Below are 72089 nucleotides of genomic sequence, written 5' to 3' on the forward strand. Positions count from 1 at the left end.
CTCTAAGTGATGCATTCTCAGTCCCTTCGACTGGGTCCTGTGGCATGCCTCTGACCCCTGAAGTCAATCACACTCCAGTTTGGTGATGCCTGTTTTAGGAGCCTAAGTGAACACGGGGCCCAAACAAGGTCACATCAGCAAGTAGAGTGGTCCAGATGGACACAGACGTCTAAGGGCTCTAGGGGAGCTTATGGGAGGCATCCTGGGCTGGCCAGGGCTTGGAGCAGTGTGAAGTAAACACTGGATTCAGAAAGCCAGAGCCATGACTGAGGGGCTGCTAAGCAAAGAAGAAGCATAGGAAGTCAGAAGGCAGCAGCACACGTAATGAGAGACCCCCTCTTAGCTCTTAGCTCCCAGAAAGACCATGGCAGCTGTGAAGGTGTCTACACGTCTGGCAATCTCAGGAAAAAAATTGCTAAAGTGACCTCACCCAGGACGCATGGGCAGGTGAGACATGGGATGGAGGTGACGGGAAACTTATTATCACCATCCGATCATTTATTGATTCTTTCATGAGCCAGGCGCTGAAGAAACTTTTAATTAAAAAAAATTAAGGGTAAAAATCTGCCATCTATTTCTGACCATAAAAATGCCAACAATAAAAAACAATTTAATACCTTCTTCTCTCTAAGCATAGGACTATTTTACCAATTTCACTGAGCTACACTGGCCAGTGAGGTAGCCATTTGTCACATCTGTTGACTTACGTTTAAATTAATAAACATTAAATATTTAGTTCCTCAGTCACTTAAGGCACATTTCAAGTAGCACATGTGGCTGGTGGCGCAGCAAAAAGAGACCATTTCCGTCATCACAGAAAGTTCTCTTGGACAGAACTACTCAAGAGTGACAGTCTCTTGAAGTTATGACATTTGTGGGTAGCCCACCAATAAATGGACAGTGTTGAAATGTGCGTCAATCACTTAATTACTGCATGATGAACACTGATTTAAATAAGTGCCCTTGGGCTTCCCTGGTGGCGCAGTGGTTGAGAATCCGCCTGCCGATGCAGGAGACACGGGTTCGTGCCCTGGTCCGGGAAGATCCCACATGCCGCGGAGCAACTAAGCCCGTGAGCCATGGCCGCTGGGCCTGCGCGTCCGGAGCCTGTGCTCCGCAACGGGAGAGGCCACAGCAGTGAGAGGCCCGCGTACCGCAAAAAAATAAATAAATAAATAAATAATAAATAAATAAATGAATAAATAAATAAATAAATAAGTGCCCTAAAATATGGAGTAAAAGGAACACAAAGAAAAGCAAACCTTGTAGCCAAACATTCATCTTCTTTCTCTGGGATCCAGACACCTTATTCATAGACTGTCACAAAGGAAAAGAAACAGGAAATAGCAGATGTGTCCTATCAATGACATCATAAATTTCTAAGAGAAAAAGCACAGATGGAAAAATATGAACTTCCTGGAGTCTGGAAGGAATAGTACTTTTCTGCTCTGAAGAATATTCTAGTGACTTCGGATTGTAAACACTAACTTACACTTACCTCAGAAGAAGAAAAAGAAAAAAATGTTTTTTTAAATTGGAATCAAGAGGAAATTTCATGATAGATTTTTTTTTTTTTTTTTTTTTTTTTTTTGCTGAAAAGCATAGAAACCACGCAGTGTGCCTTATAGCTTTGCCATTTCCGAGGACTCAGTCATAGATTTTGACCTGGATTTTTCTCTTTGAGGCTCTTTCTGAAATTTCGAATCAAACAATGTTTTGCAGCAAATTTTAAAGATTACATTTTAATTAAATTAAAGACAGTGAGATTCTCCATCTTTAAAACTGCTTTCATACGCTCATGGAAAGTTAGAGCAGGAAGGAACCTTAAGGACTATATGGTCCAGTGTCTTTCCAACTATTTTTAGATGTAGAATCTTTTGTTCAAACAAAATCTCATTTAGAATCAGGGCAGGGACTTCCCTGGCAGTCCAGTGGTTAAGACTCTGCGCTTCCACTGCGGGGAGTTTGGGGTTCGATCTCTGGTCAGGGAAGTAAGATCCCACATACCACGTGGCACGGGCAAAAAATTAAATATAGAAAAAAAAAGTATAGAATCAGGGCAGAGAGGGAGGGGTAGAGAGAGGGTACACACACACACACACACACACACACACACACACACACACACACACACACAGCTGTCCTCTTGTCGAAGCATGGATGATAAACAGCCCAGAAGCACCTCTCCTACTGCCATTGGTCTCGGTAGCTACACCTAAGTGACCTGGGGGGACACAGATTGTAAACCACTGATTTCATCCAACCTCAGTTTGAGAGATGAAGACACAGAGATCCAAAGGGATTAGGTAACTTGCCCAGGCCCGCAGGTAGGTGGAGAACAGGGAATTCCAACTCACTGGAAAGTCCATAACTTAGTACAAAAGGTACTTCAACGGCTCTGCTGTCCCATGCCTGCTGGGCCCCTATCCTCAGATGAAAAGCCCAGGGGTCCAAACAAAAGCAGCCCTAGTCACCAGAATATGGCGCTACCTGAGAACAGGTTGGCCTGAGGAATAAGGCAACTTTGGAGAATTGTGAAGCGAACCCGAACCCATACGGCAATACATGTTCTAAAGGTCAGGCAAAAAGGTTAATTCTGCTTCACCAAAGAGGATTCGTTGCCGTGCGCGGGCTTCTCATCGCGGTGGCTTCTCTTGTTGCGGAGCACGGGCTCTAGGCATGTGGGCTTCAGTAGTTGTGGTGCGCGGGCTCAGTAGTTGTGGCATATGGGCTTAGTTGCTCCGCGGCATGTGGGATCTTCCCGGACAGGGCTCGAAGCCGTGTCCCCTGCGTCGGCAGGCGGACTCTCAACCACTGAGTCACCAGGGAGGTGCCAAAGCTTATTTTAAAAAAATAAATAAATTGGTTAATGTGAATCCTGACTCTAATACTCACTTTCTTCATCTATGAAAGAAGGGTAATATTTGCTAGCAAGGCAGTCGTCTGTATCCAATCAATTATTAATTTGTATATATATATATCTGTATATGTGTATATATATATCTGTATATGTGTGTATATATATATGTATATGTGAGTGTGTATATATATCTGTATATGTGTGTATATATATATCTGTATATGTGAGTGTATATATATATCTGTATATGTATGTATATATATATCTGTATTTGTGAGTGTATATATATCTGTATATGTGTGTATATATATATCTGTATATGTGAGTGTGTATATATATATATATCTGTATTTGTGAGTATATATATATATATATATATATATATATGTATATAAAGAGAGAGAGAGAAACTCAGTAATATGCCTAGAGCAATAGATACTGATTTCCTTCGACTTTGTTCTGTTTGAGCTTCGTTCAGTTAACAGCTGAACCACAAATTATAATGTAAGGTACAACCCATTCTTTTCTAACAATTACACAGAGAGAATTCTTTTCCTAGTGTGTTTTCAAAAAAGTTATATTACCGGGAGACTAGTTTGCATATTATCCAACAAGATGTCTTTATTGTTTTCTATTGCAGCCTTCAATGAATAGAGGAGAGAAAAATGTAATACCTTTGAGAGCCGTTCTTACTTTGCTCCTTTTCTCTAGTAATTTACCTGAATATGCAGAACTGTCTGAGGTAGCCAAATCTCACAAACCAGAAGTCTCAGGAAGAGGAAAAGGGAAAAGACATACACGCACAGGCACACGCACGCTCCATAAAAGCCCTTATTATTCTTCACAGTCTTTTTCTCAAAAGTTGCTACAATTATTAGTACTGACAAACTAAAAGCCAGAGAAGAATCATATATAAGGATTTTTCATTTTACCCTTGCTAGTTAGGTAGTGTTTTAGATGCACGACAGAACTTAGAATCATTCTCATATGATCCAATAGTGATAAAAATAAATGAAATAGAACAGCCCCATAATACTGCACTTACTATATTTATTCACTGTATAAGGAAAAAAACCAACTTTGTAGTTATTTAAAATTGTTAAAATTGACTTTACTAGCTTTCAAAGTCACTTCCATAAATATTATACAACACAAGCCCAACTTATCCCCCAAACTTTCTAGTCACACTTGGGATGCACCAGAGGCCATTAACCCTTGCATTCTAGAGTTAAACCGATTCCTGCGGATCAAGACTATTAGTGTTTCATTTCCATTTAAGGTAATTACTGCTAAGTTAAAATACAGTACAAGTCCCAAAGGGATTTGTTCTATGTTTAGTAATTCAGAGAATAGGAATGACTGAAATAGACTATATTTCAGTAGATGGCAAAAGTATGTTTTAATAATAGGATAACATCAATAATACATGATAATATAGGCTTATAAGTTTCAAAGAACTTTATGAATGTTTAAAATGCTTATTAATCTATTTTAGACCTATCAGGTTTTTTTAAGTATTCTGCTTTATCACAAAGAATAAAAAGGAGAAAACTTCACATGACTTGCTCAGTGTCACATAAAACAATATTCTCCGGATTAACAGATTAATTTACAAATCACAGAAGCACATTTGTAACGGAAGAGAAATTAGAAGATAGTAAGAGTATTTTTTTTAAAAGTCTGGAAGGCATCAAGTAATAAATAAGAGAGTTGGCATATTTTGAGGAAAAAATTCACATTAGCAGTTAAAAATCATTCTGGTTAGGAAAGAATGTCCGGAATCTACATGTCATATCTTTTTTTTACTCCGTTCATTTTAGGTTTAAATCCTAGAATAGGGTGGGAAAAGAATGCAACAAAGAGGAGTCTTTATATATCCTCGTAGAGTTCACAGTTTTAAAATCCAAAAGCTTCAAATTGCAGTTTCATCAAAATACTAGTTCCCCATAGAGATGAGACATTATTATTTGGAAAATAAATTTTTGTTTATCACCAAAAGTGAAAGAGCCCTGATAAACATACATTAGAAATACCCAGAGAGGGACTTCCCTGGTGGCACAGAGGTTAAGAAGCTGCCTGCCAACGCAGGGGACATGGGTTTGAGCCCAGGCCTCGGAAGATCCCACATGCCGCGGAGCAACTAAGCCCATGCGCCACAACTACTGAGCCTGTGCTCTAGAGCCCGCGAGCCACAACTACTGAGCCTGCGTGCCACAACTGAAGTCCACGCGCCTAGAGCCTGTGCTCCGCAACAAGAGAAGTCACCACAATGAGAAGCCCGTGCACCACAACGAAGAGTAGCCCCTGCTTGCCCCAACTAGAGAAAGCCCGCGTGCAGCAAAGAAGACCTAACACAGCCAAAAATAAATAAATAAATTAAATTAAATAAAATACTTAAACCATAATTGGGAAAATAGGGAAATATATATATTAAAAAAGGAAAGAACTGTGGCTGATATTTTGATGTTTCTCCTGCTAGTCTTTGCACAAATCATATTTTACCAAAATCATAATTTTATCGCATATGTATTTTTAAATTTTTATTTATTTTATTTATTTATTTTGGCTGCATTAGGTCTTCATTGCTGCACATGGGCTTTCTCTAGTTGCGGCAAGCAGGGGCTACTCTTCGTTGCGGTGTGAGGGCTTCTCATTGTGGTGGCTTCTCTTGTTGAGGAGCACAGGCTCTAGGAGCACAGGCTCAGTAGTTGTGGCACGTGGGCTCAGTAGTTGTGGCTCGCGGGCTCTAGAGTGCAGGCGCAGTAGTTGTGGCGCATGGGCTTAGTTGCTCTGCGGCATGTGGGATCTTCCCATACCAGGGCTTGAACCCGTGTCCCCTGAGTTGGCAGGCAGATTCTTAACCACTGCTCCACCAGCGAAGCTCCTCGCATATGTATTTTATACCCTGATTTTTTTCACCTAACGTTTTATCATTACCAATTCTGCACTTCATTATATATATATCAAAAGATATACATTTTAAGTATGATCTCTATTTTTTCTGAATTTTAGAAATTTTAGAAATAATACACACTAATTTTGAGGGGTAAAACAAATCACAAAAGTATAAAAAGGAAAAAAGATACATCTTTCTATAAAACCTTGATTCCATCCTTACCCCTGAAACACAACCACTTTTAACACTTTACTGAATATCTTTCCTGCCTTAACAATACATAAGTACATAAACAATCATTTATTTTTCTGTTCTCTCAGTATTGAACACTTCAGAGGTTTTAGTTTTTCACATCAATAGTGAGTGTAATGTATATTCTTGAATATTAATATTCAAATATTCTCTTATTATGTTTACCAGATCGAGTCTAAAATGGGGTTACTGGGTAAAAAGTTTATAATTATGACCTAAGCCCTTTATGCAGATGGTCAAAAGTCATCTCCACAAAAGACTGCAGAGCCTACACTCCCATCAGCAGTGGCTGGAACGCTCTTCTGCTCTATCCTTACGAAGTGTTGCCATTTGTAACCTTTGTCAATCTTGTAGGTCACAAATGAGTAGGGCGTTTTTATTTTCCCTTTTTATGATTAACATAAAAACCTAATTTTTATATGTTTAGGGTTAAGTATATGTTTATTAGTCATCTGTAATTTTTTCTTTTGTCAATTATTTGTGACATTTGTCCTTTTTCTACTGGGTTAATACGCGTTTCTTATTGAATTATCACAAATGTTATTTTTGCTGTTAGTTCTAAAGCTATCGGCCACATGTACTACAAAAACACCTCCCAGTTCCACATTTTCCACTTAATTTGGTTTATAATATCTGATGACACAAAAGTACTTAATTTTCTGCAGCCAAATACACATATTTTTCCTTTGTGACTTACCCTGTAGAATCTTTTTAGGCTTAGAGAGTCATTTACTTAGAAAAAAATAAACTAAATTCACCTCCATGTTCTTCTTTTCCTTATGTTTCAGTTTTTAAATTTATTTTGATATAGTATGCAAGGTGAGGTTTTTAAGCCCAACTTTCCTCTAAAAATCTAGTTTCCCCTTTCACATTGGTTTTTAATACTTCCGGTTCTACACACTATGTTCTCATTTAGTGTGATCTTCATTGGGGCGAGGTATCCCTTCTTGGAAAAGTCCGCTGGGGAACCCCACTTTTAATTACTCAAGCTTCATAATACATTCTCACATCTGGTAGGAAGCGTCACAATTCCTCTTCTTTGGCAAACATTTCTTAGCTATGCCTTCCCATTCTTAACTCCTTTCAATATTTTCCCAAGATCTGGTACCAGGTATCCTCTGAGTTCCTTTCCGTGAGAAGGGCAGAAGAGATCAAAACCCAGCGCCTAGAGGACATGTTCGATTTTCCCACATACCTTGTGGCTGTAGGTAGTGTGATACAGGGACCGTTTCTACTCTCTCAGCTTTAGAAGGGGGGCTTTTTAAAGTCATAATTCCATTTTGATGCTTCCAATTCAACAACGCCCTTTTAAACCTCGCTTTATCGAATGTAGCACTTATTATGCACTTCCCCCCTTTTCAGACCTACTGGTACACCATCTTTTCACCAACCTTGGTGCACCATACTATGTGTTTAAATGCTAAATCCTGTTTACATGGATGTTAATGGGTGTTGCACAACATTTAGAAGAATCCATCTCTCTCTCTCTCTCTCTCTCTCTCTCTCTCTCTCTCTCTCTCTCTCGCTCTCTCTTTCTCTCTCTCTTTTCCTTTTGGACTCTTGCCCCCATATCCTCAAGTTGGCTCAGAGTAGACTGGTCCACAGAATCTTTCCAGGTATTTTCATCTCTTTGGAGTACATCGCCTGCTCTCAGGAAAGAAAAGGAAAGGAGAAGCGTGGAGGGGAGGGAAGACAAAATGAGAGGAGAGAAAAGAAAAAAAAAATCACTAAGGTGTAAGGCCCCTGGCCTCACTAATATTGTCCCCATATACTTATAATAAAAATGTAATAAAACAGAAAAAATTTCAAGACAAAATCTCTCTCTCATTTTTCCTAATTAGGAACCAAAATACTGACTTTGCTTTATTTTTTAATTCAAATTAATGCCACAGTTTTTATTATTGTTATTGTTTATTTTTAATTAAGGACAATTTTAGTACTAAATTCTAATATTTCAGGAGTCCCCTGGGTGGATGGATACATAGGAAGGTATCTGATTATCTCACGATTTGACTACCCTAAATCTGCCATGCCAATCAAGCATAGTTCAAAAAATAAAAATTGACATCAAGAATTATTAGAGAAATGTATAATATATCAAGTTTTCAAATTCTCAGCAAGTTTTGATAGGTCTGTATAATTTTCACAATAGTATCTAGGATCTACAAAAACAAGCACAGGAGGCTTCCAAGGCATTCCAATGACAAGGCCATATTCATATTATACTCAGATACCCACCTCCAAAACTATCACAAGGCAGTCACAGACATTTTTGCCATGAGCTCAGAGTTGTATATACCTGTACACACTTATTTATGTGTGTTTTCACATTTTAAAAAGTTATGCCTGAAATGCAAAAAAAAAGTTTTAACACAATACATAATATATTTTGTTTAATTTGTCTTGAGACAAGTTTATTTTAACACACAAGGTAGTCTAGGATCATCCTACAACTGATTAAAGTTAACCATTTTTTAACTTCATGGGAACACTATTTTTAAACACATTTTATCTCCCAGAGGAATAACATAAATCAGTCCCAAGTGCTATGTCAGTTGCTTTAACCAAAAAAAAAAAACAACCACACCCAAAAACACTGCCTATGAGGAAAAACCACTACTCACATTTATAGCTTTACTTTGTGATTAGGGTGGGCATTCAATTACAACACCTGCATGTGTAAACCACCTCTTCCTCTGCAGCACCAGCAACTTCGGGGGGATGGGCTGTGAAATCAAAGTACCCCCAAGGCGGTCCGCTCCCCTTTTACCTTGAATAGGAGTTAAAGTGCAAGTTTTGACTCAAGTACTGAACACTAGACACCACATTCCAAAGTGAAATACACGGTATAAAGCAACAGTTTCAACGGAAGCGTGCCAGGAAGGTTATGTAACTCCTATAGCCGTTTATCTGTGTCAAAGGCAAAAAGAGTTGGGGATTTTTGAAGATGAAGGTTTTTGGAGCAAGTTGCCAGCATGCTGTGTGCATCTGACCAGAAGATCTATGGAGTTGTTTGCTTACTGCAAGTGTAAGGCAAAGAGCTTCAAAGGGCTACCCAGGGATTGAAAATTGTATCCTCATTACCCTCTGAGCTTTTGAAGGTAAAGTATTTCCCTTGGACCAGATCCGAGCCATGCAAGATAGCACTCGCTGTCTCAGATCCTGCTCCGGACCACCCGCCGGAAAGTAGGTACCACAGCGGAAAAACAGCAAAGGGTGTACTTCGGAATGACTCCTGGAGGCTGCGGATGACCAAATGCAAATGCACTTCTGCAGGTCAAGGGAGCTCTGGGAAACAAAGAAGCACCTGCTAGAGGAAGGGCCAGTTTTAAACACGGGCCAAATGGAGAGGGCCAGTTTTAAGTACTGGATCATCAATAGTCCTTGTCAAGTAAGAACTTTCTTATCTCCCCAACCTTTTCTCTGCTATGAGCTCTAACCCTAGAGCAGCAAGAAACTTCAGTTACCAAGACGGAGAAGATGTAGGATCACTTCAGAGAGAGAGGGGGTGGGGGAGAGGGAGAGAAAGGGAGGGGGGGAGAGAGAGAGGGGGAGAGAGGGAGGGAGAGAGAGAGAGAGAGAGAGAGAGAGAGAGAGAGGAAGAGAGAGAGAGAGAGGGAGAGAGAGAGAGAGGAAGAGAGAGAGGGAGAGAGGGAGAGAGAGAGAGGGAGGGAGAGAGGGAGAGAGAGAGAGAGAGAGAGAGAGAGAGGGAGAGGGAGAGAGGGAGGGAGAGAGAGACAGAGAGAGACAGAGACAGAGAGAGACAGAGAGAGGGGCCAGGACGCCCATCTCCTACAGCTCTTTGCCTTCTGCATGCTCATGCTGGGAAAGGGAAGACATGTAACTTTCAAGCAAGATTGTGATTTTGATTGTTACAGGAACGTGGACATTACAAATGACTATGGTTAATTTTCTCACTGGAAGCAACAGGGAAGTCCTTGATTTTCAAAAGTCGTGGGAATTGCTTGGGTTGTCATTTGCATGATGATCAGACCATTGTCAAAGCTGTTCCCCTTGTCCTTTTATTCCCTCCTGCCCTTGACTTTCACACACAACCTTTTTTCCTCCTCTTCATGCTACAGTTTAATAATGATAATCACGACAACAGCCCACATTACTGAATGCTTACTCTGTGTCAGGCACTCTGCTATGTATTTTACATTTTACATTTCCCATTTCATCTTCATACGAATCTGTATTATTACCACCCCTATTTTACATATGAGGAAACTGAGGTTCATCCATGGTTGCAAGTAAGTAGAGGATTGGGAATTTACCCAGGTAGCCTGACTCGAAAACAGTGAACAATATGTAGCCTCTCAAAGGATAAAAAATACCAGGCTTGCGATTTCTTTAATAAAACATTTGTGGATCTCCCCCCACTTCACGAGAAAATGGGAACATTCCATTGAAGGAGAATTAGTAGAAAAGTAAACAGAGCTATTTTCTGTAATCATAAAATCCGCTGATGTACACACTTATTCCAAACTCCTGGATGATATCATTATGTCAACAATGGCAAAGCTTTCTCAATCTGGACATGAGATAACCACAATCAAAACAACAATACCTAAAATGTGTAATGTTTGAGCTTTAAAACCGACTTTTCATATCTTAATCTAATTTTCTTCCCACAACAATCCTGGGAGTAGGTATCATGAATACTATGTTTTCCATGAGGAAATGAACATAAAAGCTTTAAGAAAACTGTGATTTATTTAACACCAAAAATGAATACATGAGAGTCAATACTAAAGGGAGTACAGAACAGGGACCTCCCTGGTGGTCCGGTGGGGAACACTTGAGCTCCCAATGCCGGGGGCCCGGGTTCAATCCCTGATCGGGGAACTAGATCCTGCATGCCGCAGCTGAGACCCCGTGCAGCCCAAATAACTAAATAAATAAATAAGAGGGGGGAGCACATATCAAAGGGAAGTTGACTTATCAATTCATAGTTGCATCAATGTTTATATGAATCACTCTTGATCCTTATGCTTTGCATTTTTCAGTCATCAAGATGCCTCACAAATCCTCTTCCATCTAATGCATCCCTCACTTCATTCCAATGACATAATTCATGGCAACTAACGATGCATATGGTTTTCAGATGTAGAAAGTGGGGCCTCAAGAAGTAAATGAGCTGGCCAAGTCCCTGGGATACAAGAATCTTATAGGATTCTCCAAAACTGAGTTGAATTTATGTCCTAATATGGAAAGGCATGCCTTTTCTCACTAGAGAGATTCTTCTAGAACTTCAAAACCATGCCACTCTATTTCACAGTAACCTAGTCATCTGGATCGCTGTTCTCTGAGAGAGCAAAGTTTCATGCAAGCAATTAGTCCTGCTAGTTAGATTCCAGGCTTTCTTTTTCTTTTTTGAATTCCAAAAGGAAAAGCATTCTTTTCTCTCTATGCTTCATCTCCTCACAAGCGAAGACTCATAAACATGCCCACCTTCCAACCACAATATTTTTCACACCCTGATAACCACAAATACTAACACTTCACTAGCACAGTGGTTCTCGGACTTGAGCGTTCCTCAGAACCATCTAGGTGTCTTGTTGAAACCCAGACTTCCGGGCTTCCCTGGTGGCGCAGCGGTTGCGAGTCCGCCTGCCGATGCAGGGGACGCAGGTTCGCGCCCCGGTCCGGGAAGATCCCACGTGCCACGGAGCGGCTGGGCCCGTGAGCCGTGGCCGCTGCGCCTGCGCGTCCGGAGCCTGTGCTCCGAGACGGGAGGGGCCACGGCGGTGAGATGCCCGCGTACCGCGAACAAAACACACAAAAACAAACAAACAAACAAAAAACACACAGACTTCCTTCCCAAGAGTCTCTGATCCAGTCACATCTGGAGAGATGCCTGACCGTGGGCACTTCTAACAGATTCCCAGGTGACGCTGCCCCTGCTGGTCTGGGTACCACACTTTGGGAGAACCCCCAGATGCGTATTTCTCCCAAACCTTCCCTTAAAGGGTCCCCACTGAAAAGCGCTCAGCTGCTAAGGCTTCTATCTGGAGGAAAAGGAAACAGTTGTCATGACTCACGGCCTTTTTCAAGTTTTTCCAGGCACAAAATTAAAAACAGAAAACGACTAGATTGAAAGCAAAATGAAAACAGCTAAACTGTCTAAATTTTGACTTACGGCATATGCTTTCTGGGGTTTAGAAAAAAAAACATAAGAACGACTCACGTGATCCTGAGGCTGACCACACTGAAAGCTGTCACCCCTGAGGCTACCAGAAAAACCTGGAGACCAAGCCAGGCTGCTCCTGTCCTAACCCTGAATCATCTCAGACACTTGGCTCCCACTTTTGTTTTGTTTTGCTTTTCTCTGTCAATAGTAAGTTCTTGCATACAATTCTCCAAACACATCACCAACCTATAACACTTTTCATTACTCATTGTTTTTCTACACCATCTCTACTATTTTTTTAACAGAAAAAAAAAATACTAACTGTCCATAAACAAATACTGTTGGAACATCCATCAGGTAGATCAAAAATCTGAAGAGAGAAGCTGGCGAAGGAGTTTTCTTCAGCTTCCTTTATTTTTGTGACGTTCATCTCTAGACAACTCTTGGGGAGATTCTCAGTCCATTTTGCATCTCTTTGGGGAAAATGAAGGCATTTTATGTTATGATGTTATGGTATAAAATACTTCAGTATTTTAGTTTATTTATCAAAAGTGTGACTAGTATTTTAAACAGCACTGTTCCATAAATAAAAATCACTGACAAGAAACGTTGTTATTACAATATACAACATTTCTGCTTAGAAGAGAAGCTGTTAGTTCCGCCTTTAATATAGCAATATATTGCAGGAACTACTGCCCTTTTACTCTGATGGCCATGAATTCCTTAAATTTCAAAATATGGGCCAGCCAGTGAAGGAAAACACTAACAAGTGATGAACCGGGGCCAGCCAAATGCAGCTCTTCTGTCCCAGGGCAAAGAGAAGGAAAAACCTAAGGATAACGGTAAGGTCACTGAATACACAGATTTGCAAAGAAATTATTCTGTATGGGCACGAGTCACCCAAACTACTTCCTTAGTGATAAAAGTTGTCTAAGGAACCTAGATGCCTGATTCCGCCAAGAAGTACATGGGCAGAGTGGGTTGGGTTTCAAACCCACGAATCATTTCCTTTACTTAATTGCTAACTGCTCTTCCCGGCTGCCGTCTGTGGCCCGAGCCTTCTGTAGTAACCCAGCAACTAGTTATTATGCTCTATTTTGTCAAGGAGAACGAAAACAGCAAACTCGACATTTCCACGGATTTCAGAGGAAGAGTTGCTGTTATTTCACTCTGACTTGAGGGGCACATCCTGAAACTACTGAACTAGATCTCAATGTGACAGCGTGATTATGCAAGACTTAGAGACAAAAGGATTTAAGGGAGAAGAGATGAGTCAGTTAGGGGCCCTCTGAGGGCCAGGAAGGTGCTCTATTCAATTCTGGGTCCTCAGAGCCCAGAAGAGAGCCTGGCCCCCAGGAGGACTCAAAATGCATTGACTGGACAGGGTCACTGGTTCTCTTGAGAATATGCCAATCTGTTAAGTAATAGCACTGCTGCTGAGTTGGGATTTCATCAGGCTGTTATGTTTTCATGCATCCTTTCCCCCTTCTATCTACAAGGGGGCTGTGATATTTGTTGCTCTTGCCCTTGTACTCATGTGAAGCACTTTACCAATGCTCTTTTTTAACGGAGAGCTGGGACAAGTGAGCATTTTCTCGGAAAAATCTGAGATGAAACGGCAATGAGATTAGAATTGGGCAAGAAATGTTTAAAACTGGGTAGTAAGGTCATATGTGTTATCAGTAACATTGCTTGATTTTGGCCTCAAGAATCTTGGTCGTTGGACAGTTCGCTAAACCTCTCACTTCACACACATCTCTCATTATTCTTGGACTATGTAATATTAGCATTCCCAATGGTAACAAATCTCTCTAAAATCCAAACTCATAGAGAGTAAGTAAGGAGAGAAGTTGTTCTTACTTATAGACGCATTGTGTTCCAAAAATGTGGTCAGTTTCTTTCTTTTCCACTAGCAAGTGTGGGTAAAGGATCGTTATTCATTTAATTGCATGCAGGGATGATATGTCATAACCATCAAATCATTCTGTTGGGCTGAGTCAGAATTAAGAAATGAGATCTCCACAGAAAAGCCCCAAAATGCCCATCGACGTCTTGATGATTCCTTAAGGAGGACCATATTCTCTGAATCATAAGGGGTCTTGTGGCTGTCTCAGAACGGGGCGGGGGGGGGAGTCCAAAGAGATAGACAAGACACCATGGTTAGAATGCCAGAGACCTGGGGATGTCACCAGCAGCAGTACAAAAAAATACCACAGCATGGGAAATACTGCACTACAGTGAAGTTTGGAGTGTGGGACCTACAGCCCGAGAAGTCCTGGGTTCAAATCCCAGGTCTGCCACTTCCTGGCTGTGTGAGCTTGAGCAAGTTACTTAACTGCTCTGTGCCTCAGTTTCTTCACACGTCTAGTAGGGTTGTTGTGAGGATTAAATAAGTTAACACATGGCACAGCAGGCACTCAATATACATAGGCTATCATCATGATGACCATTTGCTTTCCTATCTGGGCCACACTCTGATTTAAGGAACAACATCAAAGTTATGCCTGGGTATCATTATCACTGTTTAGAGTTCCCTAAGCAAAAGGGCTGTGAAAACCAACCCAAAGTCAGCACAAGGAAAACCCTGATTAGACAGACATGCAGAGAGCACTGCACTGTATTCTGCGCGCACATGTCCAACCCCCTAAAGTTCTCGAGATGCCCGATAAATACATTACAATCTTGTTTCAGAACAGTTTCTCATAATTTACGATATGAAAAGTATATTTAATCTATATTAAGCTCAAAGCCCATCCTATTTTTGCAGTTATGCCATATAGCCATATGAGTCCCACTGGAAGGCATATTTCTAGTACTTGGCTATTTAGAATCACAGAGCCTTACTCAATATTTTAGAAACCATTGCAGCAGAATTACGGAGAGGGCTGCAATCCCTTTATTCTGCTACAGTTAACTCAGAATGGTCTTTCTTAACTTACTTCTCATTCCAATGAAATTTCTTAATCCTTTTGCCTTTGCTTAGTTTTATTCTCATGCCATTTTCCGTTTCCTTTCATTTGCCACATGGCTCCATTTAGGGTTACTTTGATTTATAAGTTCACTTTTTTCTCTAACACTTTGTCTTTGTGTGTGCGTGATTAGGAGAACACAGTTTCACATCTTTTGTATTGGACTTTTTTTCCCTCAGCATAATGTTTTTGATTTTCATCTCTAACCCCTACAGATCACCGTGATCTTTGTCAGAATACACAGAGACCAAAGTTTGATGGGGTATATTTTAAACTCTGAGTTTATCAAATACAGTCAAAATTAAATTTAATACTCAAGATTCTGAAGAACATCATTTCACTGGCTAAACGAACGTGATACAGCAGAGCTAAGGCTTCTCCAGATTTTTGGAAAGATTGGTCAATTCATTAGTCAGTTTTGAAGTAAGTGGGATGGAGTTCCTTTATTTTTCCCAAATACACAGAAAAGAGATTATGGCTATAAGATAATCAATATCCCTCTCCCAACTTCATAGGTTACCATAAAGAAACCAAAAATTATTTTTTAAAAATTCTTCAGTTCTTTCAAAGAAAAGTATGCTATTAAACAAAGTTATTATAATTAGACCCATTACCAAAATAGCTTCTGAAAAGAAAAAAGTCTGCCCCTTGGGAACCTGATGACCTCCTCAAAATAAGCTGAATAAATTCCCAGGATGCCAAAGCACTTGGCAAAGTTTCTGGCACTGGCCTGACTTTCTTCTCTATCCTGAAAATGGTAAAAACAACATTATAGGACACAGGGCAAAACCTGCTTGTTTTCTTAAGGTCTCACTAGGCCAGTAACGAAACTGTGACGGTATCACTTAGCTCTCTTTCAAATAAGGTCTGGTTTTTATAACTGGACTGCTTTTATCTTGCTTTTTGGATCTAGTGAACCAATAATGACAATGTAGCTTCACGTCTTTGTCTAACATGGACTCAGATTGGTTTGTTTTGTGTGTGTGTGCACTAGGTTTTTCCCTCAGTGTATTAATTCATATTCCCGAGGGCTTCCCTGGTGGCGCAGTGGTTGGGAGTCCGCCTGCCGATGTAGGGGACGCGGGTTCGTGTCCCGGTCCGGGAAGATCCCACGTGCTGCAGAGCGGCTGGGCCCGTGAGCCATGGCCACTGAGCCTGCGCGTCCGGAGCCTGTGCTCCGCAACGGGAGAGTCCACAGCAGTGAGAGGCCCGCGTACCGCAAAAAAAAAAAAAAAAAAAAAAAAAAATTCCCTGTTCCTCCTACATCTTCACCACCTTCTCTTTCCTTAGTCAGAGACGGTACTTTAGACTTTGATGAAAAGATAAATTATATATATGTCTAATATCCTAATGGTCTAGAGATGACAGATGACTACATTACAATATTGTTTCAGAACAAATTTTCATAATTTGTGGTATGAAAAAAGTATATTTAACCTATATTAAGCTCAAATTCCATAATATTGTTGTAGTAGATATAGTTTTATGGGAAACTATCATCTGCTTTCCCCACAAAAGTATCAAAGAAAATTCTAGAAGTTTGTCTTTAAGCTTCTTTTTCTCTGAATTTTTTTTTTTTTTTTGAGACACAAAAATGATGGGCATGAAAGTGTTCCGTGTCTCTGAACTTCTCAAAACTGTCTTAGAGGATACTGAAAAAGCCCCTGATTTTGCACCAGCTGGGGGAAACCAGACCAACACCCGCAAACCGCATACGGAACAATCTAAAGCAATCCATATTAATTCACGTGAACAGACTAGAGTGCTGAAAGGAGTAAAAGTGCATGACCCCTTGGGTTTATACCCCACCTTCTTCATGAGGTTTTGCTCGCTATAGACTAGAGAAGGGAAGGTACTTCCAGGTAAATGGATCTGAGTGAATCATCTTTCATCTCAGATTAATTTTCCACCTAAAAACAATTGTTTTTCATCTATGAGGATTCCATCCTCGTCATCTGTCCGGAAAACTCAGAGCTCTGGACTGGCTCCTCCTCTCTCCAACTTCAGGCTCGGCTTTCGCCCACCAATGTGTCTGACTTTGAATCACAACCTCTTTTCCTTAATAACTGCATATGCTGAAGACTCCCTACAGGTCAGGCTTTTAACCATTCACATGATCGACTGCAAAACAGCTTTCAGATGGGTCTCCCCAGTTCATCCTCCACAACAGGCCGGAACGATCTTCCTGAAACACGGCCACAAGCATGTCCTTCTCCTTGTCAAAAATCACAGTGAATTACCACCGCCCACCACGTTAATGATCAACTCCTCTCCTTGGCATTTAGTCCTCCAACACACGACCCCATGTTAACGGTCCCTTCCCTTTCTCCCCTACAACTGCTCCATCATCAGCCACACCGGGATTCTTACTATTACCTACATGTCCCTAGAAGTCGGACACACGCAATTTTTGCTTATACTGTGTCATCAACTTTGAGCGTCCTTTCTCTAGGATAAGCTGTAGACATCATACTCCTTTCTCAAATACCACCTTCTCAGATTGCATTTTCTGATCTCTCCCAAATGGACATGATCATCTCTCCATCTAGACCCTTCGGCGCACTCACTCACCATACTGTGCTATGTATTACAGCTCTTTTATGTGGTTCCTAATTTTTTTCAAGGCTGTGAGCTCCCCAGAAGCATGAAAAGTTTCTTAACTTACCTGCGCACACTAAGAAGTGTTGCAGGCAATGCAGAAAACGAGTTCCCCTGCCTACTGAACGGAATGGGAGGAAAGACGTGAGGGTGGGGGAAATGTGGTGTATTCATGGAATAGAAAAGAACTTAGGGCCCCACTGAAATTGCTGTCTTGGGGGAAGCAGTGGGATCTCAGGATGGATGGGAACATCCTTAGCCTAGATTTCAAAGGCCACTGTCAAACTATGAGCCTCAACTTCCTCTGAAGCAAAGTTTCTGTTGCCTTCATCATCTTATTACAAATCGTAATTATTTGGTTTGTTCCTTAAGTATTGTCTCTCCGTACCACACACACACACACACACACACACACACACACACACACGGACTCAACTCTACGTCCCGAGGGCACATGGATTATACCTGCCTTGTGCACATTCCCTGCTGTCTAGCAGGATGCCTGGAACATGGTAAACATTCAATACATGTGTTTTGAGTCAGTTAATAAGAGCTGTGGCTCATAATACCCTTTAAAGATTGGAGGACGTCATGGTTAAAATGACTAGCACACTGCTTGAACATAATAGACTCTAGTGAACATGAGTCTCCTCTTTCTTCCCTCCCTCCCTCCCTTTATGAACTGCTCGTGCACTAATTCATACATTCAGCAAATGTGCCAGGCTTCTCTGTAGGCACTGGAGATAGGACGGTGAACAAAAGAGAGAAAAGTCTCCATCCTCGTGGAGCTTACCTTCTCACAAGGGAATGAGTGATTCACTTTGGATCTTTAGGGAGTCGTAAGCATGCAGTTGTTAAGAAAGGGAGGTTTTGGCTCAAAGTCAGACACACGGGTGGGGGTAAGCAGAGCCTGGAAGAAGGGAAGCCAACTGCAGTACTGCTGGGATGAGGTACAAAATGGCTTGGATGTGAGTCACAGCAACGTAACAGAGGAGTGTGGGTGCGGAAAGCAATGGTCAGGACACCCATGGGATCTGAGCCATCGAAGGGTCAGGAGGTGGCAAAAGGATGAGGAAAGTTTCCAATCTTGTTAGTTTGCTATGTTGCCTTAAGTAGACAGGGGAGTTCTGAAGGGGGAGCTGCTGTGGTTGGTGGGGTTTAGGGTGTGAGATGAGCTAGGTCCAACCTTGGATGTAATGCCTTTCAAGAGACAGAAAGGAGTCCAGGTGAAAATATTTCACTCTCGAAGTAAAGGATTCAGAGTCAGGTAAAAACCAAGCTCCCTTCTTATCTGTTATGAATCACACTGTTCCATCATTTGAATAACATAAAACATGACAGTCTGTCCCCAAATTCCTTTAGGAAGCTGCTCCTTCGCAACAGGATCTGGCAGTTGTCCTCCCTCTACAGCTCCTGAAACACAGTATGGCCCCTGAATGATATGTGTGAATTAAACTGATTAATAGCAAGCAAAATTTTATCAAGACAAAGAGAAAAGAAACGTGCATTTGGAATCAGAAAGGGCTCCATTCAAATGCTTGCACCCTTCCTGCCTCCACTGCTACTTATACGACCATGAGCAGATTTTTTGGCCTGTTTCTTAGTTGTCTAGTGTTTAAAATGGATGATCTCATCTATCCCGCAGGACGCTAGGAGAGCATTAAGTTAAACTAAACACATACAAGTTTCCTGTCCTCCAGCAGACACAGAAGTTAAAGCACTTCTATTATTGATTATTATTATTATCTTTAATACTATGCCCTTTAGATTTTGCCATGATTTTCACCCTCTCACTTTATCCACCTTCTCATTGCTGACATTCCATCCAGGCGATCCAGCTAGAAGCTGTCCTCTTGGCATGACCTCCTGCCAGCCAGCTCTCCTAAAGCCTCCACAGGCCACTAAGCTCCTCTCCGCATGGCTGGCTGGTCCGTCAGTTCAGATGGCCTGATTCAACTGACATCACCACAGCTTGCAAATTCCAAAATCACTGTTAGTACTTTAGATTTGGTAATGTTTACGCCTGGCCCACACCCTCTACCACTGTGTCCTTATTTATATACAACTTGCAGCAGGCAGTGTTTGAAGATGCTTCAGGGTCCAGTGTTTGAAAACACTCTGGAAATAGGTTTTCACATCAATCAAAAAATAAATATGAAAACCGAGAAAGCTATGTCTACGTACTGTTTGCTTCCAAAAGGTAGCTAAGAACATGGGGGCATAGACAGAGCAGGATTAGTTACCATGCTCAAGGAAGTTAGTTCAGACACATTGATTTCCTTCATCGGTGACTAGCCCTCCTTGGCTGAGGCACTGTCCTGGTTGGTGTATAATTTATCTCAGAATGAAATGAATTCTTTCCAAAGTCTCATGCATTCTATATGAATGAGTAATAGTGTTTTTGTAACCTCCGCTTTGCTACACTCTACAGTCCACCCCAAGCTATGGAAATTTCTAATAGGAAGGAAACGTCGGATACTGTGTCTGTGCGTGTGTGTGTGCATGTGTGTGTGTGTGTGTGTGCATGTGGTATATGGCAAGTATTACGGATTGAATGTTTGTGACCCCTAAAATTTATATGTTGTAGCCCTAACCTCCAATGTGCAGCTATTCGGAGGTGGGGTCTTAGGAAGGTAATTAGGTTTAGATGAGGTCATGAGGGTGGGGCCCCTAAGATGGGATTAGTGTCCTTATAAGGAAAGGAAGAGACTAGAACGTGCACTCCTTCTGCCACGTGCGGACACAGCAGGAAGGTGGCCATCTGCAAACCAGCAAGCAGACCCTCGTCAGACACCAGATCGGCTGGCACCTGGATCTTGGACTTCCTGCCTCAAGAGCTGGGAGAAATAAACATTTGTTGCTTAAGCCCCCCAGTCTATGGTATTTTGTTATCTTGTTATAGCAGCCTAGGCTGACTAGGAAGCACAGCAAGTGAACATATCACAGTCCTGAGAATACAGATCAGGGACAGGTTAGAAAGGAGGAGGGATACCCCCAGATGATGAGGAGGGCCAGCATCCGTCCCAGAGGAAGTCGCCACAGGCCTGAGGAATTTGCTGTGGTCACCAACAGGGCACCCTGCCACACCGCACCAGAGCCTTGCCCTCATTTTCCGTAGTGAGTCAGTCAGCAAGAGTCCTCTGACAGCACCAGCTCGTTGCCCTGGGATCAGCATTTTAGGTGGGCGTAAGGCCCACCCTCCCTTCCCCCCAGAGGGAGATGGCTTTTTCTCATCCTAAGGGTTCCGGGCAAACTCACAATGGTGACATTTGTTGAGCAGTGGCTTGAATAAAGGGCGCTCTGAGAGCAAGACGGTAACATGGAGCATAAGCTGGTCTGCCAGGGTACCACGCCCCAGGAATGCTCCGGAGGGACCCGCAGCCTCCCAGGGAAGGAGAGAATTAAGGAAATCCACAGCAGGGGAGCTGTACCGCAAGGGGTCCTGCAGTTTTCGACCTTGGCAGCCCCATTTGCCAGAACGAACTGAAATGCAGTAAACAAAATATTGCCTAAAAGAGGCTTGTACAAAGAAGCTGGAATAAACCCTTCATTTGGTTCTGAACTACTTTTCTTAAATGCCAGGTAATTTCCAGCACCCGCCTTCCAAAACACAAAACAAAAACGGAAGAATTTTTACTTCCCCCTACCCTCCCACCCCCATTCACTATAGAATCAAGATGCTTTTATTTTTACAGTGGTTTTGGGGCTAATCCTCTCAATACTCCTTCGGTCTTGTAAATACAAAAGAAAACACAAACCTCTGATTTTTAAATTGCTACGGATATCACTAAAAGACTGGCTCGGGTTGGCTCTCTTCGTCTCCCTTTGGGGGTAACCACGCTGCTCTGCATGTTACTAGTATCACAACAAAGACCCAGTTGAGTGATGTACCTGGAAGGCTTTGGTGTGAGAATCTGAACATTCCCTTGGTGCCCCAGACCAAAATTTTTGGCTCTGTAGACAGTTTTATCTCCCTCACTCCGAGACCAATTGCAAGAATTCTTCCGGAAAATAGGCCAAGGGACCCGTGACATTTCCCAGACAAGTCACCGAATCCCGCAGTAAGCACCATCGCTGAGCTAAAATGAACACAGAAATCTACTTCCCTCAAACATTCTATCATCTGAGGTACAAAATTGCCTTTCATTCATCGAATTAAGCATTTAAAGTAATACCTAATTAATTCTATAACTGATGCAGATTACACCTTTAATGACCTCTGCTACAGCAGAAAAACCAGTGATCAATTTGATTTTGCAACTGTGGACGCCGAGTTTCCTCTTTCACCCAAAACTTCCAGATCACGTTAAAAGCCGGGTGTGGTTTCATGGGGGCAGGGGTAGGCCGCGAGGAGACCGGAGGGAAGGGTGGGAGGGAACTTTGCAAGAAGAATCTTCCTGGAGTGCGTTTGTGAGGCCGCAGACCCGCGTTTGGCGGTTATAGAGCCCGGGGCCGAAGTTTCTTACTAAAGAGAAGCCTGCACATTGGAGCAAAATGAGGCTTTGGCGAGTTCTTAATAATGTACGGGCGCTCTAGTCTCCGGGCAGGCGAAGTGCACACAAGAAAGCGCAGGCCCAGCCTGAAGTTGCGTAAAACTTCCAACAAACAGCGCGCGCGCGCGCGCGCGCGCGCCCGGGGAAACTTGGGTCAATCTCGTCTAACGGTTTCCCTGAACCGCTCGCAGCCCTCGACCTCGGCGGGACCGGCCCGGCGCAGTGACTCGCCGCCAGTGACTCAGCGACCCCACCCATCTCCCCCGGGCTTTCCTCGCAGTTCCCGCCGTCCAAAGCCGGACCCAGCCCGTCAGGTCCCCGAAGAGGACGCTCCAAGACTAGAGGGCGAAGAGAGATGGGGCGCGACCGATGCCCCTTCCGCAGCAGGCGGTGCGCAAGGCTGCGCGGGGGGCTCGAGCCCTGCGTCCCGGACTGTGCGCGCTCCCACCTCGCGCTCCAATCCCAGACCCTCTTTGTTTCTTTGTCCACGCCTTCCGATCTGCTGGCACCCGCACTCCCCCTCTTCCTGCTCCTGGGCCCGCGGGTCTCCCCACCCACCCGCTCCCCGCGGACCGCAGCCCCGTTGCCGCGCGCCGCTCTGGCCCGGTGCCCGGGACCCCTGCGGTCCAGTCCCGGGCGGGTCCCCCCACCACTGAGCGACCCCGCCTTTTTCAGCACCCCGAGGTGAGCAGAGCTCGGGCCACCATCAGGAAAGCCCCCGAAAGTCCCAGCCCAGCCAAGAAGTAACCGAGACTGTACCCAGCCCCGGGGCGGAGGACGGGGGCGGAGGAAGGCTCCAGGGCGCCCCCGCCCTAACCCCGCCCGGCCTTCCCCATTGGTTGGCGCACTCTGTCTCCGGGATGGTAGTGGGAGGGGACCCGTCGTCCCAACCCGCTTATAAAAACGGCGCCCGCGGCGGGGTCCCGTCTCTGCCACTCTCGCTCCGGGGTCCCCGTGCCGGAGACGCAGCAGCGCTCCCTCTGCTCACACCCACCGCGCCCTCGCGCGCCTCTCCTCCCGGAGCCAGCCCGCGCACCGCAGCCGCCCGGCCCGCCGCCGCCCTCCGCAGTCATGTCCAGCAGGTCCGTGTCCTCGTCCTCCTACCGCAGGATGTTCGGCGGCCCCGGCACCGCGAGCCGGCCGAGCTCCAGCCGGAGCTACGTGACCACGGCCACCCGCACCTACAGCCTGGGCAGCGCGCTGCGCCCCAGCACCAGCCGCAGCCTCTACGCCTCGTCCCCGGGCGGCGTGTACGCCACGCGCTCCGCGGCCGTGCGTCTGCGGAGCAGCGTGCCCGGCGTGCGCCTGCTGCAGGACTCGGTGGACTTCTCGCTGGCCGACGCCATCAACACCGAGTTCAAGAACACGCGCACCAACGAGAAGGTGGAGCTGCAGGAGCTGAACGACCGCTTCGCCAACTACATCGACAAGGTGCGCTTCCTGGAGCAGCAGAACAAGATCCTGCTGGCCGAGCTCGAGCAGCTCAAGGGCCAGGGCAAGTCGCGCCTGGGGGACCTCTACGAGGAGGAGATGCGAGAGCTGCGCCGGCAGGTGGACCAGCTCACCAACGACAAAGCCCGCGTCGAGGTGGAGCGCGACAACCTGTCCGAGGACATCATGCGTCTCCGGGAGAAGTAAGGAGGCGCCCGCGCGGGGCCGCGGGAGGGAAGGAGGGGAAGCGGAGCCGCCACGCCCTTGGGGATGTGGCCCGGGCGGCGGCCGCCGGGGGGACAGCGGGGGAGCAGGGCTGTGACCGCTGCGGCGCAGCCCCGCCCTGAACCCAGATCTTGCGAGTTAGCGTTTCCCCTCTAGCCCCACTCATTGGCCCAAGGACGCCTGTCTCAAGTTTCAGATTTCTTAAAACTACCAATCTGTCTGTCCTCGAAGGTCCTCGCAAACGATGCGTGCGATTTCCCCAAGCTTTGAGAAAGTTTCCTGTCCCCCCCCCGCCCCACCCACGGCGGGCTGCCAGCCACGGGGCCGTGCAGGGAGCGAGACAAAGGGACCGCAGAGTCTCCTCCGGGGTGGGGTGGTGGCGGTCGTCTCGCAGGTCGTGGTGGCGACCGTGATCGCCTTTCCACGCGGTGGCCGAGGCCCCGCTCAAAGCAGCCGAGGGCAGCAGCCCTAAAAGCCGCGGTCGCCGGCCGCCCGCGGAGGTGGCGCAGCAGCGCAGGTCCGGCGGCCGCGGCGGGGTGTTTGGGTGTGGTCGCCCCGCCCCTGGCGGTTTCCCCGTGTGCCCCCGGGGTTAACGCGCGCCTGTTTCAGGTTGCAGGAGGAGATGCTTCAGAGGGAGGAAGCCGAGAGCACCCTGCAGTCTTTCAGACAGGTTTGTAGATTCTGCTCGCGCTCGCAGCCACCGGACGCCACCCACCCACGCGCCCCACGGGCAGTTCTGAAAGTTACTTTAACCCAAGTAGAAATCGTGCCAAACTTCGCGTCTGCGCGCCAAGCCCCCTAGTGGCAGAAAGACCACAGTTCGGAGCTGCTCCGGACAAAAACCCTTGAATGATCAAACCGTTCTCTAGGACATAAAAGAAGTCTTTAACGTTTTACTTTGTTTCAAGATTTTTTTTTTTTCCGTTTCATTTTTGCAACACGTCGATATTCTGATCTCGAACAGCTACAGTCTGATTTAGATGGCGGTCTGCCAAAGTCAAGTTGGCTATCTTTTACAAGGCCACCAGAAGCGCAGTTCTGCCCTGTAGCTTCACATGTAAAATGTATTGGAGGATAAGAAACTTAGTTTAACTGGACTTAAACCAGCAAGTTTCTTTTCTTCGCCGCAAGTTCTACTGTGGCCCTAAGGTTAAGATAGAAGTATCCCTATGCACAACTATTTTGTGACTTAATAAGGGTGAAAGGGAGCCATCTGTCCCCTTGGCTGAAAGGTATTAATGGTTTCTACCGGCTTCACTATGGAATGTAGATACAGACATCCTGGCAAGTGGGGCCGTTCTGGCCGGAAAGAATAGGAGTCTTTGTGTTCCCAGGACGCTTTGCAACAGGCTGCATTCTTACTGACTATGTAATGATGCAAGCACCGTTCTAATTGGACACAAGTATTTGCTAACATCCGTTATCTAATATCTGCCCAGACTCCAAGTATGTGATGTGAAGAGTTCTTAAAGCTACAGTCATACATCACACGTGGAAAGGCCTTTCTTTTTTGAACCTTTGTATTCTTCAGCATGTTCTCTCCATAAAGCATAAACCTGAAAATGAAGAATGGGGTTTAAGTAAAAGGTTTTCTTGCTCCAAAAATAGATGGCCTTAAATGATTTTTAACTTAAAATTGGAATCCCAAAGCAGGAAGAGTCGCCAGCATAGCTGCATTCTCCTGAGCACTTACTGGAACGGCTATAAAAGCTCCTTCAGACGAACAGTCTAGAGTAACATTTTGAAGCAGAAATACATTTACCAAATTAAACACAGCAATGAGTAGTTTATTTTAGTTATGGAGCATTTCTGATCATTCATGTCTATAATGTTTTCTACCCCGAGTAGTAACCTCATGTAAAACAATATTAGTATAAATTGTCCCTATTTAGGGATGAGGTAAAACCCCTCATATTCTTTTCGAAGAAGTAGAATGACACATTGAACTTTTTTATAGAGAGTAGCAAATCGTCTTGTATATCTTTTGTAGGGTTTAACAGCAAGCAAAAGTGAAATTTTTTCCCCAAGGCTGATCTTTTTTTCTCACTTATTCTTCACTCATTTTTCCATGAAGTTGATAGAAGCATGTCAATATTTTAAGACTGTAAGGCTATAAACTGTACTCCAAATATAATTGCTTACAAGATAAGAGATATAAAAATCCTCATGACATTCCCTTAAGGGGAAATTAAATCTTTGGGATGTAGCAGTTTACAGGTAGTGGAAACAGAGAAGGAGACCAGAGCAGCAAAAATTTTACGTACGGTTAACACCGTACGCATTTTGATCAGTCATTCTGAAACAAGGAACCAAACTGACACAGTGCTAAGTGAAAAAGATGCGGACACACCCTTGTGTGATGAGATAGGGGAGTCCCAGGAGAAAAATCTACCAGAGAGAGCAAAGCAAATACAGTTCAGGGTTACACTTCTCGTTCCTTATTTGCCTGAACTACGTTTTTGCCAGGGTACATCCTGAATTGGCGTATAAATCTAGCCTTGTAACTTGAATGCCAGAGATGACTTGCTCGGGATCCCAAGGATAAATTTCAAAAGATTTGAGTAGAGGGGGGTGGGGAAAAGAGCTTATGTACTATCTGCCGAAACTTCTGGAGCACTAATTTCTGTTCTGCGCGTTCTCATGTACACACGGAGTTGTGAAAGCTGGCCAACTCCCATGATCCTACTGTTCCATGATGTTAACCCCCCAGAACGCCGTGGCATTGATTTCCTAGATTTTAAAAAAGTAATAGAAACTTCACTGATACAATGTGGATTCAATAATAATTGATTGACTGCAGCCTGCCAGGTTGGCATACACTTATTTATTTATTTTAAAATTGTCTACTGGTCACCTTGAGTACAACGCAGGAGACCACAGTTCAAATTCGTTAATGAAGAAAAGAAAACAGTACGTCGTAGCACTGGGTGATTTATAAACTTAGTCAGAGGTTATGAAATGTGTCAATGCCCTTCTTTATAATGAAGAGACATAAGCGCGTATAGTTCACTTGAAATGAATGCACGGGATAGGCCACAGACCTTAGCATCCTCCTTCGTGCCGTCTTTTCTCTTTTCGAAACAGGATGTTGACAACGCCTCATTGGCACGTCTGGACCTGGAGCGTAAAGTGGAATCCTTGCAAGAAGAGATTGCCTTTTTGAAGAAACTACATGACGAGGTAAGAGGAGTCACGGTTCGTGAACCTTTGTGGGTGCAGCTGCCCCTCGTACTTGGCACGGCTGACCTTCTGTCTTCTCTTTCCTCAGGAGATCCAGGAGCTGCAGGCCCAGATTCAAGAACAGCACGTCCAGATCGATATGGATGTTTCCAAGCCCGACCTCACGGCTGCCCTGCGTGACGTCCGCCAGCAGTACGAGAGCGTGGCCGCCAAGAACCTCCAGGAGGCTGAGGAATGGTACAAGTCCAAGGTGCGAAACGAGCACGTGCGGCCGGAACGGAAGGAAGGCATTCTTTTCTGAAAACGCTGTACCTGCCTGCGATTCCTAAGTACCTTTCCGCCGCCAAGCTCAGCTGGCTTTTCCTCCTGAGCGAGTTTTCTCTCTTGCCGCGTCCTCCCCACGACTCACACCCCCTCTGTTAGAACGGCAGACGCCCTTGCCACTGCCCCGCTGTCACCCTCCTTCCAGGCTCCCCCCTTGCCCTTGACCTCCACCTCCACCCTTTGAAAACCAGGGAATTTCTACTTGGAAATCTCAACACCGGCCTTCCGCCTCATTTCCTTTGGTTTTCAAAACAAATTAGGCGTATCCTGGAACACGCTGCGACCTGAGCTTTGAGTGTCAGGGTTGGTTGGCATCGTGCCTTATTTACGTATTCGTCTGTTTGCCATCTTTAAGCCGTCTCCGTTATCCAGGCCAGGCAGAACCTCAGAGGACTTGTGGGCGAGGCACGTGGGTGACCCGGGTTTCTGCTTCCTCCCCCCGCCTCCCCGACAGTTCGCTGACCTCTCCGAGGCCGCTAACCGCAACAACGATGCCCTGCGCCAGGCCAAGCAGGAGTCGAACGAGTACCGTCGGCAGGTGCAGTCCCTCACCTGCGAGGTGGACGCCCTCAAGGGGACCGTGAGTATCACAGCGCAAGGAAAGAGGGCCGATCACCAGCTCGGACCCGTCTCAGGTGGCCAAGCTCAGGGTGCCGTCGGAAGAAAACTTAGTTCAGAGGGAGGAAAACGTACATTTTTAGTCCCAGGACGGTGAGTCGTCGAGACAGATTCAAAAAGAACTTGGAGATCCCAGGGTTTTAGTTCACCTACATCATTGCTTCCACCGGGAAGGGGACTTGGTACTTGTATTTTCCGCTGAAAATGGGAGCGTTCCCCATTTGCCGCCAGGGGAAGTGATTGCAAATGGTCTGGAAGTGGTTGGGGGGATAGCTGGGGGGGTGGGGTTCGTTTGTTTCTGGGAAATAAACACCGGCGGCCTTTCTCCTCTCCTGCAGAACGAGTCTCTGGAACGCCAGATGCGTGAAATGGAAGAGAACTTTGCCGTGGAAGCTGCTAACTACCAAGACACTATTGGCCGCCTGCAGGACGAGATTCAGAACATGAAGGAGGAGATGGCCCGTCACCTGCGCGAATACCAAGATCTGCTGAACGTTAAGATGGCTCTGGACATCGAGATTGCCACCTACAGGAAGCTGCTGGAAGGAGAGGAGAGCAGGTAGGGGACGGGGCTCGCGGGAGCGCATGCCGGGCTGCCCTGCGTGAGGTATTATGCCCCTCGCTTTCCATGCGTCGTCTCATTTCCTCTTCAGAGCCTTTCTTCATGGTAGCTGTTTACCATGTTACAGATGAGGAACCTTCAGTTCAGATCTGGAGATTTGAGTTCCTTGTCCTAGTCAGTTAATCAGTATCTGAGCTGGGATTTCAACCTACGGTTGATTCTGTGAAAACCAAGAGTCACTGCGTCACACCTCCAGCCCCTTGGAGAAAATGCTTGGAGTAAAATATTTAAATGTACTAATGAGACCGATCATATAGGTCAATGCTTCTGAAGCAGATCCCTCACCTATGGATTGTAAATCTTCTTACTGGATGAAAATAAGAAGTGTATAAATGTATTCCTTGCTGTTTTCCAAAAAGTTTACTGTTTTTCTTCGTCTCTTTCTAGGATTGCTCTGCCTCTTCCAAACTTTTCTTCCCTGAACCTGAGGGGTAAGCATTTGATTGTCCTTTATGAAATATTTTATTTTCTCGGCTGCACTGCGCGGCACGTGAGACCTTAGTTCCCCCACCAGGGATCAGACCCGGGCCCCCTGCAGTGGAAATGTGGAGTCCTAACCACTGGACCACCAGGGAAGTCCCTATGAAAATTTTTAGCAGCTTGGTAACCGTTCTGTTTATAAAGCACTCACTTTTAAAATGATACTTGAAAAATGCCATACGAGAGAAAATTCTCTAAGATAGGCATAATTTTCAAACAAGTACTGTCTTACATTTTCTACGTCCAGTTAAAGTGAAATTCCACTTTCTTCCCCTCCTGTTGGAGGATACACTAAAGTACACAAAAGTAGAGTCCATCGCATCCTGATGCTACAGTGTTGCTAGCCTCTGGGTTTTAAAACAGGTGATAGTCTTTAGAATTATTTTGGGACTAGTGCTTTAAACAATCGTGAACAAAAAAATCATAATTCTTTGGACAAAATCGTCTCTTGTCTCGTTAAAAATTGCATTTTTACTCATTTTGGACCTGTTTTCTTTATTCAGAGACCAATCTGGATTCACTCCCTCTGGTGGACACCCATTCAAAAAGGACACTTCTGATTAAGACAGTTGAAACCAGAGATGGACAGGTTGGTATCTTTCAATCAAAATGGGAGGAATTTCAGACAGGCATTGGTAAACTTTTAGATCGATACGTCTATCTCAGATAAACAGCTAGCTAATGTGGGAGGTTTCCATTTCACTCATGCCTCCTAAAAAGAGAATAGGTCTCTTCTTCCAGCACTACACACAGCCATCTAATTATTTGCCTCCTGGAGGTGAAGGTGGGATAGTAATCTGCCTTTGTCTAAAATTAGTGATTTCTTTTGGTGCTTAAAATTTGTGACTTCCTTTGGTGCTGGATTTGAAACAGGAGTACCGCCTCCTTAAGTTACTTCCTAAACTAGTTTCATTAGACTGCCTCAGTAGCAGGAATGGCCTTCCTGGACATAATGGCCTTCCCTGGCCACTCCTAGACCCCGTCATGATGTAATACAAGGACAAGCCATATGATCAAGTAGTTTCTCATTACCTCTCTATGCCAGGAAGATTTGAAATGGCCAAAATGTATCGTAATCTTCATGTAATCTTCCCTTGCACATAAAATGCACTTGCTGTACATTTTAATGTTTTAATTGCTTTTAAAATTGGCTGCCTATGATTTATTACAGCATTCTTCTTAATAAACACAGTATTTTTTTTTAAGTCCTAACATTCTATCAGATACATATTTTGCCTACAGGTGAAGCCCGTCTTACATACGTATCTGTCGCTGCTCACTGTGACCCTTGGTGACGCAGAACCAACGTAATCTTCTAACTTACACAATAAATCATATGCCTTTCCTAGGACTTTTCTTTGACATGCTTTATGGGGTAATTTAATCATTAGTATGTGGTAGTATATTTGATTTGAGTTCTGTTTTTCTCAACAGGTTATCAACGAAACATCCCAGCATCACGATGATCTGGAATAAAAACCGCACGTGCTCCAATGCGGCAAAATACTACCCGTGAGAATAAAAAAGAAATCCGTATCTTAAAGAAACAGCTTTCAAGTGCCTTTCTGCAGTTTTTTCAGGAGTGCAAGATAGATTTGAAATAGGAATAAGCTCTAGTTCTTGAGAACCAACACTCGTAAAAGATTTAGCAAGAAGTTTACAACATAATCTAGTTTACCGAAGACGCCTTGTGCTAGAATACTTTTTAAAAAGTATTTTTGAATACCATTAAAACTGCTTTTTTCCATCAAGTATCTGACCAACTTGTTTCTGCTTCAATAAATCTTTGGAAAACTCTTTTGGTGTCTTGCTTATTTTATATCTAAACAATTCTCTCAATTTTATGACAATGTATGTTTTCGTTAAATAGTGTTTGGTCTTACCGGTCACATTTCCACAAAATCAAGGTAAGGTTAACTTGAGAAATTCAACTTTATGCTTGAAGCGTAGCTCTTAATTTGGTCATTTTAGATAGACCTCGCTTCTTTTCAATTAACTTATTTTTAAAATTCATAAATAGATGTTACATAATAAAATAATTGGTAGACAAAATGATAGGTCTTTTCATAAAATGAATCCAGCTGGGTCCATGTCCGTGTGTGATTTCAGTTCTAACAAACAGACCTCCTAAAATTAAGAAAACTTTGACTAAAATGAAAACTGCATTTTGGTCTGTGCAGCATATACGGGGCACAGACTCCACCGCGGGGGTTCAAGTGTAGGGCTACATCCGGGATATAACGGCTGCGCCTTCCATGAGCAAGACGCAGAGAAATGGGACAAGTTCATGTACTTCCAACATGGGAAAAACTACGTGTATATCTATACCAATATGTGATATCTAAATCTATATGTCCACCTACAGATATTTTTAAAGACTTGTGCTTTGGGGGAGTGACGTTAGACACAAAATAAAGGAAAATCCTTTACCTGTTCATTGGGAGGTAAAATTAACACATGTGAGTCGTGGTAAAATGATGCTAGTCTCTGATCAGCTTTCAAAACCTGGAGCAATGAGAATGAAGTGCTGGGGTCATAAAAACCTTCCTAGAGGTCACACCATGTGAGCAGAGTTTAGGAGGAGGGATAAAAAATAAATGAAAGAGGGAGGGTACTGCCTGGAAGCAACAGAGTTGTAATAGCCCAATGTATGTTCTGGAGGGAAATTTCCTTTGAGTAAGAAGTTCCTAGACTTAAGTCCCAATTTCCCGTATTACTAGGATTCCCTCTCCTCTAGGAATGACGGGGCAGAGGCATTCCTTGTTTTTTTTGTGGTTTTTTGCGGGGGGAGCCACGCAGCACCGGAGATCTTAGTTCCCCGACCAGGGATCGAACCCGCGCCCCCTGCAGTGGAAGCGCCGGGTCTTAACCACTGGACCGCCAGGGAAGTCCCTCGTAATTTTTAAGTGTTTGCATCTACCTCTTGGTAGAGCTGCTCAGGGGAAAGTAAGATGGTTTACACTGGGTTTTACTAAATGCCCGACACTGTGCTGAGTAATATTAGTGGTGATTTTCATCCTTTTTGATACTTTGGGTACCACATGAGTAAAGAAAGGATCGGCTCAGGGAAGTGACCCCTAGTCAGGGTGATTTATATCCTAGTTTGCGTAGGATGGTCTTGGTTTATGCTCACTTATTAAGAATGCCCCCTTTCAGACTCACAAGTGTACTAATTTGAACAACAGCTTCTATCTGGTCATCCTACCCTCAGCATAATCTTTCTTTTTAAAATTAATTTTTATGGGAGTCTAGTTGCTTTACAATGTTGTGTTAGTTGCTGCTGCAGGGCAAAGTGACTCAGCTCTATGTCTACATCTACCCCCTCTTTTTTGGATCTCCTTCCCCTTTGGTTCACCACAGAGCACTGAGCACGGCCTTATGGGAAAGGATATTCCTGCGGAGACCCTTTGAGTGGCCCTGCACCCACCCTCACTCCACCCTCACACTTGAACACTCACGTGTTAAGTTACATAATCAGCATTGCCAGAGCAAACATCCATCCCGGGGCTTGGGCCCTGACGAAACTTCTTCTATTTGATTTTTGGGTTTGTTTTTTGTTCTTTAGCCATTCTCACCACATTCCTCTCAGCCTCCCAGTCCTATCACTCGCTCCTGTCTCTTCATATCTACCCTACCTTTGGCTTAGAAGGATCATCCAGAGAGGACACTGGCCCCATATTAGTTTTCTTGAAGCATATAACCGTTCGTTATTTAAAAAAAAAAAAAAAGGAAGAAAGAAAGAAAGAGGGAAAGGAAGGAAGGAAGGAAGGAAGGAAGGAAGCTATAGTTCCCCCCTCACCTCTCCTCCCAGGGGAAAAGGACCCAAGGTGACAAATTCTGCCCAAATACTTTGAGACTAGTGGGCTCCCCTCAAAAATTCCATATAGCTCTTTCTAAAATCACCTCCCTGCAACAAAAAAGATGAGCTTGCCTTCCTTATCTGCACCTGTCAGAAATTAGCCCTTCTGAAAAGCCTCACAGGGCGCCGCCTGGTAGGAATTCCAATCTATTTAAGTCTTTTAAATGTTTTTCTTTAATTACGCAGTTAGCATTTTCCTTACCTGCCACTTTGAAAAACGAATAAAAAGAAACAATGTTCTCACCACCTCGGGTGAAGTAAAGACGAATGCTTGGCTCTTTTAGGTGTAACATTAATCCCAGATTAAAGGAGACTTAAAAAAAAAAAAAGTAGGCGATGTGGGGAGAAGAAAACAATGACATAGAGTGTGTGAAGTCTCAAAAAAGTTACCCAGGGGACGGTGCAGTCTGCGGAAATAATGTGAAAATTAGGTCCTGCTAAGGTTTCTCACCGTCGTGATAGACGGACTAGGTGGCTGGTGACAGGGACAAAGGTCTGACTGAGTTGCAGCGTGTCTATCGTGAGGTCTCCCTTCCCATGACCGGCCTCTGACAAAGGCCCTGGGAAAGGAGCTCTCCTTTCCAAGGCTGCGGGGCTAAAGGAGGAACTGCGCGTGGTGATGGGGGACGGGTGGGAGGACACCAGCTTCCCCTGGTCTTTTCCTGAAGAAACCGAGGTTGAAGCAGACCCTGTACCCCAAAGAAGGCTCTCTCCCCAACCTGCCCGGCTTCAGCTAAACAAAGGGTCTCTATAAATCCGCTGGGGCTGCCGTAACAAAGTACCGCAGACTGGGTGCTTTAAGTAGCAGAAATTAATTTTCTCCTAGCTCTGGAGGCTGGAAGTCCAAAATCAAGGTGCTGGCAGGGTTGGTTTCTCCTGAGGCCTCTCCCCTTACGTAATCTCTTCTTGTAAGGAAACCAGTCACACTGGATGAGGTCAAATGACCTCATGGCACCTTAATCACCTCTTTAAAGACGCCAAGTATTTCCAAATCCAGTCACATTCTGAGTTAACACTCAACACATGGGTGTGGGAAGGGGGTATGGGGGACATGGGGGCAAGGGACACAAATTCAGCCCAAGGGTCAGATCGAGGGTCACCCTGATCCTGGTAAGGGTTAGTTACAGTGTTCGTTAGCTCTTGTCTATTTTAACTCCATTATCTTAGTACCGTTCCTCACGGCTCAAATGTGTTCCTTAGCCCCAGGATAGGACATTTCTGGATCTCAGCTACAGCCTGGACGCATTTATCAAAGCCCTTCCACTTTGGCAGACACTCTAGCCTGCTCAGCTTTTAGTCGGCTCGCTACTATTTTCTTCTGGGTTTCCTGGAGTCTCACCCTGAACATATACAGCCTAGGAGGTGGCCAACAGTTTGAATGTTTCTCTGTCAACTTAGCCTAGTAAGAATACCATTTTATGTTGAGCTCTCTCCCCCGTTTAGAAACTGCCTTCATGGGAAAAACCAAGTGAATGTGGATGTCACCTCGGAGTCTTTGCTTCTCTGAAGGAATACAGCCCTTATCCCCGTTCTTGACTATATTGGTTGCGTTCAACATAATTACACACTTGTGCGCGTGTTTGTGTCTGTTCGCGCCTGTATGTGGGGGGTCCAGCTATGATAGTCGTTTTCATGGAGTAGACAGGTATTCAGTTATCAATTACCACTGTGAACCATACAATTGTAAAACTCAGCAGCTTAGAACAACACGTTATGATTCTGTGGGTTGACCAGACCCAGCTGGGGAGCCTTTAGTTGGGATCATTCATGCAATTGCTGTCAGGCGGTAGCTCAGGCTGGGGTCATCTGAAGCCTTCGCTGGACTTGACATCGAAGGTGACTTCTTCGTTCTTAAGTCTCTTGCCTCAGCGTCCTTTGCCTCCTTTCACTTTCCAGATATTGTCTCATAATCCATGGCTTACGTTTCTCGCAGCGTGGTCTGAGGATAGCTACACCTCTTAAAGTGTGACCCAGCGCTAAGAGGCGGGAAGCAGAAATATCCAGGTTTGTCTGTAAATAACACGGCGTAATTTCCACCGCATTCCATCCGTCAAGCCAGCCACGGAGACCCCCCAAATCCAAGGATGGAGAATTAGACTCTACCTCTCCACGTAGAAGTGGCAAGGTCACATTACAGAGGAGCATGTGGAATGAGAGTGAACCTTGTGGCCATCTTTGGAAAACACAGGGGTTGAAATCCAAAGTCCCAATCAAAACTGACTTAAGACTATTAAAAAAAACCCTGAATAGTCTTTCTTAAAAGAAACTATCAAGAACAGGGGACTCCCCTGGCGGTCCAGTGGTTAAGACTTCGCCTTCCAATACAGGGGGTGCGGGGTTGATCCCTGGTCAGGGAGCTAAGATGCCACATGCCTCGCAGCCAAAAAACCAAAACATAAAACCGAAGGAATGTTGTAACAAATTCAGTAAAGATTTTTAAAATGGTCCACGTCAAGAAAAAGAAAAGAAAATATCAAGAACAGATATCCCAACAGTTGAATTCCACCAAACATGTAATGTACACATTCCAAGTCACCACATTTTCAGATGATAAAAATGAGAGAACCTTTTCTGACTCATTATATGAAGAAAGCATAACCTTAATCCCCAAACGAGACAAAGACCCAGTAGGAGATGAACATTGCAGGTCAATGGATAGAGATGCAAACATCCTCACAAAACATCAGCACACCAACTTGTGCTGGCTGAGGTTCTTTAAACAGCAAAAGATGGAATTAGATGTACAAGAGATTTATTTTGATGGATAAATGGGAAGACACAGGAAGAGATAGGTGAGCCTTTAGGCTGCAATATAGGTCTGACACCAGTGAAAGGAGAGAGGGAAGGATGGAATCGTAGGAGTAGCCTCAGACTGCAGTGTTGATTTAAGAAAGTTTCAGCAAAGCCTTTGGAAGGTCAAGTCAGTGGCTGGTTAGAAGAGTCCCATGTCCCACAGGAATGGGTCAGTACTATAATCTTTTTTTTTTTTTTTTTTTTTTTTTTTTTTGCGGTACGTGGGCCTCTCACCGCTGTGGCCTCTCCCACCGCGGAGCACAGGCTCCGGACACGCAGGCTCAGCGGCCATGGCTCACGGGCCCAGCCGCTCCGTGGCACGTGGGATCTTCCTGGACCGGGGCACGAACCCGTGTCCCCTGCATCGGCAGGTGGATTCTCAACCACTGTGCCACCAGGGAAGCCCAGTACTATAATCTTTACCGTGTTCAGTCACTGGTTTGGGAGCAGCCCAGGGGAAATGTGTCCTTGACCCAAATGTGGTCGTGAGTCCAGAGGGATAACAATAGGGCCATGAGTCAGTTATGTTTCTTGAAACAGGAGATGAAAGGGATGTATCTTCCTTATCACTACACAAATCAAGCAATATATTTAAAAACAATACCTATATATTCTAAACATATAAAAATAATAAATGTTGCGTATAGCTCAGGGATACAGAGTATTTTAATATTAAAACTGATTAACATAATTTAACATTTTGACACATGAAAGGAGAAAACCATATGATTCACTTAATAGACACAGGAAAAAGTTTCATAAAAGTCAACATCTAATTAATATAAAAACTTTTAGAAGAATAAGAATATAAAGGGACTTCCCTGGTGGCACCGTGGTAAAGAATCTGCCTGACAATGCAGGGGACACGGGTTCAGTCCCTGGTCTGGGCAGATCCTACATGCCACCGAGCAACCACTGAGCCTGCGCTCTAGAGCCCACGAGCCACAACTACTGCGCCCGCGAGCCACAACTACTGAAGCCTGCACACCTAGAGCCCGTGCTCTGCAACAAGAGAAGCCACCGCAATGAGAAGCCCACGCACCACAACCAAGAGTAGTCTCCGCTCACTGCAACTAGAGGAAGCCCGCACGTGGCAATGAAGACCCAACGTAGCCAAAAATAAATAAATAAATTTAAAAATATAGAGACTATTTCTTAACTCAATATGAGGTAGCTATAAGAAAGCAAAAGTAAGCATAAAAAACAATGGTGAAATAATATAATTATTCCCTTTAAGATCAAGAAAAACAGGGATACCCACTATCCCTGCTCCTATTCAATACTGTACTACAGGGAAAAAGAATTAAAGACATAGCAATAGAAAGAAGAGATAAAACTGTCATTAATTGCAAATAATATAATTCCTTATTTGAAAAACCCAAAACTATCTACAGATAAATTATGTGCAAAGAAAAGCAAAGGGTTGAGAAGAAATAAGATACTCTTTTAGATAAAATGAACACCACATTAGAAAGACATGTCTTACCAGATAGGGCTATAGTAAAATATAATAGTGTAGTACTGGTGTAGAGATAGACATCAAGAGAATACACAGTAAGTCCCCTACATACGAATGAGTTCTGTTCCGAGAGTGCGTTCGTAAGTCCAATTTGTTCGTAAGTCCGACAAAGTTATAGTCTAGGTACCCAACTAACACAATCGGCTCTATAGTACTGTACTGTAACAGGTTTATAATACTTTTCACACAAATAATATATAAAAAACAAACACACAAAATAAAGAAAACATTTTTAATCTTACAGTACAGTACCTTGAAAAGTACAGTAGTACAGTACAAGAGCTGGCATCCAGCGGCTGGCATCGAGTGAACAGGCAGACACGTGAACTAACTTATGTGATTGGACATGTGAACGCAACACATTCGCAACTGAAAGTTTGCAACTTGAAGGTTCGTATGTAGGGGACTTACTGTTATATAGAGTACCCCCAAATAAACCCATGGATCTTAGCTTGGGCTGCTACAACAAAATATCATAGACTGAGTGTCTTAAACAACAAACGTTTACGTCTCACAGTTCGGGAAGCTGAGAAATCTAAGATCAAGGTGCTGGTAGATTTGGTATCTGGTAAAGGGCCCACTTCCTGGTTTGCAGATGGCTGTCTTCTTCCTTTGTCCTCACGTGGGAGAGAGAGAGAGAGAGAGAGAGAGAGAGAGACAGAGAGAGAGACAGAGAGAGAGAGAGAGAGAGACAGAGAGAGAGACAGAGACAGAGAGAGAGACAGAGACAGAGAGAGACAGAGACAGAGAGAGAGACAGAGACAGAGAGAGAGAGACAGAGAGAGAGACAGAGAGAGAGACAGAGACAGAGAGAGAGAGACAGAGAGAGAGAGACAGAGAGAGAGAGAGAGAGAGACAGAGACAGAGACAGAGACAGAGACAGAGACAGAGAGAGAGACAGAGACAGAGAGAGAGACAGAGAGAGAGACAGAGACAGAGAGAGACAGAGACAGAGAGAGAGAGAGAGAGAGAGAGACAGAGAGAGACAGAGACAGAGAGAGAGACAGAGAGAGAGACAGAGAGAGAGAGAGAGAGACAGAGAGAGAGAGACAGAGAGACAGAGAGAGAGAGAGAGAGACAGAGAGAGAGAGACAGAGAGAGAGAGACAGAGAGAGAGACAGAGAGAGAGACAGAGAGAGACAGAGAGAGAGAGAGACAGAGAGAGAGAGAGAGAAACAGAGAGAGAGACAGAGAGAGAGACAGAGAGAGAGACAGAGAGAGACAGAGAGAGAGAGAGACAGAGAGAGAGAGAGAGACAGAGAGAGAGAGAGAGACAGAGACAGAGAGAGACAGAGACAGAGAGAGACAGAGAGAGAGAGACAGAGAGAGAGAGAGAGAGAGAGAGAGAGAGATTGAAAGCTAGCTCTCTGGTTGCTTCTTATAAGGGCACTAGTCCCACTGTGAGGACCCCATCCTTATCACCTCATCTAACCCTAATTACCTCCAAAGGCCCCTCCAAATACCTTCACATTGGGGTTTAGGGCTTTCAACCTATGGATTTTGAGGGGACACAAACATTCAGTTCATAACACCAAGTACATGGAAATTTGCTTTATGATGAGTGAGCACTGTGCTAACATACACTAATTGGAAAATCATCTTCAGAAGGACCCTTGAAGGGGAGATGCACCACTGTACATCCAAACCTTTTTCTGAAGCCTTTCTGTAATAGAGACCCAATCTTCTCTTTCAGCCATTGCCTTCCTGAACTTGAAGCAACGAATATCTCCTTGAGGAAAAGAGGTGATAACTGGATGGCTTTAATGTCCCTTTATGATTGTCAAAGATTTCTCTGACACTTCACAAAGTCCATACCTAATAGTTCACTGTCTATGAACAAAATTAACTTTTTTATTTAGTTTTTATTTTATATTGGAGTATAGTTGATTTACAAGGTTGTGATAGTTTCAGGTGTACAGCAAAGTGGTTCAGTTATACATATACATATATCCATTCTTTTTCAGATTCTTTTTCCATTGAGGTTATTACAGAATATTGAATAGAGTTCCCTGGGCTATACAGTAGGTCCTTGTTTTTAGATTGTTTTAGATTCCACATATAAGTGATATCATATGATATTTGTCTTTCCCTGTCTGACTTACTTCACTTAGCATGATAATCTCTAGGTCCATCCATGTTGCTGCAGAGGGCATTATTTCATTCTTTTTTAATGGCTGAGTAATATTCCATTGTATATATAGACCCCTTCTTTCTCCATCCGTCTGTCAATGGACACTTAGGTTGCTTCCATGTCTTGGCTATCGTAAATAGTGCTGCTATGAACATAGGGGTGCATGTATCTTTTTGAATTATAGTTTTGTCTGGACACATGCCCAGGAGTGGGATTGCTGGATCATATGGAAACTCTATTTTTAGTTTTTTAAGGCACCTCCATACTGTTCTCCATAGTAGCTACACCGAGAAGCACGCATTTCAAGGGCAGAGGACCCGCAAAGCTATAATATGGCCCGGACGTACTAACCAGAACCAGCAGTAGCTAGATTACCTTTGGTAAATGGGGGTCCACACCGTTGGTCACACGTGTAGCCTCCGAGTCTGCCACTGTGGCCACTCCATTTATGTGACTATCGTTCCAGTTCTAAGACAGAGGATAATGACGGCTGGCTAATGTCAGTCGCAGAGTCAGTCTGTCTACTTGGGCGTTGGGTGTCTCTTCTGTCCTGGGATGTGTTCTGGTTGGCATTAATTGATACGAAAATCTTCACACCGTGCATCTCCCATATCCCTGTCCATACGCTTCTACCCCAGCCCTCCTTGTGTCTAACAGTCCAGTCCTTTTCTTTCCAGGAACTTGGCCAGCCGGCTGCACTGTGGGTCTCAGCCCAGGAATCTCCACATAGTCTCATCTCGGGCTGCTTCACCTTCTATGCCAGGTGCATCACTTGCACCCCTGCTCCTTAGGAAGATTTCTGCCCTCCCCACTAGCTTTCAAGGCCACCCCTGAATGTGGCTGCAGCAGAGCGCCAAGTAGTTCAGCCCCTACCCACAAACTGAGCCAACCCATCTGTACATCAAGTGCAAGGTTTTGCCGGTTATATGGCAGCTCGCCCCCAAATGGCCACAGGTGAGCAGGGGAAGGCCTACTAAGACAACCACAGATGGTGACATGGGTGTGTGGGCTGCCAGCTCCTGCTCTGGCTTGACTCTGGATGTACCATTTCTATCTCTTCTAGGATCCAGAGTGAGAAGACATAATTCTCCACTGCAGATGCAATGGCCTTCCTTTAGAACACAGGGGTCTGTGTAGTGGTTCTCCCACCAGGGCTCTCCACAGACTACAGCCTCCTCCAACACGAGAGAGTCGGCTGGATTTTATGGCCAAAGCATCAAGGCTCTTGTACCACAGCCTGGTGGTACCTGCTGCAGAGTCTCTTCCTACTGTGGGCTCCACAAAGCCGGCAGCCTTGTGTGTTACCTGGTGTTTGGACCACAGCAGCATTCCCATGTGGAATATGTCTCAATGATCCAAGGACATCTAACAGGTAATGCGCTCTCTTCTTCCGGAAAAAAGATGCAAGATGCAATAACAGTTTTTCACTTTGGAGGGAATATCCAGGCTTGCCCCTGACCACTGGACCCCCCCGCTTTACTGAAATGGCAGGTCCCTGACTCTGACAGGGTTTACCCCCCGCCCTCCGGAGCACACACTTCTTACCAAGGTCTCCAGTGGTTTACCAGCCACGTCTGCCTTTCCTGGTCCGATCAGCGTGGCGGCACTGATGTAGTGGGTCCATGCGGTGGTCCTATAGGGATCTCCAGATCTCTTTGGCTTGCCTCATGACTGAGGGTGGGAGACTGCATAGAAGCCTGGAGCAAAACTGTAAATGACCGCTCCTGTCCGTTTCCATATGAATGCAAATTGCTTCTGATAAGAGTAGAAAATAGCCCCACCACGCTGGGGTGAAATCAAAGGCTGCATATGCCATTTCCCTGAGGCGGTTTTTAATCTGCTCTAGCAATAATGCAGCATCCAGTACAGGAGACGAAACTGGGGATATGCTCTTTAGCTGAGCAAGCTGTAGTCTTTAGCCATCTTCCTGGATCCAGCGAGGTTCTGCAAGGCCCATACTGGTAAATGAAATGGAGATACGGTAGAAACCACCACCACCGTATTCTTTTGGCTTTAAATGGTCGCATTGATGTTTGCCAGCCCCCTGGGATACGACTTCGTTTGTGATTTAATATCTTGACTGGGAGGGTGGCGAGGGGTAGTTTCCATCTGGCCTTTCCTAACCATGACAGCTGTCACCTCGTACCCCACAGCCCCAATGTGACGACTCGAACTGTCACGTATGTCCATTTCCATTACACACTCAGGGGCTGGGCAAATGACCAGTGGGTGACTCTTGTAGACACAGTGGACCCACCGTGAGCTGGACTTTATCCAGGACTTTATTCATCTCCTGGACCCCATAATCCTCCGTTCCAGCAAGGAGGCCATGGAATTTTCAACGCACGCCCTGTGTCCAAAAGCCCTCAAAAAGTCTGGTTATTCCTCTTCCCCTGAGTACAGTCACTCAAGTAAATGACTGCAGGTCCTTTCAGAGGAAGGACTTGGGGACAATTGCACGAATTACTGTTGAAGCATCTCAGGGCTCTTTCTCTAGGGACCCAGCCACCTCTAGAGTCAAAGTGTTCTAGATATGAACGTTAGCTCCGTGCTTACGTCTGTTAACAAACCCAGCTCTGTGTCTGTCTCCCAGAGCCCTGGCCGGCCGATTCATCTTACCACCTGTTTTCTCTGACCACTCCTGGTCCCAGCTGTGTCTGTTCAGGTCTTCCAAGAAGTAGAAGCCAAAAAGGAATCGCTTTACCAAAGATCTGTTGCATGAGAGACTTCCCTGGTGTTCCAGTGGTTAAGACTCGGCACTTCCATCGCAGGGGGCGTGGGTTCAATCCCTGGTTCGGGAAACTAAGATCCCACATGCCACACGGCGTGGAACACAACGTTATTAAATAAATACACAAATAGATAAATGAAGAAATAAAATAAGACATTGTAAAAAAAAAAAAGATTTGTTGGATGAAATACCTATGAAGGACAAAGGGAGTTAGAGAAGTAGGGAGGGAGAAGCTTCAGACCACAGGGCAGGTCTGACGTCTGTGAAAGGAGAGAGGGGAGGAAGAATTGGATAGGAAGAGGCTCAGATTACAGTGCTGCTCTAAGAAAAGTCTTGGCCAGACCAACAGGGAGTCTTGAGCAAAAGGCATCCTTTCCAGAAATCTTGCATCCAACAAATGGTTCTATTCTAGCGCACATGCTATGCTCAGTCGTTGGCTGGGAATGGTCTCATGGCAGCTTTGATTGAGAATGAATGGAGAGGTGGACCCCAAAAAGTGCTAGTTGGAGATAGTCAATGAGCTACATTCCACAGTGGGTTCTCTCGAAGGGAGTTTTGAACCATTGCGGCCACCCCACCCAGGACCACACAGCAATTCTTGTTAAAGAGTATTTCCTTAGATGCAACATAACCTGCAAAGATTCCTCTCACCCTCCAATGAGGAGAAACGATTACATTATTAGACAGAGCAGTGTCTGCCCCTCTTCCATTCTCTTGTTTTTCAGGCCGTGTCCTGGCTCTGTGTGCATTTGAGAAAAGAAACCCAGTACTTACTCACCCATCTCCCGATGGCCTCTCTTTAGCTACATGAAGGCCCTGCTCAAGTTTTTCAATGATCATTTTCCTTTAAGATCGCCTCCTCAAAGAGATTTAACTTTCTTCTTCACTTTCCGTTCCTTTACCTTATTTTTCTCCACAACACTTATTATTGTCTATAATGTTATTCTGTATTTGTGTGTTGGTTGTTCAGTTGTCTGTGTCCCCTGTTTGAATGCAAACTCCATGACAGATGGGACCCCCTTTGTCTTGTTCACTGTCCTATCTTTAGTACTCAGCACACACATGCCTGACACACAGTACATGCTTAATATATGATGATTAAATGAGTACGTCAAATCTTAGGCAGACCAACCTCCCCAGACACAACTAAAACTAGTCCCTGGAGTAGGGGATGGGGACAGAGAAAAGATGTTTTTCTAGTTGTATTATGGAGATCTCACAATAATCTCATAATAAATCAAGGATTATCATACCCATTTTGCAGATGAGTAGACTGAGGTTATACAGAAGTTAAGTAATACAAAGTCATCCAGCCAGTAAATTATGAAGGTGGGATTTGAATCCAAATCCAAAGTGTGTGCTCTCAACCGCTATAGAATACTGAGAACAACAACAAAAGCCCCAAACCTAGCTTGTAAATAGATGAGTTCTGAGAAACACTAGACTAGCTCCACTTCCAAATTTCTTGAACAGAACGACTCTCACCATCAATCTGATAAATAATAGCTACATCACAAAAGAGGAGTCATGAAATAACCCTAAAGCACTTTGAAATTTGCCAACGAACAGCTGATTACATCCTCTTTTGCAAAGTGAACTAAAACTGTTTACTTATCAGGCCTCAGAAGGGCTGAAATGTTCCACACAGAATATCAGAAATCCAGAGAATCACTGAGTCATTACCTGGTGCCAGACTGAATGCTACAGTGTATGTTCCTGGTATTTTAACCTGTCTAGCACCTAATGACTCGGAAAGCATTACTCTTATTTAATCTCTCGCAGGATTTTTTCCTTCACCAAGAAGCTACAAATAACCTTCCTTCTCAGTGAAGTTAGTCTCTTCAGATACCTGTCAAATGACTTTTTTTGTGGTTAATCTAAAGCAAAGGTTAAGAAAAAGGATCCATATCATTCTGGAAAGCAAACAAGAAAAAGCACTCAGCTGGGAAGAGTCTAATTGTTATTAGCACACCCACTGCTGGCAGAAGCATGAAAAAGCCACACAAATCAAACACCGGCTTCTAAAATCAAATGCACGTCAACTTAAATTTTCAGCCTTCTGTTAACCTGCTAAATTATTCAGCCTTCTTACACACTTAATAAAGCTCTGAAAACAGGTCCCAGAAAACATTTGCAAATAAAATACAATTTGGGAAATAAATAAAGCCTTGGTAGGAGGCTATGCTCTTACCCGAGGTAACTCTGATGGAAGTACACAAACTGAGCCATCTGTCCTGCTGATTTCTGAGTTGTTTTCTTCAACGGGCAGTTCTTTTTGGCTTGGCCGTGAACAGGACGGTAGTTGCTTAATTCCTGGAGAGTGGGGTGTGTTTGATTCACAAGCCAGAGGCTTGAGGAAATCTGGCTTTGGTATCCTCAAACGTCTTCTCCCAACTTCTTCACGGAAAGATCTCCTTGGGAGAAAATCCTTTATTTGAATCTTTTTCCATAAAAAAGGTGTAGGGGTGTGTGTGTGTGTGTGTGTGTGTGTGTGTGTGTGTGTGTGTGTGTAGGGGTGTGTGTGTGTAGGGGTGTGTGTGTAGGGGTGTGTGTGTAGGGGTGTGTAGTGTGTGTGTGTGTGTGTGTGTGTGTGTGTGTGTGTGTGTGAGAGAGAGAGAGAGACAGAGACAGAGAGAGAGAGAGAGAAAATTGCTTCTGGGTCATTAACACCTTTGAAGACACTAGGCTAAGAAGACTGCTCCAACTATGTGAAAATGTAAAACCAAGCAAACAAACAAGCAACAACAGCAACAAAACCCATCTATTCTTCAAGAGAACTGATTGCGGACAGAAAACAGCAGGGCAGATACCTAAATGGCCACTGTGGTGCCCAAAGATATACTGACATCTACTGGTAGGTCTAGAAATCACAGGGCTTTTCCAAGGGCCACACTGAGCTGCATGGAATTGGACGGATTAATATCTACTGGACACAACTCAGAACTATTCTAAGTAAAAGATGAATGTATTATGACCATCAAGACTATTTCTGAATTTTTCTATTATTTATTAAAGTCCTCTTATCTACCAGATAGATAGAAACCCCTATACTTGAAACATTAAGCTAAAGAGAAGCACAGTCAAGGCCAGAGTCAAATGAACCAAACCCCTTTCTATCTTTTTATGATCCCAAAACACACCTCTTCAAAAACGGTGCTTCAAAAAGCAGCAAGAACAGCGGAAATATCGCTCAGTTGGAAGATACACCTGCGTTCAAATCCAGGCGCCTCCATTTGGCTTTGTAATTTCGACCAGTTTACTTGATCTCTCTGAATCTCAATCTTCCCCAGCTGAAAAAGAGGATTGAGAACCCCTACCCGGAATGACAGCTACAGGCTATTGACACAAAGTGCCTTGCTCGCATTAAATACTCAATAATGGAGATGTTATCATATTTTAAGAACAGGAAACTTGCTGAGGCCATTTGGTTCCTGGCTGACCAAGCTGCATTTGGGGAGAGCGCTTCTCATACTTTAAGTTGCACACGAATCATCAGGAAATCTTGTGGAAAGGAAGGTTCTGATTCAATCCGGGCCTGAGATATCGAACTTCTAGCCCGTTCCCAGGTGATGCTGCAGCTGCTCCAGGACTCCAGAGTAGCAAGGATCTATGGGGTCCGCCGCCCTCTGGTGGCCAGCAGTTTTGAGAGCGCCTCTATTGATTGCCTTCTTCTCCGAGGGAATTTCTTGTCTTTGGTTGAAGCATCGTTGATTTACAATATTGTGTTAGTTTTAGGTGTACGGCAAAGTGATTCAGTAGTTTTGTAGATTATATTCCATTACATGTAATTACACAATAATAGGTATAGTTCTCTGTGCTATACATTATATCCTCGTTGCTTATCTATTTTATCTGCCCAGTAGTTCATATCTGTTAATCCCATACCCCTAATTTGGCCCTCCACCCTCCCCTCTCCCCTTGGTAAACCTAGGTTTGTCTTCTATGTCTGTGAGCCTGTTTTGCATATACGTTCAGTTGTATTATTTTTAGATTCCACGTATAAGTGATATCATATATTTGTCTATCTCTGACTTATTACACTAAGCATAATGTTCCCTAAGTCCATCCACACTGCAGCAAATGGCATGATTTCATTTTTTTATGGCAGAGTCATATTCCATTGTGTAAATATGCCACATCTTCTTCTTTTTGTTTGTTTGTTTTTGCTTGTTTTTCTTTGCGGTACGTGGGCCTCTCACTGTTGTGGCCTCTCCCATTGCGGAGCACAGGCTCCGGACGCACAGGCTCAGCGGCCATGGTTCACGGGCCCAGCCGCTCCGAGGCATGTGGGATCCTCCCGGACCGGGGCTCGAACCCGTGTCCCCTGTATCGGCAGGCGGGCTCTCAACCGCTGCGCCACCAGGGAAGCCCTGTACCACATCTTCTTAATCCAATCGTCTGTTGATGGGCACTTGCGTTGCCTCCATGTCTTGGCTATTGTAAATAATGCTGCTCTGAACACTGGGGTGCATGTATCTTTTTGAATTAGTGTTTTCATTTTTTCTGGATGTAAACTCAGGAGTGAAATTGCTGGGTCTTATGGTAGCTCTGTTTTCAGTTTTTTGAGGCGCCTCCATACTGTTCTCCATAGTGGCTGCACCAACTTACATACCCACCAACAGGAATAGGAGGGTTCCCTTTTCTCCACACCCTCTCCAGCATTTATCTGTGCTCTTCTTGACGATGGCCATTCTGACCAGTGTGAGGTGATACCTCATTGTAGTTTTGATTGATTTGCGTTTCTCTAATGATAAATGATGTTGAGCATCTTTTCATGTGCCTGTTGGCCATCTGTATGTCTTCTTCGGAAAAATGTCTATTCAAGTCTTCTGCCTGTTTTTTTTGATTGGGTTGTTTGGGTATTTTTTTTTTGATACTGAGTTGCAGGAGCTGTTTGTATATTTTGGATATTATCCCCTTGTCAATTGCATCGTTTGCAAGTATCTTCTCCCATTTTATAGGTTGTCTTTTCCTTTTGTTGATGGTTTCCTTTGTGTGCAAAAGCTCTTTAGTTTAATTAGGTCCCGTCTGTGTATTTTTGCCTTCATTTCTTTTGCCTTAGAGACTCGGATCCAAGAAAACATTACTATGATTTATGTCAAAGTGCTCTGTCTGTATTATCTTCTAGGACTTTTGTCGTTTCAGGTCTTACAGTTAGGTCTTTAAACCATTTTGGGTTTATTTTCATATATGGTGTGAGGGAATTTTTTAGATGGGGGGTAAGTATCTCTGAAAACTTCAGTCATTCCAATACATGGACAAAGAGTGCATTAAAATGCTCTGGATGAAGATGAATTTGGCTGACGTAGAAAAACTGAAAACTTCATTCTCACGCCTTGCCAGTTTATGGATTTCACTCCTCCTAAGAGAGACAAGCCATTTGCTTCTGATCAAATTACCCCCATAAGAGGGGTTTTGGCAAATTAAAGCCCAGCAGTTAATTTGTTCTGTTGCAATTCTGGGCTTTCTGCAGAATCTGCCTTCAGAGAGTGATTCAGATCATGGGCCCCGGAGTCACAAAGGAGTTTGCATCCTGGCTTTGCCATCTGCAAGGTCTTGGTCAAGTTCCTAAACTTGGCTAAGCTGTAGTTTTCTCAGAGTATATTGTGAAAGATAAACGAGATAATACGGATACGCCTTTAGCACATACACCACTCAATAAATGATAGTGTTATTATCGTTTTCATGACAAAATCGCACAGCTGACTTTTCCTCTTGTTTTTTAGACATAGTGCTGCCACTGTGGGGAAGTTGGATGATAGAAAAGGCAGTGGAACATCACAGAATGAGGTTTTGGAGAAAGCAAGATGCTGGTTTAAATCCCAGGTCCACCGCCAGCTGGGATAACTTCCAGCAACTGTAATATAACATCTCTGGGCCTCAGGGTCCAATTGCACAATAGGCAATTATAGTATACTTGGGTGGTCTGAGAATTAGAGATGTTAGTTGAGTTAGTTTATTATACATAATAAAAAGCCCTTAAAACCAACTGTTACTAATATCAACGAGAAAAAACATTGTATTCTGAATCAGAAGACTTGGGTTCTAGAATCCCTCATTTTTCTGACTTTCCTACCTCAATACACAGCATTTTAGTCAAGCAATGAATATCCCTGGGCTAGTAAACTACAGATGGAGACAGGAATTGTGGCCCTACCTGTTGGGTACAGGGTAGCTGTGTGAGTCAGGTGTTTAAAATTATTTTTATTTTACCCAGTTAATTAATGTAACCCATCAAATTGTATTTTAAAATACTTTTAGTCCCGTGCCGTTTTTTAAAGTACACAGAATGCCTTCCTTATGTATTATCACAATTATTTTGTACAACAATGTCATAGGGATGGGTATATTTGCATTTTCTACAGATAGAACAGAGGTTCAGAAAGATAAAGTAGCTTGTTTGAGAGCGTGGAGTTGGCAAATAAACAAATAAATAAATAAACTCAGGTGTCCTTACTCTCTCGGAAATGATACCAGAGATTTTGGGAAGCAAAAAGTACCATTTAAGTGAGCTCGTGAAAATGTTTCATGTTTTCGCCACTAAAATTGCACCATAACATTGGATGGTTGTGACTTTTGATTGCCATGACCAACTGAGGAAGGCACTGTTGGTGGCCTTGAAGGACATGGGTTTAAATCCCGGCACTGCTACTTCCTGGGGGTGATGCTGGGCAAGTCACCCTCTCTCAGAGCCTCGTGTGAGCTGTAAAAGGGAGACTTTGAGCTGGATAACAGCTAAGATTCTTTTTTTTTTTTTCTTTCTAATTGGTCATAAGGGTGGTAGCCATTGATAGAGGAAAAGAGATAAGACGGAATGTAAGCATACATTAGAATCTCCGTTGTATTTTATTTTTAAATTTTTAAAATATATATTTATTTATTTTTGGCTGCGTTGGGTTTTCGTTGCTGCCCGCGGGCTTTCTCTAGTTGTGGCGAGCACGGGCTACTCTTTGTTGCGGTGCGTGGGCTTCTCATTGCGGTGGCTTCTCTTGTTGCAGAGCACGGGCTCTCGGCGCGCGCGGGCTTCGGTAGTTGTGGCTCATGGGCTCAGTAGTTTTGGTCTGCGGACTCTAGAGCGCAGGCTCAGTAGTTGTGGCGCACGGGCTTAGTTGCTCCGCAGAATGTGGGATCTTCCCGGACCAGGGCTCGAACCGGTGTCCCCTGCATTGGCAGGCGGATTCTTAACCACTGCGCCACCAGGGAAGCCCTATAGTCTCCATTTTAGATCAGCTTGTCCTTGAATGTTGGGGACTCACGCCATCCAAACGGTTGTCCAACATTCACATGTCCCTTCTTCTACCCCCCCCCGATCCTCCCTTTTTTCAAAATTTTTCAGTTTATTTTTTGGTCGTGCCACTTGGCATGCGGGATCTTAGTTCCCCGACAAGGGATTGAACCCTCGCCTCCTGCAGGGAAAGCGTGCAGCCTTAACCACTGGACCGCCAGGGAAGTCCCTATCCTCCCTTTTAGGAAATCTCCCATAGTATGGAAATCTTTCTCCTGAAGTCTACATGAGCAGGTCTTTCCTCTTTCCACTGCAAAGCACTCAGGGAACCAAGACCCTCCTTGGCCTTCAGGGTCTCGGTGAGGGTTAGGAAAGTGAGGGATGGCTGGAGTTCACAGGCACAGCCTCATTACTGATGACGGTGGACTAGGCTCCAGTGTGACCTCTTGTATGGTTCCTGCTGTCTAGTTTCCTCACGCTTCTGTGCTCCTCGGCTTTTTTTTCCAAGCTTGGTCCTCCAGCTCTGCTGTCATCCCAATAAGTTCCCTTTATGTCGAAGAAAGCCAGAATTAAATTCTGCTGCTCGCCGCTAACACCCAGACTAACTACAGGAGAAATTGACATCCATCTTACATTTTCTTCTTTGCTAAAGCTACTGCCAAGATTCTTGGGATGAGCTGAGCAAACACAATTCACAGCCTCGTTCACAACTGTGCAATATACAAGAGGCGCTAAGAAGGGCAGGCTAAAGACTTTAAAAGCAGTTCCCCTTCCCATAAACATTTTAAGCTGAAGGCTACAGTCACCTTCTGTGAGTCGGGCATTCATGTCCCTCTCTAAAAATGTACCACCACGCTAATAAATGAAAATCTGTTCGGGGAGGCATATTTATGGACGTGACGGGCACCTTACGATACAGTGAGTGTAGCTGAGAAGTGCTATGTGCTTCGTGAATTTAGAACGGCGTTTCCTAAATGTCAAGTGTTTATTACCTGGAAAAAAGAAAGGGAAAACAGCTCTACGTTTGAAACGTGTTGTGCAGATTCCTTGATGAGACGTTTTAAGGACCATTAGTTGTCTAAATAGAAATTGTATTTTAGAGAGGGGAAGAATATGAAAGATTGTTCTCTAGTTTAAGACTATACCCTGTACCTTGCAATAAAGCTGTGAACTCAGGCAGGCATGTTGCACTCTGGTTATTTTTCCTTATTCTGCCCCTTCAAGCCTCGTTCTTCACCATCAAAACAAAGGCGTGTGAAAGCATTTAGCACTCGGCCAGCCTCACGGAGGCCTTACTTAATAGATGTGTTTCCTCACTGTTCTTTCCCTTAAAGGACAGTGTAAATTCTGTGACTGTAATCTGAGAGTTAAAAAAAAAAAAACTTCATCTCTGAATTTCATGGAAATTTTAGGGACTCTGAATTTCATGATCTTGATGTATCATATACTGTGGTTCCTGGAAATGGATTTTGTCAGAAGGGAATGATCATTTTGAAAAGAAATTCTGCTCAAGGTTTTCAAAAAAGATAATCAGATAAAAAATGTTGGTTTTCTATCTCTGGTAAGCTAGCCAGAGTTTCATCTTCATCTGGTTTATTTTCCATTCTTTCTGCTTTAATAGAGGACTCCAGGGGGTAGAAATATCTAATTGTGTAGAGGTCAGCTTCAGAGCCTTCAGGTCTGGAAGAAGTTCAGAAGAAGTTCAGTTGGTGTTTCGCAGGATGATTTATGACATGAATTATTCAAGGAACCCTCTCCTTAATTGTTTCTTTCAGTTTTACTCATCTTTTGTTGTGCAGAGTCTGGGGTGTACCCAGGCTCAGAGCTGCTATTTCCTAGAAATTAACGTTAAGACATTAATTCTGCAAGATGTGCTCCCCCAAGTTAAAAATATCAAGGACAGTCATCTCCGATGGATGGATCCTTTGTGATAAGAACACTCACGGGTGAGTCAACAAATGATTCTTGCAGAAGAAGAAAGCTGTTTGTACTGGATTCTCTTGACCTCACTTTTGTTGACTGCAGAGTTGATGTCAGAATGATTATCTCCCTCTCAATCTCTAACACTTTTCTTATGTCTGTGCCTGACACTAGGAGCTAGAAAATCTTAGATGAATCACCAATCAGTTATTACTGCATGTTATTACTACATGTGAGAAACAACAGAGTAGGGCAGGGAATTTACAATGGTGACACATCTTTTTTGAAAAATGCAGAGTTCATCATTGGCAAAGTGTGCATGTATCACAACAATTAAGGTATTAGATACCTCTAAAGAAAAGAGACAATCTAGTGGTAGGAAACAGGGAGTCCCTTTAATGGGGCTGTATAGCACAAAAGGGCACGGCATGATGGCAGACGCTGGCTGGCTTCCCAAAGAGGAAACAGTCCACCCCTGCATTGGGAGAAATGCAGGCTCTTGAAGCAGGAGAACGGAAGTCAGACAAACTGGTCAAGAGCCTCCATCTCCAATGGTAAACCATGGTGCTAGTGGCTTTCTTAGCTTTGTACCTGGTTTGCTAATGTGGTCGTTTCAATACAGCAAATCATGCTGTTATTTTTCGACCTCAAACGCATCTCTCAGGTGGCTTGTTGGCTCTCTCCGGACAGCTTTCCTGTGATTTAAAGAATTTAGGATCTTCTGGAGGATCTCTAGGATGAAGACTTCTGGTTCTTGGATTACAACTGAGAGATGAAATAGAACCCTCTTGTACGAGACAGCAGTGCTCCTTTGGAGGAAAGGCTACTAGAAAGTTAAAAGATTCAGACCGGCATCTACAGTGATTAACATCAATGATCGTTGCAGGCATTTTTTAGTGGACATCTTAAAAACTCAACACTGGTCCTGGCTCTGCCATCTAGAACCTCTGGCGTCGACATGGAGGTCACTGAACCTCACCAAGGGGCAGCTTCCCCTTCTGCAAAATGGAGAAGAGTATCCAGCAGGCTTACTCAGGTGATGATATACCGAAACCCGCCAAAATGACAATGTTCCCCACCACACAATATCATCTATTATTATTGGTGATTAGGAAATCAGAAAGAAAAGACTCTGATTTAGGATCCCCCGAAGAGTGAAAACTCACAGAAGGAAATTAATGAGGAAGAGACACTTAAATAACCAAGGACAGAGAGATTTGCCAGTGCAGGCACACTTTCATGTCCCTTTCAAGTTCCATGTGATTGTGGTATATAACGCATCCCAGAAATGGGATAAAATCCATTTAGCTGAGGTGATGCGGAGGGTGGGCAGTTCTTTCCCAGCAAACGCACATGAGAAAGCCGAGCAGCCTCATTTCCAGTCAGAACCCACGGCTGCTCCATTACCTGGATAATTAAAGGCATTTTATAGCAAAACACTCCTGCTATTAAAAAATGAAGCAGGCATGTTTTACTATGATGGTGCAGGGCTTAAGGCAGGAGTAAAAAAGAATCAATAGGGTGAATTTTTCTTTCTTCAGGAAGAAGAGTTTCATTTTAACCTAAGAAATACAAACCATGTTACCCATGATATACAATCGATAGTTAGCATATGAAGAACTCCATAAAAATATTCAATATTTTGAGAAAGCCTTAAAGCCCACTGCATAATAAACCACCCTGCCAGAAGATTAAATCCAGAGGATAGCATTATTGACAAAGAAACTGGCTCAGTCAAAACAGCTATTTCCTGCCTCTCCTCCACACCCTCTAATTGCTCCCTTAAACTTGAGCTCCATTTGATTTACAAATGAAATGAATTTCAACGGTTGGATGAGATGCTCTTTACAATTCTTTTGAACTCTTTATTTTGCAAATGGAGAAAGCCCAGTATCTTGGGCTTATCTAGGACTCAAATTCCCACTTTATTTTGATAGCCCCAAAAGAGTTCAGTTGGGGAAGGTCAATCAGAAAAACTCCAAGTAAAATAACAATGTAAGCTTTTAATTAGAAATGTAAGCGTTTTACAACTTATTAAAGGAAATGAGAATTTGTATTCTGTTCTTTAAAATTCATCCTATGTTCTCCAATTTAGCGTTTAGATCTTACTAGTCTTAGAAGATGCAAACTATTAAACATTGAATGGATAAACAACAAAGTCCTATTGTAGAGCACAGGGAACTACGTTCAATATCCTGAAATAAACCATCATGGAAAAGAAAAAATAAATAAATCCTGTTAGTCTTAATGAAACGGAGCAGGACCCTATGATCCCTGCCCCCCATGTCCTCTGCCTGCCTTCTGTCTGTGGAACAACTTTAGCCAAAGAATAAGTTTAATCCGAGAAGTGAGACAATGCAGAAGCAAAGGAAAACAGTCAAAGGAGACCAAATAAGAACAGTTTGGTCAGCAAGCATAGTCAAGGCCTTTTAGTTCCTTCTCAAGGGCTGTAGATACTAATCGGAGCCGTATCCCGCGAGCCGTCTTACAGAGACCGAAACCCTCACCAGGTGGAAGAAGTGAGCTCCGTGACGTGCAGACCGTCGCCGTGACCTAAGCCGCCACGATTCCAAAAAGTGGCCTCAAAGAAATGGAAACAAACCGACCCTGGAACTGAAGACTAACTGTCCCCAGAACGATCAAGATGACGCTGGCCAGAGCACCGATGACCAATGTCCAGGCGGCGGGAAGAGCTGACCGTGCTGTTTCTGCACGCAGCCCCCTCCCTCCGCCTACAGAAGCTCTTGCCCCCTAATTGTTGGGGTGGGGGGATCGGGGTGGGGAGTCGGCCTTGGACAGGGGTAGCCGGCATCCAAAATAAAGCGACCTTTCCTCTCCACCAGCCTGGCCTCTTTATTGGCTTTTGAACGGGAGCAGCCAGACCCCACTTTGGGTTACATTAGGTTTGGTTACTTTCAAATCTGAGGTCTTAACCATTCATCGGTCTAAACATAAGACAGTCATTCCATATTTAGCTCCATCGTTGATTTTTGCTCCTTCCAGCTATCTTGAACAGTAAATATGAAAATCTCAGGTTGATGGGTAGCTCAGATTTGGAGGTAAACTAGCACTATATATGACTGCGAAAGAATTTCTTTGCTTCTGCATGCTTGGCCCTGGAACATGTCATTCCTCTTACAGAACCCTAAAATGTCTGTTACTTGTAGTAGATCAAAGTTAGGAAGTCCATTAACATTCTTGCACTTACTTCAAGTCCTTTCAAAAGAACTTTTAAAATGTGAAAGGTGGTTCTATTTCTCGCTAACTAAACAGATGGGATCACAATACTTCTAAAATACTAACCTTGTGATAGATTCTACTTTTATATACTTTCTCCTGTTAAAGAGAAAAAAATGAGGTATAATGATGATCCCTTGGAAGCCTGAGAAAATTATTTTTTAGGACCTCATCCCCAGGAGTTACATAAATGCCCTCAGATATGTTACTTTCTCTTTACACCAGATTTTTTGTAAATTAAGGAATATGTTGTATGTTGTAGTTGTTGTTCATTGTTGTTCCCTAAATAAGCAATAACTACCCAAACCCCATGGGCTCTCCTATGAAAATAAACACTAGAAAAGATATATTAGAATTGATACAAGAAAACGAATAAAAATAAGATGAAACATAAAGCAAAGACATCAAATATATAGAGTCCCTTTTGACCCACCTCCTAGAGTAATGGAAATAAAAACAAAACTAAACAAATGGGACCTAATGAAACTTAAAAGCTTTTGCACAGCAAAGGAAACCATAAACAAGAAGAAAGGACAGCCCAATTTACGTTCCCACCGACAGTGCAAGAGGGCTCCCTTTTCTCCACGCCCTCTCCAACATTTATTGTTTGTAGATGTTTTGATGATGGCCATTCTGACCGGTGTGAGGTGATACCTCATTGTAGATTTGATTTGCATTTCTCTAATGATTAGTGATGTTGAGCATCCTTTCATGTGTTTGTTGGCAATCAATCTGTATGTCTTCTTTGGAGAAATGTCTATTTAGGTCCTCCACCCATTTTTGGATTGGGTTGTTTGTGTTTTTGATATTGAGCTGCATGAGCTGCTTGTATATTTTGGAGATTAATCCTTTGTCAGTTGCTTCAGTTGTCTTTTGTAACACAACACTGTGAAGCAATTATATTCCAATAAAGATGTAAAAAAAGAAAAAAAAAGAATAAATGCTCTATTTAGTAACCCCCCCCAAAATATATAAAGGCTACTCCAATCTTGTTTTATTAATATCTGAAATTTGATATGCATATTAATATCCAGTAAACAGTTCTCTGTGGTTGTAGGAAGATGTTCATAGGAAGATGTTCGAAAATCAAAATACTTGACCCCAAAATTTAAAGCTATAGAAAGATGATCACAAGAAAAAAATCCATGAGTAAAATTCAAAAAATACTTAGTCCCTACTGTGTGCCAGGCAATATTTTAAGTGCAGAGGGGATACCCAGTGAACAAGACAAAGACCCTGCCCTCCAAGGTCACTTGAAATACTGTTAACATGAACTCTCTCTCTCTCTCTCTCTCTCTCTCTCTCTCTCTCTATATATATATATATATATATATATATATATATACTGAATTTTTACTTTTTGCTTTCTTAGGCTATAAATTTAAGGGAAAATTTGGAACAATACCTTTACGGAGGCAGACACCAAAAAATATTCCAGTTCTTACAAATGAAATACTAATCTCCCCCTTGCTCAAGGAATTAAACATTTTCTCGATATTAACCACCTGGTCAAGCACGACTCGCTCTGGTTAAATGATCATTTGTGAGGCTCCTGTGATTAATGGCAATTAAATAATTCATTGAGTGCCATACAAACACCAGAGGAGATGCACTCAATGTGAGAAAAGGTGGCATCCCTAGCCTTCAAGACACTTAGAATATACTTTCATGAAAAACAAACAGTGCTGAAGTAGATGAAGATACGTACCCAATTATCTTTCTAAGGCATGTAAGCAGAGGGTCTGCTTTGTAGATAAATGACATATTTCGACATAAAGTTTCTCTTTGCCCTGGGCCAATAACTAGGCCAGCACTTTATACAATTATTATATATTGTATAATATATTGTATTATACAATAATATTATTGTATAAGTGCTCCAAATCTCTCTCCCTGGTCTCTGCCTTCAGCACCTACCCACTGTGCCTTGGGAAACGTCGTGATATTCTACTTTTCAGGCATTTCATGTACTGTTTTCTTATCTTTTTCTCCCTACTACCCAAACTGGGAAGGTTCCACCGTGAAGTCACACAGAGACTCTGGGTGAACGCAATCCACTCTAAAGTGTTTGCTCCACTCAACACTACATTTTCTTTAAATCTCTTATCCTATGCTTCCCCCCACCCGTAACCTCCCTACCACCCTCCCCACCTTAAACTTCCAACAAAAAGGGTAGAACATTTTCAGGATCCAAGGGACTCCTGAAATCACATGAGGCATTTTCTACTGGCTTAAAGGAAAACCTGATGCTGAACTTTGGATGGACTACTAGGGAAGCAGACTGTCAAAAAGCCAATTTCAGGGCTTCCCTGTGGCGCACTGGTTGAGAGTCCGCCTGCCGATGCAGGGGACACGGGTTCGTGCCCCGGTCCGGGAGGATCCCACGTGCCGCGGAGCGGCTGGGCCCGTGAGCCGTGGCCGCTGAGCCTGCGCGTCCGGAGCCTGTGCTCCGCAACGGGAGAGGCCACAACAGTGAGAGCCCTGCGTACCACACACACACACAAAGAAAGGCTATTTCAGGCTGTACTCCCCCTCATCCCCCCCCCCCCCCCCCCCCCCCCCCCCGGTTGTAAGAGCTGAAGGAGGCTGGATGGGGCTGGGGCGGGGCGCTGGTAAGAGTCTTATTCCAGGCTGCGTTGCTGAAGGAGAAAGATGCAGGGTCTCTTCATCCCTGACATCTTTAAAACAGTTTTTAAAATCCCTAATCTCTTGACACAGGCTCCTCTGGGCCAGCAGTTTTCAATTTCAGCTTTTTCCAACTGATATTCGGGATAGATGTGTCTTGTCTCTCACGCCACTCAATCTCAGGGTTACCCGGGAAACATGAAATCTGCTTGGTGACCATAACTATCTCTTTCCTTCCCACAGACAGCACACCGGAGCTGTTCAGGAGATAACGCTGAATACACTCCATTTTATTTTTTAAAAAGTAAATCCTTTGCCAAGTCGGGCAATTTAACTGTTACGAGTTACAACTCAGAATGGACCTCACGGCCATCTCCTTTATTTCCATCGAGAGCTTCCTCTAACCGAGGGGTCAGCAAACTTCTTCTGTAAAGGGCCAAATTATATTTTCACCTTTCTGGGCCGTACAGTCTTTGTGGCGACTATTCAACTGTCACCGTAGCGCAAAAGCACCCGCAGACGAGACCCAAATGGATGAGTGGGCTGTGTTCCGATAAAACTTTTTTTATAACCACAAGCAGAGGCTGGATCAGGCCCAGGGCCTCTAACTAGCCCTTAACCCTTTCTCAGACTCAGACCCAACAGGACCCCTCCCTCCCCAGCTCAGCCAGTCTTGGCCCATCTCTGGTGGCCTTCTCTCCTTTTATGTAATACACCATCCTCTCTCCTCCAAACAAAACTTCCCCAATACATATTTCATTCTTTCCTGAACATCTGATGTGACATTACTTACATGTCTTAAATGGCTGTTTTTCTTCAGTCTCATATCATGGAACGTACTCCTCTGTCTTCTATCTTATTTCTCCCCAGTGGTGATACACACTTTGGCTACAGAAGTGCATTTCCTAAGTGAGAGCCCATTTCCTCCATTAAATGAGTACTTCTGTACCTGTAAATTTTCCAGTCATGAGTAATTATTGCCAAATAGAGCAAGGCTTCTAATTAGCAAGCAAAGTCTAAATTCTAAATGGTGTGATGGATGAGTTAATTTGATCTGTTGCCTTTTAATTCCCCGATTGGAAGTCTCAGGCTTGGCTTTATCCCTATCCAGTCAGTTCTTTTCTTGAGCCTCATCTCAGTTGTACTATAGGTCATGTTAATTATTCTCACGAACTTATTCATTTATTGCAGGAAGAGGACCTTTTAGTCTGTAGAGTTCAGGGAACGTCACACTCTCTGAGCCATAGTGCTACTAGTGTTACCTCCCAGACAACGAAAGCTATACCTGACCATGGCTTTGTTTGTTTCTCAGATCTAGTTCTTTTCTCTCTCTCTCTTTCTCTTTTGTCTGCAACCTCTACATTTATAACCTAATAGAACATTTAAATTCGAACAAAGGACACAAAAGAACAGTAAGTAGCTCAGCTTTACTAGAGAAATGAAGCCTAAGGCGAAGGTATTGTGTTTGAGATGGCAGGACACAAGGTTGAAAAGGTAAATGATGAGAAGTTTAGCGAGCTGGCACTTGAATGCTTTCCTGGTGTCCTCCCCTCCTAATTGCAGTTTCCAGCTGCTTCTCCAGAGCCTGTTAGCCATGAGCAGACCTGGAGGATATAAACAAAACCTCTGACCAGCCCAACAGGAAAAAGCTTAGGCAGGATTTTTTTCCTCTTGATGAGAGATTAACTGTATTAGTTTCCTGTTGCTGCTGAAACAAATGATCACAAGTTTAGTGGCTAAATGCAACATGAATATGTTATAGTTCTGGAAATCAGAAGTCCAAGATGTGTCACACTGGGCTAAAATCAAGGAGTCACAGGGCCGAATACCTTTGGGGGGCATTTGGGGAAAATCCGCCGTGCCCTTGCCTTTTCCAGCATCTAGGGGCTGCCTACGTTCCTTGGCTCACGGCCCCCTTTCTCCATCTTCAAAGCAGCGTAATAATGTCTTCAGTCTTTGTCCGATTCTGACCCTCTTGCTGCCCCCATTCACTTAGGAGAGCTGCTGCAGTTACACTGGGACCGCCCAGACAATCCAGGATAATCTACCCAACTCAAGGTCAACTGATTAGCAACCTTAATTCCATCTACCACTTTAATTCTGATGTGATACCATCATCACAGGTTCTGGGGATTAAGACATCTTTGAGAGGTCTTTTTTCTACCTACCACATTATCTGAGTCTAGAATTCAACAGCTGAGCATTCTGGAGGCATCCCTATGCATGTCTTGTCAAAATTCCTGAAGTCTAAAACTAAAAACAATTTTTTACAAGATTTTAGACAGGAAATATAGTAATTCTCTCTCTCTCTCTCAGACAGACAGACAGACAGACAGACAGACACACACACACACACACACACACACACACACACACACACACACCAGACTTGCATTAGTTTGTCTGTAGAATGAACGTGGGAGATGACCATAGACTTTTGGGAAAAAGAACACCCCTGAAATCCAAGAAACATGTCCATTTAGGATACCATTCACCTATCAAGGAAACTAAATTATTTATGAATATGCAAGGATTCTAAAAATATATTCCATGAACCTCATCCAAGGACAATATTCAAGAAACAATTTTTAACCACACAACCAAATGTTCAGAATAGAGATCAGAAAGATAAAAAGAGAAAACGGTGATCAGTAATGAACCTTGAAATTTATAAATCATTAAATCTAAATGAAGAGTGGTAGAATATGAAGATTAGAAATTAGAGGCTTCATTTATTTGACTGACCTTAATTATAGAAATCTAATTTATAATTTTAATTGATAAGAAGCCTTGAGAGGAAAGTGGTCTCTGATGACATAAGTCTTCATGGGCTGTGTTGATATTGCTTTTCTTAGGAAGACAAGGAGAAGGATGAAAGCTATTTACATCCTGGTGACTACCAGAGACTCTAAACAAACAAACAAACAAACCAACAGTGCTGGAAACTACCTAGAAGGGTCCATAGTCTTTAAGATTAAACTAACTCAGGAAGAGATGCTGTCCTGAAATTTACTGATAATTAAGAGAAAAAACAAGACTCCCTGAGAAATATAAGTATTTGACAAGCAGGCTTGTAAATATAATGGTTTAACCACAAAGCTTGAAACACTGTTATAGGAAATTGATTTTGTTCGCTTGAGCTGTAAGTTAACTCATCAGACTTGGGAAAAACAACCTACCACTCAGGATGTGAACTTTCCGGCCTTGTGATAATGAATCCATCACACCGCATGTTCTCCTGTTCTTCAGAAAGCTTGCCTCACCCACCCCCCAACCAGTTCTTTTCTCAACAGCTATAGAGATAATTCAAGCTGCCTCTGATAGATCTGATCCATATACAGCACAGAGTTTCTTTCTTCCACAAACTGTGAGTAACATGCTAATGATAGCCTGATACTAAAAAGTCAGAAATTCAACAAAACCTAGGAGTTGAGGACAGAAGAGGGTTAAGTAAAATTAAAAGTATTCAAAATTATCATCTTTCTGGTGCACGGGGCAAAACAGTGGCAAAATAGAGTATCCAAAGTATAAAGGAATAATATCGTATTTTCATATAATAGTAAAGAAATGATGTTTGATTATGAATATACGTTTTACAAAGAGAAAAAAACCTAACATTTTCAAAAGCTGAAATTTTAAAGACCATGTTCTCTGGTCATCATCCAGTAAAATGAGATAAAAAATTGAAATATGCCTCTGTGACTCAGAAAATAGGAAGTTTACTTCTAAATATATCTTGGATAGAAGAAAACAATCAAAACAAAATCATGATTGATAGGGAAAGCAATGCAAGGAAGGTCACTGCATTCTAAAACCTCTGGAACACAGTGAAAACTGGATTCAGTGGAAGCATAAGATCACTCTCAGGCTTGATGATTCACTAGAAGGACTCAGAAAAACTATCACACTCACAGTTATTGCAGGAAAAAATAGGGATTAATATCAGCAAAGGGGGGACTTCCCTGGTGGCGCAGTGGTTAAGAACCAGCCTGCCAATGCAGAGGACACGGGTTCGAGCCCTGGTCCGGGAAGATCCCACATGCTGCAGAGCTACTAAGCCCGTGCACCACAACTATGGAGCCTGCGCTCTAGAGCCCGCGAGCCACAACTACTGAAGCCCTCATGCCTAGAGCCCATGCTCTGCAACAAAGAGAAGCCTGTGCACCGTAATGAAGAGTAGCCCCCGCTCGCCGCAACTAGCGGAAGCCTGTGCACAGCAACAAAGACCCAACGCAGGCAAAAATAAATAAATAAATTTATTTATTTATTTAAAAAATATATATCAGCAAAGGGAAAAGGTGCATGGGATGATGTCCAGGAGAAACCAGGTGCAAGCTTTCAGGTGTCCTCTCCCTGTAGAGTAACACAGATGAGCTTAATTCTCCCAGCACTGATGTGCGACAACACATGCAAAGTGCTGTCATCCAGGGACGCTCACTTGAACTTTGGTGTCCAGGGTTTTATTCAAGGTCAGAAACACAGGCACATAGTGTCTGCATGACTGACCTCAGCTATTCAGACTCCAACCTCCCAGAGCAAAGATAGGCATTCACAAAAAAATCACACTGTTAGAATAAACTGATTGAACTGTATTGCATGGCCTAAGGCTCCAGATATGCAAAAACATTCTGATTAGGTAGAATATTCTAAAGGCTCAGTTTTCATCTCCCAGCAGCCAGCCAAGGGCCAGTCCTGAAGACAGATCTTCCTTGGGAATGTGCAGAGCTTAAGCGGCCAGACCTGCTGAGTTACCACTTTCCTACACAGATACCTCCACAATTATAGAAAAAATTAAATTAAGGAAATATAGTGCTAGTTTTAAGAAATTGGAAACAAAATCAAAGACAGAAGAGCATAAAAAGGAATTAAGATAGCAAAGTGATATAGAAAAAAAATACATGATAATAGGTTGAATGTATCTCAAAGCCAGTTCTTCCAAAAGACCAATAAAATAGATAAACTCTCATGAGCTTAATCAAGAAAGAAAGAGAACAGACATTATAACTGATGTCACAGAAATAAAAAGGATTCCAAGAGATTATTACAATTATACACCAATAAATTGAATAACATAGAAGAAATAAATTTCTAGAAACATACAACCTTCCAAGTCTGAATCATGAAGAAATAGAAACCTTGACTAGACCAATACTTGAGAAAGGTAATCAAAAACTTCCCAACAAAGAAAAGCCCACAACCAGATGGCCTCACTGGTGTATCTACCAAACAATTAAAGAAGAATTAACACCAACCCTCCTTAAGCACTTCCAGAAACTGAAGAAGAGGGAACACTTCCCAATCCACTTTATAAGAGGCCATTATTCCTCTGAAACCAGAGCCAGACAAAGACACTCCAAGAAAAAAAAACTATAGGCCAAAATCTCTGATGATGAACATAGATGCAAAAATCCTCAACAAAATACTAGCAAACTGAATTCAGTAGTACATTAAAAGGATCATATACTATGATTACGTGGGTTTTATCCCTCAGATGCAAGGAAAGTCCAATATATGCAAATCCATTCATGTGATACACTTTATTAGCAGACTGAAAAATAAAAATCATATGATCATCTAATTAGCTGCAGAAAAAAAACTGACAAAATTCAACATCCTTTCACCAAAAAAACTCTCAGCAAACTAGGAAGAGAAGATATGTACCTCAACACAATAAACTCTGTTGAGTTCAAGTTAGATGTATATATAGCTGATGCAGACTACAGAAGGTACTTGATAAATATTTCTAGTTTGAATAAACCAAGTTCAACTTTTTCTTGTTCAGGCGGACCTCAGAGACATCGAGGGCTCGGTTTCAGACCACTCAATAAGGCAAGTATCACAAGAAAGTGAGTCACAGGAATTGTTTGGTTTCCCAGCACATAGAAAAGTTACGTTTATACTCTCCTGCAGTCAGTTAAGTGTGTAAGAGCATTACGTCTTTTAAAAAAGTACATACCTTAATTTAAAAACACAGTAGTGGGCTTCCCTGGTGGCGCGGTGGTTGGGTGTCCGCCTGCCGATGCAGGGGACACGGGTTCGTGCCCCGGTCCGGGAAGATCCCACGTGCCGCGGAGCGGCTGGGCCCGTGAGCCGTGGCCTCTGAGCCTGCGCGTCCGGAGCCTGTGCTCCGCAGCGAGAAAGGCCGCGACAGTGAGAGGCCCGCGTACCGCAAAAATAAATAAAAACACAGTATTGCTAAAACATGCTAACCACCCCGAGCCTTCAGCGAGTTGTAATCTTTTGTAACCGTGACCTCCAAGATCACCGGTCACAGATCACCATCGCAAATAGAATAATAATGGAAAAGTCTGAGATATTTTGAGAATTACCCAAATGTGACACAGAGACTCAAAGCGAGCAAGTGCTGTTGGAAAAATGGCACCGACAGACTTTCTCAATGGAGGGTTGCCACAAACCTTCAATCTGTAGAAAATGCAAGTCTATTATGCGAAGCATAATAAGGTGAAGCGCAACTGAACGAGGCGTGCCCATACTTCCGTGGTAGGTGCAAAATGCAGTCTGGGTGCAAAATGCAGTCTGGGTGCAAAATGCAGTCTGGGTGCAAAATGCAGTCTGCAAGAACAGATCGCTGCCGCACGCACTGGGCAAGTCTAAACGATCCGCCCTCTCAACAGTCTTCTCAAAAAGTATTGGGTCAGTATTCTGGTGGTGTGGAGCCAGTTTTTCCTTTTTAATCCAAAATATAAAAGCTGGTGTTTTTTTTTTTTTTTTGCGGTACGCGGGTCTCTCACTGCTGTGGCCTCTCCCTTTGCGGAGCACAGGCTCCGGACGCGCAGGCTCAGCGGCCACGGCTCACGGGCCCAGCCGCTCCGCGGCACGTGGGATCCTCCCGGACCGGGGCACGAACCCGCGTCCCCCGCACCGGCAGGCGGACTCTCAACCACTGCGCCACCAGGGAAGCGCAAAAGCTGTTCTTTTAACTACTAAGAGCTGCCACCCTGAAGGCTTCCTAGAAAGAATTAAAGGGTAAGAAGTGATTATTCTTTTTTATAATCTGGTGTCAATATTACTCACTCTGGTCAAAGGGCTCTTTGCAGCATATGTCCTATTACCGATTTGCCGGTAACATTCAGAATCAGTTAAAAACAAAGAAGGCGGCTTACGTACATTCAAACACACATATGTGCACGGAAAGATTTATTTTGAACGACTGTATTTCAGAATGACAGGAGCATCGCAGAATTAATGTCCAGACTGAGAAAGGAGGGAAAGAAAACTAACTTTATTGAGGGCTATTTCATTGAAAAAGAAACACTTATTCTTTCATTTTCCCCCATCACTTGCATCACATCATGAAATTGTGAATAAATAAATATTTTTTAGTTCCCAGCAAATCATTTATGACACAGTATACCCATTTCTTAAGAGAGATCCAGGCTAGAATTTTCTTAATTGTCTACGGTAAAAATCACATGAGCTGAAATTTATGAATCCTGGAGGCTTTATAAGCAAAAGCCAAAGCAAGTGAGTGAAGAAATCTCCACTCCTGCACGTTTATTTGAGGGTGTAAGATTGTCCCCACTTCTCGGAGGTGAGAATGTCTTTTTCCTGTGAACCACAAAGGAGTACTGAGCCCAGAGCAAAGCAAAACATCTTCAGAAACCTTTGAAAATCAGAAGCTGCAAATTTCTCCTACCCCAAATCACCAGTTTGCAATCTGGAGAGTATGGTTTAATTCTTAATGAGTCCCAATATGGCAATCTAAGAAGTAGCTGTGCCAATTGTTAGACAATCTGAGTTTGGAGCTTCTTAGTAGCCTTCTGTGTGCAAGAGAGAATCATCTATTAGAGCAGATGCATTTCCAAACAGTTGTCAGCATTCTGCATTTGACTGGACACCCTGCGTTCCGTAGAGCTCCAACTACTCTCCCCCCTTTTTATTTTTTTAAGTACATTGCTCTTAATTTTTTTCAAATTTATTTTATTTTATTCATTTACTTTTGGCTACATTGGGTCTTCGTTGCTGCACGCAGGCTCTCTGTAGCTGCGACGAGCAGGGGCTGCTCTTCGTTGCGGTGCACGGCTTTCTCACTGCGGTGGCTTCTCTTGCTGTGGAGTACGGGCTCTAGGCGCGTGGGCTCAGCAGTTGTGGCGCCCGGGCTTAGTTGCTCCGCGGCATGTGGGAATCTTCCCGGACCGGGGCTCAAACCCGTGTCCTCTGCACGGGCAGGCGGATTCTTAACCACTGTGCCACCAGGGAAGCCCTACTCTCACCTCTTTTAAACTGCAGAAAATTGAAGCTGACATCAAATTGCCATTTCAGCCCCTGCCGTTCTGCTAATCCTTTCTTTCAGGAGAAGAGCAAGTCTGATTTAGCCACAGTGCACGTTATCAGGAGATGGTAGTGATTATGCAACTTCTGTCCCCTGATAGCTATTCTCCGCTAAAAAGTAATCATCCTTTAAGAAGATATGACTGTGCTCCCTTCCTTCACCCCTCAAATATTTGTTATGCACTTGGTGAATGAAGTCAAATAACATATTGAAGGAAATCTCTTGATGGCAAGATTGAGGTGAAGACCTGCGTGGCCTGAAACATTTTTTCACCTCTGCTTCCTGGGTCTGATTGAATAGGCCTGAAACATTGTTTCACCTCTCCTCAGTGGGTCTGATTGAATCGGGCTTTGGAGCTGACAGTGCAGTCCCTAGAGGGCCCTACAGGCTAGTAAATCCACATCAGAAAGCCACCGTATATATGGACTCATGCTGATTTTATAGGACAGCCTGTTTCCATTTAGACAGGTTTAAGCACCACGGTGCAGCGGACTCACTTCTCTCCTCGTTAGATTAAAAGTGGAAACGTTTTTGAACCCAATCCTTTACCTGGCATTCCCCTTCTTACTTCTGTGTTCCCAGAATCATAAAATCTTTGTTTGCTGATGACAGCAAACATGTCACCCTCTGTTCACCTTGACTTGCCCTTGCAGAACCGAGGTATCCTAACCAGGAAACCAGATGGCTCAAAGGGCATTCCTTCACGCCTGGGGGTAAAAGAGAATTGCAAGGCTCCAGCAATAATCAACAACCAGCCTCCAGAATGAAAGTGTCATCCCATGTGAAACCACATCATCTACTCGAGGGGTGTCAGATTTCTGCCTACTGATGAATTAAACATTTTTGGCATTGAATCTCTGCGAAATAAACTGAACTTAATGGGAAAATAAATGACTAGAAAGACTTGAAAGTGTTACTTTATATCTTCAGCATGTATTCGTGTTGGAGAAATCCTAAAGAAGATCAGGTCATTGAAAAATGATGAAGATCTCTAATAATTATGATTATGACCATAATGGACTATCTATTCATTAAGGATTTACACAGACCTGAACAAAGACAGTGAAAGCACAAGACAGGGATTCAAAGAACTGCTGATTCGTACTCTACACAGTAGCTGAGTAGCAAAACCTAACAATATGAGCTCTGGATGTACAGGGACCTGAGTTGAAATCCTGCTGGCTTCTCCTCTTATCAGCAGCTCTGGCTAAATCGTTACCTTCTCCGTGTCTCAGTTTCCTTATTTTAAGAATGTTGCTGTAGTGCATATCTCTTACGGTGTGTGCTCAGCCCCGGACTGCACTCTTCTCCAGAGCACACCCCTCCCCGCTTCTAGGCCCCTCCTCAAACTGGGGCATCAGTGGTCATGTTTGGGGCTGATGCCTGGAGTGGATACTTGACCGAAACCCGGACCATCAGATTTCCACTCTAGAAGTTATCCTTCTAGATGGTGCAGTCAGCAAGCCTCTGCTTGAGGCTGGACCCAGAGAATGGTGGGGTAGCACGTGCAAGGAGAAGCGGAGAAAGACAGCAAAGAGAAAGGAAACTAGGAGCCAGGGAGAGGAATATAAAGTCAATGTCATTCAGAACCAGGGAGCAAAGACTGAAGAAATGGTTGTCTGGGTATCCAACAGCTTTCCACCTCTTACTTTAACTCTCACACGCGTCCAAATTGCTCTTGAGGGAGACCGAACGTTGCCGTCGTTTTCCCTCTTTTGTTTTAGATTTAATGTGAATTTCCTGCCAATAAAATCAAAATAACCACATCCACTGTAGAAATAACAGTAGCTATATATGAGGGAATTGTGAGCATTCAGTGATTTAAGTAAAAGGTCAGCTCAACTACATTCAATAAATGATGGCCGCTGTAATTGTCACTTTCCCCAGCAGTAAAATGGGAATACACGTGCAGTAACGACAGATACTGGGGAGAGGTTTTAAAGTATGCTACTAGAGGAAAACAGTAGTAAATTGGTAGAAAACACAGTTGTTTTAGTTTATGCTAACATGCTTTCCTAGTAACCCAGAATATTCTCTCTCAGTGGTACGGCTAATGGGCCATTGGGATCTTGTGTGTGTGCACGTGCGTCGATGAAGATAATGCATTTTCATCACGTATCGAATTTAGATTACTATTATAATAAGGGCAGTTGAATATCATCGAATGAAGATTACATTAGATTTCACTATATGCTTACGCTATCTATACAATCACTAAATAAACTGGGGATAACAAGTTATATTTATGAATGTGGCAAGTTTCACCTAAAACTGAGAAGTTAGCAGCAGCATTCAATACTTTAAAATCATGACGTTTGGCTAGTGGCAATTGTAGAAAAAATGTTTTGGCCTTGTCACTGCTTGCATAGGGTCCAAACGCAGGGGCTTTCCCCCCTTTCGAGTCACCAGATTGATGATCTCACTCTATTCCCTTCCATCTGTGTCTCAAACCAGCCAGTTCTCACGGGAGCTCCTCTCTTTCTTGCAATCCTTTGCTAAATATAAATGCCAATAACCAACACCCCTAAGATTGTTTCCCTAGTCTTGCCTTAGAGCTATTAGGGCTTCCGCAGGTACTTGGTCTGCTTTCCCCGCTGATGCAGTAACAGCTTTGCCAATTATTTGGTTCAGCCTCACAAGTCTTTCCAGCCTGCTACACCTGCTTCTCATGGCCACCAGGTAACCCCAAAAAGCTGAGAGGAAGAGGCCACAGAGGAAGCGAAAAAATCAGTCTTGATGATTACAACGAGGAAATATCATGGGTTTGGGTCCCAACACAAAAAATGGACTGGAAGTAAAAAAATCAGAGGCTTACGTTTTTGAAGGAATCACAGTGCCGAAGAAATATTACGAGCCCAGAATAAAAGAACGCCCTTGACTGCTCATTCCTTAAAATTGTCCTTCGTCTCCTCAATTTACACAAGTAGGAAGTGGACTACCAAAGCAATACATCTGGGACTCCCCTGGTGGCGCAGTGGATAAGACTCTGTGCTCCCAATGCAGGGGGCCCGGGTTCGATCCCCGGTGAGGGAACTAGATCCCACATGCATGCCGCGACTAAGAGTTTGCATGCCACAACTAGGGATACCAGGTGCCACAATTCAGGAGCTGGCGAGCTGCAACTAAGGAGCCCGCCTGCCGCAACTAAGACCTGGTGCAACCATATAAATAAACAAATAAATAAATTTTTTTAAAAAAGCAATACATCCACCAGAGAGGAATTCCACAGTACCCACTATATATATGATATTTGGGGTTGTCCTCTTTGGGGAGAGAGTGTGTTCCATGTGTGGACAAAAAGTGTGCCCAAAAGATGTCTGATTTTTAGGGACTTCCTGCTGCTCACCTCAACCTCTCTCCTTCCTAAAAACAAGGATGACATTTCTTAGCCTTCTGTGCAGTTAGGTATGACCAGGTCGGTCACCATCGGATGATATGTGAGCAGGAGTGCTGGGTACCATATTTATATCTGGCCCATAAAAAATACTCAGAACTGTACTTCTCCATGTTTGTTTCTTTTTTGCTGAATATATGTAGATGGACAAATTTAGATATCATGTGTCGAAGACAGCAAAACACAAAATGCAGTGAGTCAGAGTCTTAGAATTACCACTCGGAGGTGAGTTTCCTACCAATCAGGAACACCTACTATTTTTGTAGAATTTACTTTATTGAAGTATAGATGATTTACAATGTTGTGTTAATTTCTGCTGTACGGCAAAGTGATTCGGTTATACACATATATACATTCACTTTCATATTCTTTTCCATGGTGGTTTATCACAGGATATTGAATGCGGTTCCCTGTGCTCTACAGTAGGACCTTGTTGTTGATCCATCCTATGTGCAACAGTTTGCATCTGCTGACCCCAAGCTCCCAGTCCCTCCTTCCCCCACCCCTCTCCCCCTTGGCAACGACAAGTCTGATCTCTGTATCTGTGAGTCTGCTTCTGTTTCATAGATAAGTTCATTTGTGTCATATTTTAGATTCCACCTATAAGTGATATCATATGGCATTTGTCTTTCTCTTTCTGATTTACTTCACTTAGTATGATAATCTCTAGGTCCATCCATGTTGCTGCAAATGGCATTATTTCACTCTTTTTTATGGCTGAGTAGTATTCCATTGTATATATGTACCACATCTTCTTTATCCATCATCTATTGATGGACATTTAAGTTGTTTCCATGTCTTGGCTATTGTGAATAGTGCTGCAATGAACACAGGGTGCATGTCTTTCTGAATTACAGTTTTCTCAGGGTATATGCCCGGGAGTGAGATTGAAGGATCATATGGCAACTCTAGTTTTAGCTTTTTGAAGAAGCTCCATACTGTTTTCCATAGGGGCTATACCAATTTATATTCCTAGCAACAGTGTAGGAAGGAACACCTACTATTGACTTTACAAAAAATTAGAAATAAACTTCAGTATTTTTTAAACCATTACACATCTTGAGGTTTGTTGATTGTACTTGCTTATCCTTACCCTAAATCAGTATTTAATATTCCCAATTCATTTAACTTTTTCTTATAATTTTCTGATAAAAGCGAATGTGCTTCATGTCAGAAATTTCCTGAAATGTAAATGGCAAGACAGTAAGTATATTCTACCTAGCAATAGTCCCTGAAATTAAATACCTAGAGAAATTCATTAGACAAATATGCTGTTTTAGAATTTACATCAATGAAAGCACAAAAATGTGTTCAGCATATCTTTATTATTATGAAACACAGATACTAAAATATCAATAATAGGTACAGAGTTGTAAGGAAATGATCAATAATGAAGCAAATGCATTTTCATAGCTCTTCAAGGATTTAAGCACAAAGCATAGTTACTGAAATATTTTAACAATATCAGATTTATATTTTTTATTTTATTTTTTAATTTTTATTTTAATTTTTTTTGCGGTACGTGGGCCTCTCACTGTTGTGGCCTCTCCCGTTGCGGAGCACAGGCTCCGGACGTGCAGGCTCAGCGGCCATGGCTCACGGGCCCAGCCGCTCCGCGGCATGTGGGATCCTCCCGGACCGGGGCATGAACCTGTGTCCCCTGCATCAGCAGGTGGACTCTCAACCACTGCGCCACCAAGGAAGCCCTAGATTTATATTTTAAAAGCAAGCACCAATGCATTTTGTCTCTTACAAAACATGAATATTTTAAAAACCCAGTCATCCTAATATGTCTTTGAGGCCAGTTACTATTCATTTATTTTGAAAAATAACTTAATTCAAGTATAGATTTCTAAAACCTATGAGAAGCAGCTATTATAGGGTCGATTATACTGTAACAAAAGTAGTGTAGGAGAAGCTCAGGGTACCTACTAAAATTCCTCCACTTGGAAATAAAAAATAGAAGACAATCATTTATATACCACAAAAAAGGTATAAGACACTTTACATTGTTGTCATGATTAATTGCAATGAAAATATAATTGTAGTGACATCTCTTTAAATACATAATATTGGCTTTATCCCATTAGAAAATATGTTTGCATATCATCAGCTTTCAGGATTTCTTCACTGACACATCTCCGTTTCACATTTTTAAAGGATATAAAAAGAATGTATGTGAAATGATAATAATAATATGATAGCAGCACTGGCTACACATATTGAATCCTTATGTGCTCTCTACTGTGCTTACCACTTTACATAGATCATTTAATCTTTGACATAAATCGCAGTGATATTTTTGGATATGTCTCCTAAGGCAAAATAAGTAAAAGCAAAAATAAACAAATGGGATCCAAATTAACTTAAAAGCTTTTGCACAGCAAAGGAAACCATCAACAAAACAAACAGACAACCTCTGGAATGGGAGAAAATATTTGCAAATGATATGACCGACAAGGGGTTAATATCCAAAATATATAAAGAGCTCATACAACTCAGTATCAAAAAACCCCACAAATAACCCAAATAAAAAATGGGCAGAAGACCTGAATAGACATTTTTCCAAAGAAGACATACAGATGGCCAACAGGCACATGAGAAGATGCTCAATGTCACTAGAGAAATGCAAATCAAAACCACAGTGAGAAATCACCTCATACCTGTCAGCATGGCTATCATCAAAAAGACCACAAATAACAAATGCTGGAGAGGGTGTGGAGAAAAGGGATCCTCTGTGCACTGTTGGTGGGAATGTAAATTGGTGCAGCCACCATGAAACAGTGTGGAGGCTCCTCAAAAAACTGAAAACAGAGCTACCATATGATCCAGCAATTCCACTTCTGGGTAGATATCAGGAAAAAAATCAAAACACTAATCTTCAAAAAGATACATGCACCCCAACGTTTACATCACTATTTACAATATTCAAGACATGGAAGCAACCCAAGTGTCCATCAGCAGATGAATGGATAAGGAAGATGTGTTGTATAGATACAATAGAATATTACTCAGCTGTAAAAAAGAATGAAATTCTGCCATTTGCAGCAACATGGATGGACCTAGAGAATATTATACCTAGTGAAATAAGTCAGACAGAGAAAGACAAATACTGTATGATACCACTTATACGTGAAATCTAAAAAATAAAACAAATGAATATAGATAGTAAAACAGAAACAGACCCACAGATATAGAAAACAAACTAGTGGTTACCAGTGGGGAGAGGAAAGAGGAGAGGCAAAAGATAGGAGTAGGGGATTAAGCAAGCTATTTAAAAA

The 72089-nt window shown here is 43.3% G+C and overlaps 1 protein-coding gene across 1 annotated transcript; it reads left to right on the forward strand.

The window, feature by feature from the left end:
- Positions 1 to 22757: 22757 nt before the first annotated feature.
- On the forward strand, positions 22758 to 30878 carry VIM (vimentin). The gene is made up of 9 exons (XM_059059190.2): positions 22758 to 23835; positions 24467 to 24527; positions 26942 to 27037; positions 27126 to 27287; positions 27816 to 27941; positions 28318 to 28538; positions 28989 to 29032; positions 29585 to 29670; positions 30516 to 30878. Exons 1-9 carry the CDS (start codon positions 23273 to 23275, stop codon positions 30555 to 30557), a joined length of 1401 nt encoding a protein of 466 aa, XP_058915173.1. The 5' UTR covers positions 22758 to 23272; the 3' UTR covers positions 30558 to 30878.
- Positions 30879 to 72089: the final 41211 nt, after the last annotated feature.

Source organism: Kogia breviceps, chromosome 3, assembly GCF_026419965.1.
Source record: "Kogia breviceps isolate mKogBre1 chromosome 3, mKogBre1 haplotype 1, whole genome shotgun sequence".
NCBI lineage: Eukaryota > Metazoa > Chordata > Mammalia > Artiodactyla > Physeteridae > Kogia > Kogia breviceps.

Bases quoted from the DNA above. Each gene is read 5' to 3' on its own strand.
- VIM (XM_059059190.2), top strand. From the start codon at position 23,273: ATGTCCAGCAGGTCCGTGTCCTCGTCCTCCTACCGCAGGATGTTCGGC. The intron at 27,038-27,125 runs GTAAGAGGAGTC...CTCTTTCCTCAG, and splicing joins TGAAGAAACTACATGACGAG to GAGATCCAGGAGCTGCAGGC. The intron at 27,942-28,317 runs GTGAGTATCACA...CCTCTCCTGCAG, and splicing joins TGGACGCCCTCAAGGGGACC to AACGAGTCTCTGGAACGCCA.